We start from the raw sequence: 72,089 nt of genomic DNA on the forward strand, positions 1-72,089 counted from the left end.
ATTTTCACATCTCAATTTCCAATGTATATTGTTCTATGTGTGCAAGATTAGATCTCGGAGCAGCAAACTATTTAAATAAAGACTAATATTCCAGTTATACCCATTCTTCATTTAAAAACCACCAGCATCCTTTCCTATACCCCCCTTCAACTCCCTCCTCCTATCAAAGTCCCATCACGACCACTATTACTATTCTTATTACCAAGAAACTACTGTGCTGGGGCCGTACTTTTCCAGAGTTGCTTTTATCTTATTGCAGTTTCTTGAAATAAAAGAACACTGTCTAGAACAGCCTGCCTTTAAAGTCACACATACCTATTTAGTCATGTTAGATTGATGAAATTCAGGGCACCTGGGTGGCTCAGTCATTAAGAGTCTTCCTTTCGCTCAGGTCATGATCCCAGGGTTCTGGGTCCAAGACCCATATCAGGCTTCCTGCTCAGCGGGAAGCCTTCCTCTGCCTCTCTCAACCCTCTGCTTGGGTTGCCTCTCTCCCTATCTCGCTCTCTTTCTGTCAAATAAATAAAATCTTTAAGAAAACAAAAAATTCTTAAAAAAAAAGAAAAAAAGACTTCTGAGCCCTACACCCAAAGTATCTGATTCAGTAAGTCAGAGGCTAGAAAACTCACATTTCTAGCAAATTCCTATGTGAGGCAAATGAAGCTGGACCACACTTTGAGAATCAGTGCCTTAAGTAAACACATTCTCTTTGCACTCTCATATAAATATGCATTCTCAAATCCTGCAAAGTGGCTAGAACGGCCACTCCACTTCAGTCAATGCACAGTCTCAGACTTCTTGAATCAAACTCTCCCCTTCCCTGATGCTTATATCTTTAGTATCTGTGGCTATAGCACTGGTTTGTTTTATTGTATTTGGTTGGTTAGTTTGTTGTTGGGTTTTTTTAGGGGGTTGTTGTTTTTTGGGTTATTTTGAGAGAGGGATTTATTTTTTATTTTTTATTTTTTCAAAAAGACTTGATTCCTAATCTTGCCTCCTTGGATTCTAATCCTACCTCCAACTGTGTGATTTTAAGCAAGTTATTTAAACTCTTAAGCTCTTCTTCTCATTTGTAAAAGAGAGATAATAATATCAATTTTATTATGAGTGAGTGAAGATATCAACACTTAATTAGTTTTTACGCCTTTACTCACTACTTTCCTGTTCTGGCTATTACATTATGACCCCACCATTTAGAACCATTTTCCTGCCCTCCCAATTCTAGAAGCCAATGTGGCCACCAAACACTTGTTTTGTGGGATCTTAATAATTCTATTCATAAAATTTCCAAGGTGAAAAGATCCTTCTGGTCACTAAATGTAACCCCTTCATTTGAGCTCATTGTCAGAAATGACATATTCAGTAGATAGATTAAGCTTAATTCACTTTTCCTGATTCCACTTTCCTAGATACAAGTTTCTTCTGAAGTTAAAAGGTTTCTGACATGGTGTATGGTGGCATAGATAGTAGAGGAAGGAGGTAATTTGGCTAAGGGGGTCAAAGAAACAGAAAACGTATAGGCATTTTTATTCAAAAATATCAATTCCTTCGTATCATAGTTCATTATTATACCTTCATTTTTCTGAGTCTTAAAAGTCAGTGGGTTAGAATTACAGAGTGAAAAAAGCTCATCTCAAAAGGTTACATACTGTATGATTCCATCTATGTAATATCTTTGAAATAATAAAATGACAGAGATGAAGAGATTAGTGGTTGCCAAGAGTTAGGGATGGGTGGGGGGCAGGTTTCTATTAAAAGGAAGCACAAGGAATAATGCTTGTGGTGACATAACTCTTCTGCATCTTGACTGTAGTTCCACAAATCTATACATGTGGTAGTGTAGCATTGAACTAAATACACACACACACATACACACACACAAATGAGTTCATTTAAACTGATGAAATCTGGATAAGGTCAGTGGATCATATCAATGTCAATTTCCCAGGCATGATATTATACTATAGTTATGTAAGATGTTATCATTGGGGGAAATTGAGTGAAGGATACATGGGATATCTTGACACTAATTCACAGCTGCATGTAAATGTACAATTAAACACAAAATAAGCCTATATTTTTTTTTTAACTCAGTGTCATGGAAGGGTAGAGTTCTTTTGGCTTTAGGGTAATTTCCAAACACCTCGATGTCCGGTTTAGAGAGCAAAATCCTTTTGGGATAGTAGTAGGATATTCCTGGACTATGGCTAGAATTCCTGGATGAAGAGAAAAAAAACTTACGAAGATACAAAAAAAACATATCTGCTATATTAGTTTTGCCTAGTCCTAGCTTTAAATATAAGTGTTAAAGTGAGAAAATCTTAACATTCTTGAACAGTTTGAAGGTTTCACTGTCCTAGGCCCTACCAGGTAAATTCGATGCATGCTCATGTTAATCATTCAAAAAATATTTATTGAGCACCTATTACATGCCAGAATCACTGACTTTACCTTTGTCATTTAATATTTAAGGTCAAACATTTTAGAAATAGAGTGCATTTAAAGGCACTATAATCCACACTTTTAATTTATGTAACTCAAAACAGAACACCTCACTCAAAGCACAGCAAGTCTGAACAAACAATGTATGTTTTACCATTTGTTGTTGTATTAATTTAGGTATAAAATGCCTTTCTTTCCTCGATCCCTCTACTCTTCAAAACATATAGCAGCTGGGGCTGGTTTTATGACTCCTCATCTACCCTTAAAACATGAACCTTTCATCATAAGTTTTATTCAATTCACACGTTTTGTTCTTAATCCTGATATACTATGCCTACAACATAATTGTTCCTTTTCCTATTTTTCTTATGTTATCTCAGTCAGAGAGAGAGAAGACTAAAAACACCAAACTGGTGAAACCAGAAAGAGTACTAAACCAGAACTAGGCCAAGGGTATACATGAAAAAGTGTTTTCTATATCCCATTCTTATAGGGTCCTACTCAGTCTGAAGATACCAACAAGTGTTTGTTATTAAAGCTTAATTGACCATGAATGATTTACACTGTCAAAGGAAACTCGTAAAGACAAATTACAAACAAAAAAGAATTGTCTTCTTGACACAGCAAATTAGATTGTTCTAGCTTATGTGAAAGCTCATGCCCAACCCATGCTTTAAGCCTAATCCAACCCTTAGAAGGGAGCGATGTAAGAGTTTGTCCTGCCTATCTATTGCTCACACTACTTAACATTAGTAGTTACTTAACACTACTTAACACACTGCTTAATCATTTTATTATGCTTATGATACTGAGCATCAGGAAGGCTGAGCAAGGCACAGAAGTGATAGCTTGTCATTGCTCTACTATGTCTGGGACCTCAGCACAGGTTCTCAAGTAGCTGTAGATAGACAAACTCAATCGGGCCCATATGTCTAGGTCCTTAAATATTCATAACTTGGCATCTTCTGGAGTTGGAATGTATAAGATAGTCCTTTTATTCACATGTCTGGCGCCTGAACTGGGATCACTGAAACAACTGGAGGCTGGCCTAAATCCCTCTTTCTCCATACGTCCTTTGCGCATGGCTAGCTTGGGCTTCGCTGCAACTTGGCTATCCATGGTTGACTTCAAATATGTTTGAGTACCAATAACTGGTCCCTTTTCTACTTATGATGTTCCTATAAATACAAACCATTTTTTAGTCTGTGTTTTACATTATATTAAGCCTCTTCTTTTTTTTTTTTTTTAAGATTTTATTTATTTATTTATTTACTGGGGGGAGAGAGAGAGAGTGCAAACATGGTGAGGGGAGAAGCAGACTCCCCACTGAACAGGGCCTGACTCAGAGCTCAACCCCAGTGCTCCAGGATCGTAACCTGACCCAGAGGCAGATGCTGAACCGAGTGAACTACCCCCTAAGTCTATTACTTCTTACAAATATTGTATTAAGCCATAATTTGCACTGAATCCTAAGACCAGCTCTGATACAAAGAACTCTTAGAACTGAATAAGAAAGCAACCCAAATAAAAAATGAGACAAAGACCTGAACAGACACCTCACCAAAGAAGATATGCAGATTACAAATAAGTATATGAAAAAGATACTTTACATCATATGTCATTGGAGAAATGCAAATTAAAATAATAATGAATACTAGTACATACCTATTAGAGAGCCCAAAATCTAGAACACTAAGAACATCAAATGCTGGTAAGGATGTGAAAATAAGGACTCTCATTCATTACTAGTCAAAATACAAAATGATACAGCTCTCTGGAAGACAGTTTGCTAAATTCTCATGAAACTAAACATATTCTTACTATATGATACAGCAATAGGACACCTTGATATGTACCTCACAAAAATTAAAAGTATATGTCCACACACAAACCCGCGTATGGATAGCAGTTTTATTTATAACTCTTAAAACTTGTAAGCAATCAAGATGTCCTTCAGTAGGTGAATGGATTAATAAACTACGGTATATCCAGATAATAAAATATTATTCGATGCTAAAAAAATGCATTACCAAGCCTCGGAAAAACAAAAAGGAAGCTTAAATGCATATTACTAAGTAAAGAGGGCAATCTGAGAAAGCGACAGACTATATGATTCCAAATACATAACATTCTGGAAAAAGAAAAACTACAGTCAGTAAAAAGATTAGTGGCTGCCAAGGGTTGGGTGAAGAGAGAGGGATAAGCAGGCAAAAAAACAGGATTTTTAGGACAATGGAAATACTGTGTATGGTACCATAATGATAGATACATGATACTATATATTTGTCCAAACCCAAACTCCAAGAGTGGACCCTAATACAAACTATGGGTTTTAGGTGATGATGACATATCAATGTAGATTCTTCAATGATAACTCATGTACCCCTTTGACAGGTTATATGGGTAACGTGAGGATCTATGCAACTGTACGTGTAGGGAGATTCTGTGAAATTTGTGCACCTTCTCTCAATTTTGCTGTGAACTTAAAAAGGCTCTAAGAAAATAAAATCTTAAACACACAGAAACACACACAACACAGCTCTGACGAATAGGACTATAATTACTCTAATATTATAGGAGATATTTGATTAAAATTAGATAGCGCTCTTCTGGCAAGTTCTGGACACCCCCACTGAGAACTACCAGAATGGAGTTACTACATTTATATCAGTGACAGAAGGGTTTCAGTGGTTCTTCAAGTCCTTAAACATAATCCAAACGGGATGAGTAGGAGCAAAATTTATTTCATTTCCAAGATAAAATGCTGAGTTGAGTCAAGTCTATAAGTAAGAGTATAGGAAAAACTATCTTTTCCTGGAGTAGACTACGGCAAATTTCCCAGAGGGCTGAGGATGTCCGTGGTGCTAATCTCCCCCTCAAAGGACTCAGTCACTCTTATGCTGAGCCCTAACGGGCTGTACAGTGCGGTTCCGCACTGGCGTTATCCTCCATAGGAAGTACATAACTTTCCAAGTCTTTCATCCTTCTTTCAAAAATTTAAGGGGCTGTGCTATCCCCTTAGGTTCGCAAACTTGTTTAAGGTTCAAACTTGTTTAAGGCTAAGCTAGATTATTTAGCGATGTAGTCCATGCTAATGCAAGAATGCATTTCGCACGTTTACTGTTTCAAATAACTATATGCTTTAGAGGGACCCTCTAGAATATCCATCTCATATCAAAGGAGTAATTCTTCTGATAGAATTGTCAGCAGTCTACAGCAGGTCTGTTGAAGCAGTGGTGTATTTGTGACAGTCAGATTTTATCATGATCAATGACAATCTAATTTTATAATTTAGGAATGCAGCATTAAAATGCTTTTACATATATAAATGAATATTTATGTATTAATTCATTCTGAAGTCAGTATAATTTACTGATCAAGAACAATTGTTCTGAGCCTGGCTACTAGAGTTTAAAACCTGGCTCCATTCTGTTTTGGCTGTGTGATTTTGGACAAGTTACTTAACCTCTCAGTGCTTCAATGTCCTCATCTATAGAATATAGACCCTCTTCTAAGAGGTCTACATCTATAGAATAATAACACCCTCTTCTAAGGGTTGTCTTGATGATTAAGTGAGCTAATGTATGTAAAAAATACATAGTAAGCACTCCATCAATGACAGTTGTAAATATTCATTCATCTGTAACTGGTTTGTTCCCAAAAGGTTTAAACAAGCCAACTGAATAAATAAGACATTATATATGTAAACCAATTCCATTTTTATGATGCTATCTTTTTAGAAATAATAAACAAAGCAAGTCACTCCTGAACAAGAAATACAGTGTTACTCATCCATAACTACTAATTACTATCATCTCAAATTAGATTTTGAAATGACTCAATACTGAGAAGTGACAGCTACCAGTGAGGAAGAAGGAAAAAAATTCACCAACTAGAAAAAACACAACAAGGTGGAATTGCCTGTTTAGTTTTCTAAATTTCCCACTAGATTGTATTTTCTGTAGGAGCCAAGACTATGTCTTTCTTTTTCTTTTTAATTTCCAGCTCTAGCATATTGCTTGGCACATACTAATACATTATTAAATGAATTAACACTGAGAATCTTGAGTACCAAGAGTAGATTGTGCAAAACATTAAATTTTTATTTGTCTCAGTAATCTTCTAGAAGTAAATCTAAGTAATCTAGAAGTAAATCTTCTAGTGAAAGATTTGTCATATAATTATTCTATACATTAAATTATATTAAAATCTGAGATGTTTTAGGCCAACCCAGACCTTCCACCTGGGGAAATGCCAAACCCATGTCAAGCTTATGTGTGCAATATTATTTCCAAGTAAGAAAAGTCTTGTACACCTTTGCAGATTTCATACACACACAAACACTTGAAGTATTTTGAAATAACTTCCATAAACTTCACTTGTCTAGGAAAAAAAATGAACAAACAAACACTTGTATTTTTTTTTAATTTTCTAATATGGAATAAACATGCTTCTTCCTGTGTTCCTATAACACAATATGCATATTTTTAGCACAGCTCCTTATATAGTGTATCTGCTGATTTTTGGTGTGTTCCATTAGGCTCAGCATGTGTATTTCACTTTTATATCCCCCATTTTATATCCCCCATGTTATCTGGTCCATAATAGAAACCTAATAACTATTTGCTTAATTAATTAATCAATACCCTGTGGGGGGGGGGGTACCTGGGTGACTCAGGCAGTTAAGTGTCTGCCTTGGGCTCAGGTCATGATCTCGGGGTCCTGGGATCCTGGGATTCTGGGATCTAGCCCTGAGTCATGTTCCCTGCTCAGTGGGGAGTCTGCTTCTCATTCTCCCTCTGCTGCTCTCCCTGCTCATGGGCTCCTGTTCTTTTCCTCTCTCATTCAAACAATTAAATAAATAAATACCTTTTAAAAAATACCATATTTTCTCTGCGATTTTTTTCTTTAGGAATATTTGTCCCCAGAGAAGAGTCACCTTTATCTAAGCCATTATCTTCCACTAAGAATGATAGTATCTTTTTGTATTTTGTGTCAGTGGCTACCCATTGCCCTCAGCTAATGTCAGTAACAATGCCTATAAGGTCCTATAGATCTAGCTCCTGCTTCTGTCTCCAGACTCTTCTGTCATTCCCTACTTCACAACATCCTTTGAGCTGCACGTGCACGGCATTGTATGAATTGCCTAACCAGGAATTCTCCATGGGTATTAAAAAGAAAAACCTCAAGACTCTAGTTAACCTATTATTCAAAAAAAATAATAATTTTAGGGAGAAATTCTTTGTTTGAGATCAGTAAGAAAGAATACAGGTCACTCTGCAGGGCTTCAGTTGATGGCTCTTTTCTCTGATTTTTGATTGTTGAGCTCTAAACATGATATTTTCTTGTCCCTGAATTATAATTTACTTTGATTAGAGATTGATTCTTACTTTAGTAAATATTTATAACTTTGAAATAGATACATAGGCAGCTGCAAACACATGATTTTTTAACAATAGGTATTACATTTGGTTTCGCCATAAATTTTTAATAAGATATAAATAAAATACAAAAATATATGATTTCCATAGACATATTTGCGTCTTTCTAACCATATGTGGATACGTCATACACCGCCATGAAATGGTGATTTATGCCAGCCTATTGTTTTAAAGGATGACATCCTTATTTTTGCCTAATCCATTGTGTTGAATCTTTGAAAAACAACTGCTAATTTTTATATGAGCTTTATTTTCATATGTATCAACATTTACATACTCTTCCCCTTACATAAAAGATTATAATTTAGATATATGAATTTTTCTCTTGGAGTATGTATGTTTTTCTTTCCTTTCAAAGAAATTGAGCATTTACGTTACCCCACTTGTAAAAGAAAGTATAAAGTGGACATTTCTTGATAGATAAATTAAATAGCTTTGGAATAAAAAAGACTTCTCTCTCCCAATAGCCAACACCCCTGATATTTTGCTTACCTTGCTTAACTATAGAAACTTCAAAGGGACAATCACGACATGCAAAAATATAAAAAAAGAGGTCATATTCCACATACATCTGTCTATAGAAAAATTCATAGCCTTCAAGTGGACCATGCAATTTGATGCTTTGAAATGTGACCTGGACACCCAGAAGCTGCCTTTAAAAACAGAACACATCATCACTTTGTGTTTCTGGGGTTACCCTTTGCATAAGATTTGTCAGCAGCAAGATACGTGACAAACATGAATCTGAACTTTGAGTCTGAAGCTGGGAGGTAATACCAACACCCCCAAGAACGAGCATCTTCTTAAAGAAACCAGGCAACATTTTCAAAGAACCAACTGTTATCAGCAAGCAATTAGTGATAAGAGGAAAGAAAATTAATATGTATTCACTTTGCAATATATACATATATCAAATCGTTATGTTGCATACCTGAAATAAACATAATGTTTAGAAAAGCAACAAGAACAAAGATCCATTAAAATCCTTGTCTTCTGGATACATGTAAGTTACGACAAACAGGTACTATTTCCATGATCCACTATGCAATAAACGTGCCTTCAGTGCAACAGTTTTTATATTTTAGTTTAAATATGGCTCCTGTTTAAATGAGACAGTTTTCTCCTTTTTATAAAGTTTTCAGGGATGTTACAAATTTGAAGTATCCATATACTATTTATTTTTTTTACAGAAGCATAAAAATCAAAGAAAACTAAATCATGCATGTGGGAGAAAAAATGAAATTTTGATCCTAGGTAGACTCATATGTGTGGTAGCTGATTTATTCTTCTTTGCTTCTTTCTTCTCACTAATGAAAACTAATTATCACTCATTCCTTGAGACTCTCACAGCCAAAGGCTGTTGAACCAATCTTGATAGATGATTTTCTTTGTACATTGTACTCCATGCATCCTTCAAGAAAGGCAAAAAATGTTAGGAAATAGTGGGAAATATATTTTTAATAATAAAGTCTAAAAAAAATAGAAATAATGTATAGCTGTTGTTTTATTGTAAAACTGCTTCTCAAGCCAGGATATTCACAGCTTTCAAGGTATGGATTACAGTGGTAGAAAGTATTCTAAAGAAACAGAATTAAAATGAGGAGTGGATGACTTAGTTAACTTTACTTGATGGTGAGAAAAAAAGTCTTTTTTTTTAATTTACTAAATTTATACATAAGTACATGGTCCCTGGAAAAAATTACCAATGCAAAAGTCTAAATAATAAAATGGAAAAGATTTCCCCACCCTCTCCCATTCCGATATCCCTCTCCATAAGTAACCACTGTCAAATGAGTGAGGAGAATGACACCACCACCTTGACAACATAAGTCATTCCTTAGTTCATTTCCATTCTCCAGTCCCAGGGATAAATCCCAATTAAATCCCATGGTGAATGATTATTTTAAAATGCTGCTGAATGCATTTTGCTAATATTGTTTTGACATTTTTTGCATTCATGGGGCACCAGGTTGGCTCAGTTGGTTGAGCATGTGACTCTTAATCTTGGGGTTGTAAGTTCAAGGCCCACAGTAGGTGTAGAAATTACTTAAAAATAAAATCTTTAAAAAAAAAAAAAAAGAAAGGAAATTTTGCCTTTACATTCATCAGGGTTATTGACCCATTGCTTTGTTTTGTTTCTTAGTAGCTGCTTCTTCTGGGTTTGATATCAAGATAATACTGGTCTTATAAAATAAGTCTGGAAGTGTTTCCTCCTCTTTCATTCTCTGAAAAAGTTTGAAAAGGATTGGTGTTAATAAATAAATGTTTGTTTGATAAAATTTATCAGTAAAGACATCTAGTCATGAGCTTTACTTCATCGGGAAATTTTTGATTACTGATTTAATCCCTTACTAGTAGTTGGTCTACTCAGATTTCCTATTTCTTCGTAATTTAGTCTTGGTATATTTTATGTTTCTAAAAATTTTCATTTCTTCCAGGTTGCCCAGTTTTTTGGCATAGAGTTGTTCTTAGTGACCTCTTGGTATTTTGAATTTTTGAACTTTTGTGGTATCAGTTGTTGTGTCTCCTTTTTCCACACATACTTTTGTTAATTTGGGCTGATTCTTTTTTTTGCTTGGTTAGTCCAAGGGTTTGTCAGCTTTGTTCATCTTTTCAAAGAATCAAAGAACAAAACCAGTTTCATTCATCTTTCCTATTGTTTTCCTGTTGCTATGTCATTTAATTCTGCTCTTATCTTCATTATATCCTTTCCACTATTAACTTTGCACTCAAGGCTCAGTGTTAGGATGTTTATTTGGGATCTCTTTCACTTGTTAATGTAGGCATTTATTGTTATGAACTGCCTCTTAAAGCAGCTTTTGCTGCATCCCAAGAGTTCTGGTATATTGTGTTTACATTTTCATTTGTCTAAGGAAAATTTGCTATTTGCCATTTAAGATCTTCTTTGATCCATTGGTTTTTCAGGAGAGTTTTGTTAAATTTCCATGTGTTTGTGAATGTTCTAGTTTTCCTCTTGCTGGTTTCTAGTTTCATGCCATTGCAGTAAGGGAAGATTCTTGATATGATTTCAGTCTTCTTGAGTTTGCTGACTTTTTATGTGGTCCATCATATGACCTATTCTAGAAAATGTTCATGTGCCCTTGAGAAAAATGTATAGCCTGTTGTTGTTGGATAAAATGTTTGTATATGTCTGTTAGGTCTATTTGGTCTATAATATTGCTCAAATTCTCTATATCCTTATTGATTCTCTGTGAAGATGATCTCTCTATTGCTGAGAGTGGGATATTAAAGCCCCCCCCTATTTTTGTATTGCTGTTTATTTCTCCTTTTAGCTCTGGTAGTTTTTGCTCTATATACTTAGGTGTTCTGATGTTGGAGGCATAAATATTTATGATTGTTATATCTTCTTGATGTATTACTCCTTTGTTACTTTACAGTGACCCAGTATGTCTCTCTTTATTACTCTTGAAGTCTATTTTGTCTGATGTAGATATAAGTATATACCTCTGATGGTTTTTGATCATCATTTTTTGAAATGTCTTTTTCAATCCCTTCATTCTTGGTCTATGTGTGTCTTTAAAGTTAGAGTGAGTCTCCTGTAGGTAGCATATTGTTGGATCTGTTTTTCTAATCCATTCAGCCACTCTATATCTTTTGCTTGGAGTATTTTATCCATTCATGTTTAAAGTTATTGTTATTGTTGTTGTTGTTTGTTTTTTAAGTAGGCTCCACATTCACTTTGTGGAGCCCATGTGGGGCATGAACTCACTGAGATCAAGACCTGAGCTGAGATCAAGTGTCAGACACTCAACCAACTGAGCCATCCAGCTGCCCATATTTATGTTTAAAGTAATTATTGCTACCTAAGAATTTTTATCGCCATTTTATTAATTATTTCCTGATTGTTTTCTGAATCCATTATTTCTTGTTCCTTATTCTCCTGTCTTTTTTTCCTATGATTTCATGTGTCTTGATATCGAAGTATGCTTTAATTTTTTATTATTTTTTGTCTAATTATTACATTTTTCCATGTAGTTACCAAGAGTTACCAACATAAAATATCCTAAACTTATAAAACTCTATTTTAAACTGATAACTTCAATGGAATTCATGCTCTTTACCCATTTACTCTTCTCCCCCTCACATCTAGGTTATTGCTCTTACAATTTACATGATTTTTATGTAGTGTAACTAATAATGGATTTTTGTATTTATGGTTATTTTGGGTTTTGCTACCTTTTTAAAACTTTTAAGTTAGAGTTGTGAGTTATTTGCAAGTGTTGCCATATTGCAGAATCTAACTATGACAATATGTTTATCATTACCAGTGAGATTTATGGTACTTTTTTGTGCTTTTTTATTTTAATTAATTTTCTTTTACTTCCACTGAAAGAACTCCCTTTAGTATTTCTTATAAGGCAAGTCTGGTGGTAATGAACTCTCTCAAATTTTGTTTGTTCAGGAAAGTCTTTATCCTGTCTTTGTTTCTGAAAAACTGCTTCATTAGGTACAGAATTCTTAGTTGACACTTATTTTCTTTTAATATTTTGAATACGTTATCCCTTATCTCCTGGTCTGAAAATTTTCTGTTGTGAAATTCTTCAATAGTTTTATTCACATATTAAAGAATGAAACTGGGGCGCCTGGGTGGCTCAGTGGGTTAAAGCCGCTGCCTTAGGCTCAGGTCATGATCTCAGGGTCCTGGGATCGAGTCCCGCATCGGGCTCTCTGCTCAAGGGGAGCCTGCTTCCCTTCCTCTCTCTCTGCCTGCCTCTCTGCCTACTTGTGATCTCTCTCTCTCTCTCTCTGTCAAATAAATAAATAAATCTTTAAAAAAAAAAAAAAAGAATGAAACTGGAGCCCGTCTTATACTACTTGCAAAAATTAACTCAAAATGGATTAAAGACTTAAACATGAGACCTGAAACCATGAAACTCTTAGAAGAAAACATAGCAACAAAACTCCTTGATAGGGTGCCTAGGTGGCTCAGTCAGCTCTGCAGCCGAGTCTTGATTTCAGCTTCTGTCAGAATCTCAGGGTCATAGCATTGAGCCCCTCATTAGATTCTGCACTGAGCAGGGAGTCTGCTTCTCCCTCTCTCTTTCCTTATCCCTCTGCCCCTCCCTCTGCCTGCACTCTCTCTCAAAGAAAGAAAGAAATCTCTTTAAAAAAAGGAACCTCTTTGATATGGGTCTTGATAATGGTTCTTTGGACACGATATGTAAAGCACAAATAAACAAGTAGGTCTACATGAAACTGAAAAACTTCTACACAGCAAAAGAAATCATCAACAAAGTAAAAAAGACAATCTATGGAATGCGGAAAAAATTGCAAACCATATATCAGATAATGGGTTAATATCCAAAACATATAAAGAACCCATACAACTCAATACCAAAAAGGGTAAATAACCCAATTAAAAATGGGCAAAATAACTGAATAGACATTTCTCCAAAGAAGCTATGTAGATGGCCAGCTGGTACAGGAATAAAAGCCGATCATAACTTGTCATTAGGGAAATTCAAGTTAAAACCACAATGGAATGTGGTTTTATTTTTTTTTTAAGATTTTATTTATTGATTTGACAGAGTGAGAGAGAGAGATCGCAAGTAGGCAGAGAGACAGGCAGAGAGAGAGGGGAAGCAGGCTCCCTGCTGAGCAGAGAGCCCAATGCAGGACTCGATCCCAGAACTGTGAAATCATGACCTGAGCTGAAGACAGAGGCTTAACCCACTGAGCAACCCAGGTGCCCTGGAATGTGGTTTTAATGTCTTATGCCTATTAGATGGCTATCATCAAAAAGACAAGAGATAACAAATGTTGTTATGGACATGAAGAAAAGGGAAGCCTTGTGCACTGTTGGTGGGATTGTAAATTGGTATAACCACTATAGAAAATAGTGAAGGATTTTCACTATTTTGAAGGATCCTCAAAAAAATTAAAAATAGAACTATCATATGACCAAGCAACTCTACTTCTGGGACTATATTCAAAGGTAATGAACATACAAACTCTGTGCCCCCGTTTACATAACAGCATTATTTACAGTAAACAAGACATGGAGAAAACCTGTGTCCTTTGATGAATACATAGATAAAGAAATATGAATATTATTCAGCTATTAAAAAAAATAACAAGGAAATCCTACCATTTGTGACAACATGGGTGGATCTAAAAGGCATTACGCAAACTGAAATAAGTCAGACAGAAAAAGACAAATGCAGTATGATCTCCCATGTGGAATCTAAAAAGAAAAAGAAAAAAGTAACCCAAACTCATAGGAAAAGAGATCAGATTGGTGATTACCAAAAGCAGGGCATGGGGGAAGGTGATCAAAAGATATAAACTTCCAGTTATAAGATAAATAAGCACTAGGGATGTAATGCACAACCTGATGACTATGACTAACACTGATGTATGATACATAGGCAAGTTGTTACGAGAATAAGTCTCAAAAGTTCTCATTATAGGTGAAGCGGGTTTTTTCCTTTTATCTTTTCTTCTTTCTTTTATTTTTATTATATCTACATGAGAAGATGGTGTTAGCTGAACCTATAATGCTAATCATTTCACAATATATATAAAGCAAACCGTTATGCTGTATGCCTTAAATTTACACAGTGAGCATGTTAATTATTTCTCAGTTAAGCTGGGGGGAAAAAAACTAATAAAAGAATAAGTGATATGCAACATTCCAGAAGGTTGTCTGTGCATTTAGATTTTTTGTGTAAAGTATTACATGTATCTTCTATATAATGATCTTATTTATAAGTACATCTATTGTATTTACATATACATTGTATTATATATATATATGACATTGTAATTTATAGTAAGAAATATGTATTGGTCTTTGTCCCCATTTCTGGCCCAGAACTAAAACCCTTGGAATTTCTTAAGTGATGAGAGTGATTAAGGTCTTTTGTTATATGAGTGAGGTGACTTTTGGAGCACCTAGAGATCTTGCCTGGTTGTCAAGAGAACCAACCATGTAGTTAGAGGGTCGGAGTTTTCAGTCCTATCCTCCCCCACTTCTGCCAGAGGAAAAGGGCTGGAGACTGAGCAGAGAGCTTCCAAAGAAGCTATGTAGATGGCCAATGGCCAATACCAATGGCCAGTGATTAAATCAATCAGGCTTATATAATAGAACTTCAAGAAAAACACCAAAGGGCAGGGTTCAGAGAGTTTCCAGATTGGTGAACACATGGAGAATGATGCTCTTGAAGCAGGTATAGAAGCTCTGCACCCTTTCTTCATACCCTGCCCTATGCATCTCTTTCCTTTGGCTAGTCCTGAGTTATATCCTCTTATAATAAACTGGTGATATAGTAAGTAAAATGTTTCTGAGTTTTGTGAGGCCCTCTAGCAAATGAATAGAACCTGAGGAGGAGGTCGTGGGAACCTCTGATTTACAGCTAGTCAGGCAGAAGTATACATAACAACCCAGGCTTGCAATTGATTGGCATGTTCAGTTTGAGGGGGTTGTTGGAACCTCTATTCTGACCAGTTGGTCCGAAGCACAGATAATAACTTGGGCTTGTGGTTGGTGTCTCAAGGAAGCTGGAGGTGTAGTCTCATGCAGCTAATCCCTTACCTTATGGGATCCAATGCTATCTCCATGTAGATAATGTTAGAACTGAGTTGAATTATAAGACACCCAACTGGTGTACAAGAATTGGTTGTTGGTGTGGGGAACCTCCACACACACTGGAATTGGCACCAGACCATAAGAAAATACTATATAAGTATAAATATTATTCTTAACAATATTTCTTAGAGATTTACCATAGCCAAATTTATATACCTTGCCTATATATGTATTTTTTTTTACTAGTTATGGTATATTCTATAGTTTAAATAGATCAATATTTATTTAATAGTTCTAAAAAAAACTTTTCGGTTGTTTTCAAGCTTCACTCCTACAAGCAATGCTATACTAAGCATCTATAAGCCTATATCCTTTCCCTTATGGAGAATTTCTCTAGGAAGGATACTTAATTTTGGAACCTCTTTACATAGACATTGCCAATTGCCTTCCAAAAATACTATACCAATTTATAAACACATCAAAAATCTTAGGAAATGACTCACTTCCCCTCGTCTTCACCAACAAAAGATATTGTCTCTACACTTATTATTTTACTAGTTTACAGTTTTAAAAAATGGTCTCTGATTATTGCTTGTTAGAAATAACAGCAAAAAAGGGAAAAGGGAAACTGTCATATTAAAAGATTAATTCAGAAAGTTTAAAACCCTTAATTTTTCCTCAAGAATTCCCAAAAGAAATAAAGAAAATTACCTCCGCCCCCCCCAAAAAGGAAACATTTGAAAGAAGTAAATGAGGATATTTTCCCAAAACTGAATGGCGTTCTCAATTGAGATGGCCCACTGAACACACAACACAACATAATAAATTGAGAAAGACCTATAACATAGCCTAGGAAAATTTTATAATACTAAAGATAAAAAGAAGATCCTAAGATCCTAAAAAAAAGATACAAAACCAACCAACCAACCACAACCACCACCAACAACAAAACCAGTTAATCAGAATGACATAGCCAGAGTGATCTTTATAAAAATTTAATCAGATGGTTTTATTTCCCAGTTCAAGTTTTTATTAATTGCTCGCTACTGCTTATGGGTGAAAGATAAAATATAAATTCCTTTGTATGCCCTTGCAGAATCCAGATTCTGACTACCAATCTAACCCTTGTCAATGTCCCTTCTTTGGATTTTATATGCCATTATATCCCCCAAAACCCTAAGCCTTTTATATTTTTCTATATATACATTCCCTCTTTTTGTCTTAGAAATAAACTCATTTTTCTGCAAAAGAGAGGATGCTCCAGGCATTCTTGGGCACTCGATCCCAACAAATGGCTTACAGGTCCCTGTTTAGAGTTAGTTATATACTGTGCTAGAAGTGTTTGTTTTCACATATGTTTACCTTACTAGATCCTAAGAGACTTGAGAGCAATGACTATGGAGTTTCTTCTTTGTATGTCCTGTATTTCTACACCAGCACATAAAGAATTTGCAGTCACAATTGGTGAAATAAAAGAACCCAAACAAGGTCCTTCATAATGAAGAGCATTATAAACCACCTAATACAACTACAAAGTAATGGGTGGAAAATGAAATTGAAATAAAAGAACTTGTATTCTCAGAGCCTAATGTGATAGTGTTAAGAAAAATAATAAAAATAGCACTACCTTGCTTCACCTGAGTGGCTTAGTGGGTTAAGCCTCTGCCTTTGACTCAAGTCATGGTTTCAGGGTTCTGGGATCAAGCCCCACATCGGGGCAGCGGTGGGGGTAGGGGGGTGGTCTCTGCTCAGCAGGGAGCCCGCTTCCACCTCTCTTTGCTCTGCCTACTTGTGATCTCTCTCTCTCTCTCTCTCTCTCTCTCTCTCTCTCTGTGTCAAATAAACAAATAAAATCTTTAAAATAAAAAAGAGCACTACCTTACTGGGAATTAATCATGTCCTAGACTGTTTTTCTCTCATTGTCAGATGAGGAAACTGAGGCATAGATAGGATAGGTAAATTGCTCAAGGTAACACAGCTTGTAGTTAGGAGTGCTCAATAAATGTTTGATTGGTTACCAACAATTGCTAATTTTATTTCAATGCTCATAGGAGGTGCCAGGAATCTTGCTTGATCATGTACATGAAAAAATGCACTGGATTCTTGAACTATGGAAAAAGTATTATCTTGCATTTAGTCAACTTTTGCATTTATATCCAAATAATCAGAACCATTCCCCAGCACACTCCTGAAAGAGTTTAAAGTTACCATTCCACTGGAACCTGCTTCTTCCCTTTCTTTTTTGAAAACATACATCTTTAAACCAGGCAACTAATCTAATTCCTGAAGGGTTCCTAATACCAACACAAACTAGGTTAATTCTTCTCTAAAAACTCCAAATAAAAAAAGAACAGGGAGCAGGATATGTGCACAGAGTCTTACATACACCTACAGAAAATAAAAAGCTCTAAGTCAAGGGTTCATCCTATAGAGCATGTCAAAATTTCTACTCCACATGCCTACAGATCCTAAAAACTCATCGGAAATTCAAGGTTCTCAGGATGATGCAAAACTGGGCACTGCATATCTATCTATTTGCTTATTTTTTACTTATCTGACCTAGTCTATTTTGAACAAACTTTGAACCTGCAAATAAATAAGTTTCATTTTAATTACTAAACAAATATATTACTTGCCTTTAGTTAGACATGCCATTATTTATGCCCTAATTAGTTGTCAGAGCAATTTTATGTCTGTATATGTAATAATGTGTCTACTGCCTCAAATGTTTCCTCTACATTGTATATCTTAAGAACATAAGTCATTATTTATAAACCCACAAAGAAAGTGTTAAGCAACAAAGCTAACCATTGTCAAAAACTCTCATGTTCATACCAACTCAAAGACATCTTATTCCCTTGGAAAAAAATCAATGGAAGTTATTCACATATGTTAAAGAATCATCTCAAAAAAATACTTTTTCTATAAATAAATACATTTTGTATAAGTAAGCCAAATGTACATAATGTAATTTAGATACACTTGGCATCCTAAAAACACTTGGGAGAGTATTCACGAAATCACTCACTAAATGCTATAATATTCTGTCACTGTATCATAATATTTTATATGCAAAATATGCCCTTCCTAAAGTGGGCCTAAAAACACTCACTTCTGAGACGTTTATCTGGAATATAAATGTGTTAATGCACTATGGGGTAAAACACTTGACTGTCTAAGGATTTTTACTAGGTCCCAGAAATTTATCTAAAATAAATCTTTCATTCCTTTTAATGACATAGTCAAAGTAGTTAGCATCTAAATATTACGGTGCTCATAAATTTTTTTTCAAATCTATATTCCATGACATGTTACCCTTTGTGCAATTAGAAATAAACTATGATATTGTCTTTGACATGCAAGAGAGGCAAGACAAGACTGGCCAAGAGAAAGAAAGATGGCGTTAGTCAAGCTTGTGAGACCACTTTAAGCTTTGTCATTTTACAATTCTATAAACAGACAACAGTTTCTCTTCCTAAGAAGGTAACAAATGTTAACTCCCTCAAAAATCAATCTAATTCACAAAGTAGATATTATAAACACCACACAAGTTATGTCATGGCTAATAACAATGTTCTTGTACCCAAGAAAATTCACATGGTGTGCAATGATGTAGTGAAATTGAAAGCATCTAAACAACTCATTTACATGGTCTCATTGCATAATTCTGAGCTTCATTGACACAGCCCCTCCACCCTCACCGGATTTGTCCTATGCTCTCAAAAGATAGAGAGGAATCACAAACAGGACAGAAAGAAAAACAAAATTGCATAATCACTTCAGAAGTTTTGTGGTCAAAAACCAGAGCTCAAAATAAGGTAAGGATTAAAGTGAATAAAATTAAAAAAAAAAAAAAAACTAAACAAAATGTTTAACATACAAATTGAAGGGTTAGAACTAAGTTTCTACACTGAAGCCATGATAAGATTAAAACAAAAACCAAAAAGAAGCGATTAATTAAAAAAAAAAAGCCTAGTATCATAACAAATTTCTGGCTATTGAATAAAATGAAATCATAAAAATGCCTTGTCATTAAACAGTTTTAGAACCAAGGTATAAGCACTGTAAACAAAATAATCTAAAATTCAGCAGTTCTTTAAGTGGTCAGAATTAAAATGTTTAAAATAAGTTAATCATAAAACTGGAAACAAAAACCAACTCCTTTGTTTTATCTACATTGGTATTTTTAAATGCACAAATAGTCACATCAGAGATGCTCTTATTAGAAAAGTTTGTCATTAGGTTTAAAAGAAAAAGTCAATGATAGTAGCTTTGTTTACTCTAATTATTTCTTTTGTGCAAAAATAAGGTCATTTTCCCACTAAATCATTAACACAGTAGCAAAAATAAAGCAGTTTAGTGATTAGAAATGTTTGCTCACAGCATAGTCTGTCTACCTGTGTAATCACGTCTCCTTGTTTTATAACGTAAAATGATTTAATTAAATCTCTGGACTAAAGAATTTGTGAACATAAAAACAGAAATTATAATCATTTACAAAATGAAAAAAAATCAACTTAAATCTTAGGGCACCCTCTTCACTTAATAAAACTGCCTAGTAAATATAGCTCATTGACTTTTATTAGGACAATGCATTTTTTAAAACATTTTCTCCTTTTTTTTTTCACTGAAATAGAGTTGACATGCAATGTTATATTAGTTTCATTAAAATATTATTTACAACATTATTTTCAATAAATAATAATAATAAGGAAAAAACACTTGGAAGCTCTTGCAGCAAAGTAAGAAGTTACCATACAGATATTTTATATGTCCTCTTGAAACTAAAATTACATTGCAAGTTTGGGTCTAAGACACACCTATTACAAATTAAAGGATATTTCCAATAGAACGAATTGGCTATAACGGACACAAGCCATCATGTATTAGCTATAAACAACAGCATCCCCCCAAAAAGTAAAAAAAATGTTGGGTTTGTTTTTTGTTTTTGTGGGTTTTTTTTTTTTCTTTTCTGCCCCCCCCCCTCTTCCAATTAGCACAGCAAATCTTCTTGAGTTCAGGTATCAACTGACTACACGGCTTAAGGGAAAATACCTGTGTGCCCCCCCCCATATGAGACCTCACTGTTAGAAGCTTAAATTATACATATAGTAAATACCAGTTCAAATAAAGACAGCCTATAAGTCAGAGTTATCATGGAATCATGCATAGGATCTTATCCAGAAATAATTACACACAGCCTTCTGCAGCAGGAACGCCCTGGACGCCTGCATATGTTGGCTTCTCTGCAACCTGACAGCAGGCAGTTTCAGAGTGCATGGGGAGTGGAGAGCTCACGTTAATGAGATTCTCCTTCTGCATCTCTCCACCTCACAAGCTGCATCCTCTAGCACGGGAAAAGCACTCTCTCACTAAGACAGAGAAAGCAGGAGATTCTTAGGAGCCTTGAGTTCACTCACTTTTTTTTTTTCCTCTTTGCCATTAATGTTTTTAGATCCATTTGTATGTCTCATTGACACTGGAAGAAATCTTTTTTCCTTTGCTTGGCTTCTAGAGGAGCATGCTTTGTAAAATCCTTTCCCTCACTTCCATGCTTATTATAATTTCAAGTGGCCACTTCATTCCATTCATTCTCTTCCCTTCCGAGCTGAGCCAAATTTCAGAGGGGCATGCCAGAAAAACACTAATAAAATACAAATGAGAACACTTCTTAGTTCTTTTATCAGTTTCATACTGGGGTGAGTTCCATCAACATCACTTCCATTGTGAGAACAATTCCATGAGAGGAATGTTTTATTAAAAGAAAATAGTAAGATCCTCTCATTATACTGACCAAGGGAAGAGGACCCTACTAAAGCACATGCAGTCAAGGGTAGCTCTAATGTTAAGAAGGACCTATGAAAGTAGGAGTGGTCCTACTTTTAGGATAGCTTCATTTAAGGTTTGCCCTGACCTTTATTTGAAGTTGTCATATTTAATTGAACTTCCATATAAAGTTCTTCACGTTCTAAATTGAAGTAAACTAGTGATCTTTCTTCCTTTTCCTCCTCCTCTTCTAGAAGTCTTCCTGTAGTAAAAAAGCAACCTTTTTTTCTTTTGCATTAATAAGAGCAATATAGTTTGCTAATTCCTCAAAATTGTCTCCATTATTTTACTAATAACACCACTGCAAATTATTTTCCTGATAATCTACCAAATTCCTCTTTACTTTTTTTCCTCCCCTTACCTCAAAGTTATTGCCATCTTGGACCAGTCTAAACAATTCATCTTCTACCTTGGTATTTACACTCTTCAAATAATCATACATGTTTTCTTGTCTCTCCTCCCTCTACTGCTTGTCTTGTATGGGTAAGCAATATATAATTGGTTCTTTTAATCTTTTCTCATAAGTCAATTGCTCCAGCCCCTTAATCATTTTTGTTGTGGTTCTCTGAAATCTGTCCAATTTGTCAACATCCCTCTGGTGCTGAGAAGTTCAGGACTGCTTGCAGGATCCCGGCACTGCCTTGTCAATGCTTTCTGCAGAAAAGGATTAGCAGCATCTCTCTCGTTCTGATGGTGAGAAGTCCCTGGGCATGCAGCTTAAAAAGCATATCAGCTTTTCTGCTCTCATTTTACAGGGAATACTGCGACCTAATTTTTTATCTTGCTTTCACTCCAAACATTAGCATTTTACAAATATTTCTCTTGCATTCATATTCCGTATTCCAAATCTGCAATGCTGAGACATGTATTGGATATATCTGCTTTCATCTTTTTCAGCTTAGAAGTGCTTTATTTTCTCCGTGTGTGCCTGACCTCTCTTTGTGCCACTGCACGTCTCCGGTCTCACCAAGTTCTCCGTTCACTACACTCGGTGAGAGTGATTAATACAATGTTTGTCCATTATAAGGATTGTTAGTAACAAGGTTAAGTGAAAACCTTGTAACAGCACCCCCTTCGAATCATGCCGCACAAGTCAGCTTATTGTCAGATAAAAGTTCCTTGTATTTACAGTCTTTCCATTTTCAGCACATGTGACAGTGCTTGGGTTAATCTGAATAAGATTTCAAATAAGATTTTGTGAAACTGGATCACAGGTTTCATGTTCCTTTTAGTCACCAGTTTTGCGATTTGATCAAAGGGTTGTTAAGTTTGACTGCTGTGGTTCAGTCTTCAATTGGGGAAGTTACTGTTATTAGCTGGAGGAAAAAAAGAATGATTAGGCTATTCACAGTACTGGGAGATTGATTTCTCAAAGTGAAAGCCATAGGAACATAGACTTTTAAAAATAATAAGCGTTCATTGCAAAATCATATACATTTAATAATATGCCTAGTTTTCATATTTATGGTCCTGTTTCACTAAGTTATCATCAAAATTTATGAATATGTCTACATAATGCAAGTATTTGTATTCTAGTTACAGAAAGGAAAAATGTTTATTTACAGCTTCTTGTTTATAGTACCTTGCCTTTTCTCTATCATACACTGCTACTTGCAACCTAATGAATGATGCATTTCTCCCCCACACCAACTTTCCTACAATCATCAAATTCCATAACTATTTTATATTATTCTACATAGGAATGCTTATTTTGAATACATGTTAAGGGAAATTAACTCAAGAAAAGACAAGCACTTGATTTTCTTTTTCCTGCTTTTCAGTTAAGTACATACAAGAAATGTAATGAATGAATCAACAGTACATATTTTGATGAAAGCAATGTTCAGCATACAAAACACTGCACATTCAAGAAAAGCCTTGCATTTTTTCCTAACTCATAACCTAGGAAATGAGATTCACAATCTTGTTAGTGTCAGACTATCATCATTCACATTGCTCTACAAATTAAAATCATATATTTAAAAAAAAAATAACAGCACTGCACCTTTGATGTTAACTTTTCTGTTGTTTTGTGTTTTATGAATGAAATTTTCCTCTGGAAGATCCTCAAAGGGATATGGAAGTCCTCAGGCTTTGTTAATCGAGAAGAGAGACTGGGAAGCTACAAGTCAAGAGCGGGTGCAAGTTGGTCTTGTGACACCGTTTGAATTGCAAGATGCAATATTAAATACTTCTGCTAGCTGAAAGTCAACTTAGGCTATTCTTACAAACCTCAGGCCACAACTGCTGTGTGTGTCATGGAGGTGATGTGTCAGTCCCCAGGGAAAGGGTACAGAGGAAAGTGCACATAAAACTTCCACTCCAGAGGAAAAGCAGCTCTGACACCCCTGACAGAGGAAGTCACCCCTTTGTCCTTCCACCTGGAGGTACAGTGCTGTCCTGGCATGTGACAACAGGTGGAGATTAAAAACAGGAGAAATATCTGGGACAAAAAAATGTCAAAGCCTTGGAGTCGGTTGCAGTCTTAAAGAAAATAACATTTAAAGAGAAGCCACGTGATAAGCAACATCAGTTTCAAAGAGGGAAAAGGTAATGAGCAACGTATTCGTTTCGAATTACAAAACTTTCAGCCAAATCTATCCTTATAAATCTGAACAGACCTTGGGACGGGCTTTGTGTGGCACTCATGTTTATCACACGAAGGAAAAGGGCGGCGAAGGTGGTTGTCTTTTCTGATACTCAAACGACAGGCAGTAGCTCTTTTAGGAACATGGTACTTCACAAATTTGAAAATGTCTCACCAAGATTAGCTGAATCTTTTGAACTCACTTACTGAGCTCTACCTGGAGAACTGACATAGAGGAAGTACAGAGAAAAGATGACCACACTAGCAAATCTGTATTTCAGTCAGAGAAAGCTACTCAATCTCTGATTCTCTGTATATTTAAGAATGTGTTCTCTCAAGGCCACCTAGATTTCTCCGTTCTATTGGCAATTTCCTACTAGGGACCCTTCCAAAAATAAACGAATTAGAGGACAATTCCAAATACTACTCAGAAGGATTTCAAAACCTCTACTCATTACACCAGATTCTGGTACACAAATTCCTTGGCTTCTGTACGCATAATCATTCCACAGAATTGCTTTTCCTTATTTGTTAATCCAGGACTATAGTAAATGTAGGATGTCTCATGTGTACTGAGCAAATGTTTTCTCTAGAAAGTAAAAATCTAATTATTTCTTCTATACACAACCTTCTTTTTATGGTCGTAGCATGGAAAGCAGTAATAGCCTCATTTGTTAAAACATTATTTACATAAATAACAACAAATCATTTATCCAGTAAGCATATTTATGGACCCCAAATGGAAACACCAAAAGCTGCATTTTAGTAACAAAACATGCACTATTGGGGAAAAAATGCAAGACAGACAGAGCAGTACACCGTACATAAAATGTCAAACATGTCAAAACACTCATGAATACCAACATCTCCCACCACACCACGACCAATTTTAAAGGTTATTTAGGGCTAACACATCTGCAAGTGCAGATTTTACAATGGCAGACTTTTTTCTCAGATATATTAAAAATAAGTCACTAATGTGTCAAATGTTTTTGATGTTGTTTCCATCCATGTGGCCCGGGCACCTTCGGCCCAGCACAGCCGAGAGGAGGGTAATTATACACAACACAGATTCTCAGCATCAAATGGATTCATTATGGATTTCTGGAAGCTTGGTTTTAGCTGTATCAATTCAGTATGCAGGCAGGATAATTAAGCAAAAGATCAAGAAAACAAATGTAGCTATCTTTATTCCTCCAAAATAAAAACCCCTGTTAGGGTCTCCATAATTCAACTTTTCAGAACTTCATTTCAGAAAGGCGCTTTCAGAACATCTCACAAGGCCCCCTTGTCCCCAAGTCACTCATTGTGAATTATTTCCGGATAGCTGCAGACAAGTCAGTTTTATAAAACAAGAAGCATAACACATGCAGAACATACTTATCCTATCCCCGGCCCTCAGATAAGCGAGGCTAAAATTAAATGTCAAAGACTAACAAAATCTATCATATAAGCAAACAGCTGACCTAAATCCACCATATTTTGTTTGTCAACTGTGTATATTCCAATAAATTTTGTAATATAATAAGGCGATCTTTGCCACCCTTTGACCAAACCAAGCTAGATGCAGAGTCTTCTGAAAAAATATTACTCTCTGCTTGACACTCTAAGTAAAATCTACTTATATCATTTGGTAGACTATGAGAGTAGCTTTAAGAAAATGTTAATAACACTTAAACACCCTGTAGACCACAAATAGAGAAGGAGAAGAAGGAGTAAATGGCTTGTGCACAGCCAGTCTTCACAAAGTGGTCTGCTCAGAACTGTGACTAAGGTGAACTCACTGATGTGCAATTCGGTTTTCCTGTTAGGATATATGGAAGCTGGCTGAAGATCAAATGGTTAATGCAAGGAAATTCTAAGAGCTTGGGGAGGAAAAACTTTTTTTTTTTTTCTCTTTACTAACTTTAATATGAGTTCTAGGTGACAAACACATGCAGCAGTCATCTCAACCTTTTCTTTCCTTGGGTAGCAAAGCAAGCAACTCAGAACTCCTTCATGTACTAATGATGAAAAGCAATCAAAATAACTCCACTAAAAAGAAGGCGTTATGATTTCATGTCAGTGCTCCCTTCTGGAAGTCTGAACACACCTGAAATAATCTGTTCAACTCTCAGCAGAAACCCATAGTCCTCTTGAGTAGCCATTGTGGAGAAGGGTCCAGTCCTTCTGGGCCAGCTCTCACAAAACCAAGTCCCTTGGAATTGAGTGTCCTTGTCCTGAGTTTAAATTGCAGCTATGCCACGTACTAACAGGCCAGGATATTTAACAATATATTTGAACCTCATCTTCTCATTTGTAAAAATGGAAGGAATAATGGGAACATCACAGGTTAGAGCTAAGAGGATTACATGAGATGAGATCCAGCCTTGCCACATATGGTAAGTAGAAAATTTGTGATGGAGAACCTCGGAAACCAAGGAAGGTGGCCTCCTCTGACAGCTGGTTCTACCTTTCCTATTGGCCTGAATCTTGGAAGGTAGTCCATATCCCCCTGCTTAAAGATTGTAGCACTCCTTAAGAAACAAGCCAGCTTTCAAACCTTTCAGTGAGAATGGAATGACAGGAGAGGAACCTTTCCATGCCAATGGTTTTGCTCCTTTTAATTCCTTGATGACAAAACGTGAAACTTCTCTGTGGTCCTCAACAGGCCAAGGCTTCCCACACCTAAAGCCACCCTCTCTTTTCATAACCCTTGTGCTGTGCTCTTTACATCCAACTTTCATCTCAGACCTGCCCATCCCACCCCCACCCCACCCCCACATCCTTTATGCACCCTCTATAATTGCCCTCCTTTATCTCTTCAGTTTTCTTTAAGCTTATCACATTACTCTCCGTGCCCAGAATCCTAGATTTCTCTGGCACTTTGGTCCTCTCCTTCCCACCTCTGCTTGCCTTCAACCCTGGCACTCTGATTAAACACCTCCTCAAGTTTCTCCCTCCTCTTCCATCTCCTCAGTCCCCACTCAGACGAGCATTCACATGTTTCATTATCTTTATTCTCCCTTAACTCTCTCTCTCTCTCTCTCAAAAGCTTCTGCTCCTTTCCTTGTGTTGGGCAGTAGCATACAAATAGGACAGCCCAGCATGTAGTCAGTAGACAATGTGACTTGGACTCCCCTCCCTTCCATGGAGCTTCCCCAATAACTATTGACTCTCTTCCCAGGCACTAGGTTGCTGAGATAAAGGAAAAAGGGGTGGCTTTATGTGCTCCTTCCTTGGCCCTCACTCATGATCCCCAGCAGGGCTCCAAGCACATAACAGGCGAGGGAATAAAGATATGTGGAACCCCACTGGAGTAGGAGAGAGGCAGTGAGGAGATGGGAGACAAGAAAAAAAGAGAGAGAGAGAGAACTGATCACAAAACATCACTGCATTGCTGAAATTCCCTTCTCAGTATCTCTCAGTATAGACATCCCCTCCCCTTTGCTTCCAGCCCAGTCAGGTCCATCAACAGTGGGCTCTCAAAAAAAATTTTTTTGGGGGGGGGGGGGGTCTCAAATTTTTTGAGTCAGACTCAAACTCACAAATATATTTTATGTTATACCCAAGGAAAGTTCCAGCAAGAAATACTTAAACTTTTCATAGTTTGGCTACTCTGTGCAAAGCACTCATGATTTCTATGCTGTTATTCCTTTATTTCTTGGAAAGAAAATTCTGATCACAACTCACTATATTGACTTTACAAACCATGCGTGGGTGGGGACCCTCGGTTTGAAAAACACTGACCTACTTGCAGCCTACTGATCAATAGTCTCTTTCTACCTCCACACCCTTTGTAAAAGTCCAATTGTTTTGAGATAGCACAGTCCTTTCCTGCAAGCTTCCGGAGGCAGAAAATCTTAGCAAGTTCGGGTCCTCTGAAGTCCCTCCGGTACCCGACGGAGTCCTCACTCGTGCAGCAGTCCTTCCATCACCCTCTACTGCCCCGGAGAAGTCTCTGACATGTATTTGGGCACTGTATCTGTTAAGACAGGTGGCACGTGTCCTGGAAATCCTAGTTTCTCTACACACAAGTTTCTGTAGAAATACAAAGAAAAAGGAGTGAGAGAGATTAACTAGGGGAAGAAGAAACGCGGAGGAAAGCATAGAAGCCAATCTCTCCAAAGATCCCGGATCCTGTTCGGCGCTCTGTCCAGACCCGCTGAGCAAGCCAAACAGAACTCGGCTAAGCTAAGAAGAGGGCAGCCAGCCACCGGCAGTCGGTGTCTTCAAGGAAGCAAGGAGCGCTCCCCGCGGCAGGCGGAGAGGCGGAGTGGCTGCCCCACGGCCCCTCCGAGAGCGCAGTACTGATGTGGCCACCTGACGAGTCGCTTCCTGCGGCTCCCGGACCTTGGGCTCAGAACTCGGTCGCCAGGAGATCGGAAAGCGGGGCCAGGATGCGCACCATCTCTCCCCCGAGCGTGGGAGTTGAGAGCACACGTGGCACGCGTGTGGCACAGACGTGTGGGTCCCTCTCTTGGCTCTTCCCGCGGTGCGGATGCGCCCTCGCGCCTCTGCCCCACTCTTTTGTTCTCCCCCACAACTGGAAAAAATGGTTCCCCCCGCGTGAGGTGGATGGATGCCCCGTAGACCCAAGGTTGACCACTAACGGGTAGGCGCAGGAGAAGCCGGAGGCGCGCTGGGCCGCACGTGCTCGAGCCCCGACGCACCGAACCTGGCCCAGCAGCGTCGGAAACCTGTTGCCGCCCCCCGCGGTGGGGAACGGGGCAAGGAACAGCTGGGGGTGGGAGGGAAGCAAGGAGCGGCTGGGAAGGGCAGGGCAGGAAAAGGAGGAAAACAGAGAGTTAACCCTGGTGAATTTGTCCTAATGGTTCCGAGGCTCCCCTGGTAAAGTCTTAAGCGCAACGTGCGGAGTCAAACTCTCAGTCTCCAAAACACAATGGGCGGTGGGAGCGCTTGCATCTCCACATTCACCCTCGGCCGAACCACAAGAAGGCATGTTCTCTTCAGTAATCCTGGGGCCTCGAAATCAGACCACGCTACAAGAGGGCCAAGTGGGAAAGCGGGCGGGGGAGGGCGGGAAGGGGGGCGAGTTTCCTCGCTCTCCCGAGTCCTCCCGCCGCTGTCGGTTGGGCCGGGAGCGCACTTCTCGGCTGGGAACTAGGGGTGCGGCTCTCCTCCTTACGCCCCCGGAGTGGGGTGGGCCCTGCGCTCCCGCGCTGATGCTCACCCGCCGCTCAAGGAGGCGCCCTCCGACCCTGCCGAAGCTGTACTTTCCCTAAGGAAACGCCAAGATTAAAGTGGGAGAAGAGTCCTTACGGGACCCAGAGGTCGTTTCCAGTCGTGCTCAGGAGATACACTGAGGGAAAATGGCTTTAAATAACAGCCTTACTGTCCTAAATGGTTACGTGTGATGTCCAAGTAGGGATTTCTAGTAAAATTTAAAAGTAAAAATGAAAAATTGGATTTCTGCGTTTATTTGATTATTAAAATCGAATTGTTAGAAAATGATGACCTTGTTTGGAATCCATATCTTTCTTTCTCAGTAAAGTCAGCCAATACCGACTGAATGCCCCCCACCCCAATTTGGCTATACGAATCGTGATCGCTCTGGTTCCAGTGCTGTCACATGCACGGATCTAAGCAGAACCTCTGCCAAAGATTATTGCACCAGCCGCGCCCTTTTTAGGAGTTGCTGAGATCTCTGGGAAGGAATGATTGGTTGGAGTTGGCTGGGACCCCCCTCAACCCCACCTCTCCTCTGTGGGACTCTAAAATTGAGTCAGGTCCTGGCTCACCGGGTGCACAGGAATTGGATTGTGAGAAACTCCCGGGCGCGCCCACAGAGCGACAGTTCCTGTTCCCGAATAGCGGTGACAGGTGGAAGGTGGTGGGGGGAGCCTTAGGAAGATGTCTTAGAGATACATACTCCGTCCCAGACTTCTATTCAAACAGCAAAATAATACTGAAGAAAGTTGTTGAATCCGCGGTACCAAACAGCCTCTTTCCCCCCTCGCGCGTTAATAAACCTTTCTCCATTTTTAAGGTGGTTGTAGGCACACACGGCCTCCAGACCCGCGCCTGTCTCACCAACAGAGGCGAGGCCGGCCGGGAAGACCCTCAGGCCTCACTCTCCGAGGCCACCTCCGCGCTGCCGCGCCGCGGATAAAAAGGGAAACGGACGTGTGTGCGGAGTTGGCGCCGGGCTTGCGGCGCGAAGATGCGCAACCCGCGACGTGCCTGGAAGTGCTCTGGTGTTGGTACCCTGTGTGGGGCCTGTCGAGATAGAAATGTGTCCTGTCCTGGAAAGGTCTGTGATCAAAATATTACCATAAAATACAACTTCTCCATCACAGACCTGTTCATATCTTGAAGTGTTCACTGCCGACGCCTAGGTTTAAAATATAATTAGATAATTGGATATTCGTGTAGACGCACGGACACCAACAAAGCCAAGAGAGTCTCAAGGCAAAGTGAAATTGACCCTTCAAGTGACATTCTTAAGTTGGCAAGAATATGTGTTTCTCCCCGTCGGGTCCCTTGCACGCTGAGAAATAGTGTCCCGTAAGACTCGTGATTGATATTTTTAGTGGAAGGGGCACCCAAACTCTCTAGAAACGGAGTCGTGCACCAAAAAGAAACACACATGGTAAGGTCATGGGGTGCTGCTGTCACTGCAGGTGCTATCACCTTCCTGGGTCAGGCACATCTCTTGTTAGAACCAGAAATGCAAACTTCCCTCTCCTCTCACTATTCTGTCTCTGTCTAACTCCGTCTTTCTGTCTCCCATCCCCACCCCACCCCCCAGCGAAAGATCCGAGCAAGGGTCGCCTGAGCGCCTAGAGAGACTGCGGAGGTCGCCTGGACGGGCGGAGAAGCATAACCCAAGTAGCAGGCAGTAGCTCTGCTCACCCGTGCTTTGAATTAAAGGCATCTCTCCATAAAGCCAGAGCGTTCTAAGCAACCACTCGAAGTGAGTCTAGACACCGTGAAGACATAAAATGAGACCTTTCAGCGCAGAGAAGTGTATGGTTATATCCTCAGAACAATGATTATGCATTTTCCATAGCTGAAACGATACATAACTTAAGAGGATGTGGGAAGAGGAGAGTGAGATGAAGCCTTCATTATAAAGTTTTGATCTCTTTCTAAAGAAGTCCCATGCAACGTCTGGATTTTGCAATGCAGCGTGTCTGTTGCTTTTCCTGGGCTTTACTCATAGAAAGACTAGGGCAGTGTAAGTCCTCAACTGCGCGGATCTCGGAAGATGCAGGAAAGATGCTTGCGAGGTTCTTTCCTCCTACAACCCCGTGTGCAGCCGGTGGTTGGAAATTGACTCGATAACTGTGAAGCAGAAAAAGCACTGGCCACTTGGCAATTTAGAAATTACCTCTGAATGTACGAGCTGCCAGTTCAATCTGCACGCGGGCTTGGGAGAGTTCTTCCTCCCTCCTTTCACCCCAAATTCTCCGGAGGCGCCCTACCTAACACCTCATTGGCCTCGGGTGATGCGCAGCCACTTCCTTCAGGGAGAACCTTCGAAAGAGTTCGTTTCTGGGTTCAACTCTCGGGGATTCTGACTCGGAATGTAATTGTCTCGGGGCTAGAGGCACCTGAGAGACCAGCCCTGACGGCTCTGCAGACTCCCAGCATTTCTAAAGAGCTTTCTTTTTCTCTGCTTATTAGTGTGATGCTTTGGTTGGACAGAAGTTGTGAAAATAAAAGGAAATGGCAAGCTCCATCTTTTCAAAAAAGCCAGGAAATTGGATATTTCGCTTATTATTTAATCCCTTTTGTGACCACTACTTTTGTCGCCACAGAGTTACCTGCAGAGAAACATATCTGGTTAAAATAACCTTAAATTATAACTAACATGCCTTCTTTTTCTCCCAAGCACAAAGCCTGTCTTTAAAAAAATTTAAAAAAGGAGGGGGAAGGGAAGCAAAGTAAAAACTACCACCTAAGAACTCTCTCGTGGCAATTTACTGGCAATTTCTAACTTTGCGTTTTATAAACAATTGTACTCTCTAAATTTCAGTGCCCCCAGAAACCATCTGTAATTCACTGGGGTCAGCGAAGAAGATGGTCTCCATCTTCTACTAGGAATTTGCCGCAGACCTGAAGCCAGTTAGGCAGGACCTTGACTGCCCAAAGACCAGCACCTTGAGTAGAAGGAAGCTCAGACCTTCAGCCGCTGTCTATAGCGTTATTGCTTTCTTTGTTAAAAGTTGGTGATGGGTGGATTCGTGGAAGCTGTGGTATGACTTACTTGTACCAGACCCAGGAGCTGACAAAGAGCTATTTTATAATTTATCTGAAAAACTTTAAAGAAGGAGGTATTATGCTAAAAGTTCAAAGTGTACCTCATCACCATCTACTGAAGGATGACAACAAAAAGTTGTAAGAAACAGCTCTACTGAGTTGTGCTGTATGCCAAGACCACTGACCCAAGGTCCAAAGGGCCAAAATGCTTGGCCCCTCGTCCTTATTACAACAGTAATAACCAGAGGAATTGGAAAAACCAGAGATAATGTACAACACACTTCAAATCCATGTTAATTTCCTGAATCTTAGAAAGATACTCCCTAAACATTCTGCAAGACAAAAACCTGACAGGACTTCAGACCTTGCAAAAGTTCAAGTTATCTGGTTTCCTAAACTTCTCTTCTGAAAGCTGCATTTCCTAGCAAAATTTTAAAAAGTGTTAAGATATTCTCAATTGATTCTGATAAATGCAGGTTGCCACACTCAACAACTCTGGCTGAGGAAAAATACTGTACTGAATTTTTTGGACAATTAGTTCAATTTCCCAGTTTCTTTTGCTAGAATAGATGTAGGCTGTTCATTTGAAACTCAAATGTTGAATAAGTGACCTACCCTAAATCCATCTCCAATTCTATTTCATATTGCTGTTTTGTCACCATTTTTTCCTGACCCAGAAAGAAGACAAAATTCTGTTCATTTACATAGTTTATTGTTGTAAACATTAAAATTGTCTTTCTCAAAGAAAGAATTTATCAGAAAAAAAAAAATCAGCGTTTCTAACTGTCATACACCATAGAAAAAAAGGCAGTGACTCATATCATGTGCCATACTGGAAATATACAAAGAAAAATACTACAGAATATGGCAATATTAAAATTCTTACTCAAACATAAAATAATATATTAACTGACAATTTTAGACATTTAAAAAAAAAACAAAAAAAAATTCAAAGTGCTCAGTAATTTCCAGGGAGTTATGTATATTATAAGCACTCTGGAAACAGTCAAAAGCTGCTGCATGCAAGTTTTGTTTAGCTTTAGACAACAAAATAATCAAGATATAAACTTTCTTTTATCAACATCAACGGTACATACAACACTTACAAACAAGGAATGTTGGACTGTGTTACAAACACTATGTGTCCCTTTTGTCAGGATTTTCTGATGTGTAATACTTGTGCCCACCTATTTTACAATTGAGAAAATGTTTAAGCTCAGATAACTACCAATCTTTATAAAATCTAACAGACTACATAGTGTCTGAAATACTATTTATATAATATAGACATTACTGAAATAGCAAGTGCCTATAACATTTTCAACCTAGACTCAACATGCTTGTCCCTTTTTTGTGTAGTTCTTTTTTTCTTTTTTCTTTTTTTTTTTTTTTGCAAACACACTTATCTTTTAGAATTTGTAATATGTATTCATAAATAGGCACAAAATAATTTAAAAAGCCAAACTGCATTGGATAAATTTACAAGCCTTTCCCTTCTTCAACTCATGCCACCCACGCAACATTTAGTTTTACTATATATTACAGCTTTCTTTACAGCAGAAAACTTTGAAGTCTTTTAAAGGGCAATACTTGTGGGTCCCCTTACAATGTGTGAGTGAATGTGTGTGTGTGTGTGTGTGTGTGTGTGTGTGTGTGTATGTATTACATTTGTCTTAACTGCAACAACCAAACATGGCCAAACATTTCCCCTATCATACATTAGGAATCTTTCTTCTGAACAATAAACTGATTTTTAAACTGATAATAAAAAGTTTATACCACTGTATTGTGTGCAGTCCATGTTCTAAATCCAGGATGCCCCGGAGCCAAAATGCCCTTTTAGGTTCTGCCTGCAGGTTAGGAAATAGCAACAGTTTTTGTTGTTTTGTTTTGTTTTGTTTTGTTTCTTTAGGGATTAAGGGTCTGGGATTTTTTGGAGGGAGTGGGGGCCGGCTAGAGCTGAGGCAGCTCATGGGGATATCTCTGCCTTGTGACTTCCCCCCTCTGGGTAGTTTTAGGTTTCTTTCCAGTTCCTTTGAAGTGCATGGGAGAAGGTCTTAGAAAGGTAAAGTGTCCAGGAAAAGTTTGTCAATTATTGCTGGCGGTGGTACCAAGTCTTCTAGTTTCAGGTAGAAAATGCGCTGTAGCCCCTGTGTGCAAAGAGTACGGAGTTCTGGGAGCTTCCCCAATAGTTTGGACAAATAGTTGGGGCGGTTCAACCCCCCATTATTGAAAGTCACATGGTCTTTGAGACAATTTACAATCTTGTTTTGCAGTTCTTCCACTCTCTTGGGTTCCTTGAGCCCGTGTCTCTCTGCAGAAAACACAATCAGAAACAAAAGAGGAACACACAAAGCAGTTAGCTAGCTGGCAGGAGCAGGGAGGATCAGTGGCAAGGGAAAACCGGGACAAATCCTGCTGGGCAGTTTTGGAGACCTGCCCTGCAAGTGAGGTACTGACCTGTGACCATAGCCAGGGCAGCAATGCAGGAGAAGGCAGAAATGTCGATGTTCATATTCTGCAAGTTGGAGGAGAATTCAACAATGGAATCAATCCATTCCCCAAAGCCACGAACGCATTGCAACCTGTGCAAGACCACCCCATTGCAAAAGATGAGTTTACCCTCCACTGGGTTGGACCTGCAATTAATACCAAAGAGAGAGAGGGGAGAAAAAGAGAGAGAGAAAAGCTAAACAACTAATTACTTGAAGAGCAATAAATGAGGGATTTAAGAGGTAACTAATTACGGAAGAGTTAATAAAATGTAGACCAGTAGACCTTGAACGGGTTTAATTTCATAACCATCAAGAACGCCCCCTATCCCACTTCCATTCCATTCATCCAAGGTTTCTGGGCTCACTCCTTCCCTTCCCTTCCTTTTGTCTACTCTCTTTTCCTTCTTCTTTCCCTCTTTCATTTTCCTCTTCTGCCCTCTCTCTTCTCCCCTTTTATTTCTCTTTTCCTCTTTCTTTCCCTTCTTGATTCCTCTCTTTCTCCTTTCCCAGCCTCCCTGGATTGCCTCCTCCATTACCTGTACGCTAATCGAAGCACAAACAGTTCTAAGAAAGCGGATTCAAAAAGCAGGTCTTGGTCGGCTTTGGGCAGGTCAGCGAAGCCTGGGATCTTCTCAGCCCAGCCCCTGATGATCTCCATGGAGCCAGTCAGGAGATCATAGAACTGCTGGATATGCTGGGTGTCATCTCCACTCATCTGATAGTCAGGGTTCGCCTGGAACTGGAATTTCATTTTAAAAAGCACTTAATGAGGTTCTCTAAAATATATAACCCGTGAAATTGCTAACCCCGCTTCTAGTAGGGGAGCCGGGTTTTTATAACAATTAAACCTCTCTCTGACCAGTAAGGAAATTAGATGTTCCGGGGCAATTAATTCAATTAGGGATGGTGCTATGAGGTCGCTGCTTTAAATATGTAAATTACCATTTCCATACAGACTAAATACAGTGCCATCCAGCCCTGGGAAACGTTCACTCTTATCTCCACAAAACAATTGACACGTTAGTATTCATGCCAGTCCCAGAGTGGGTCTCGAGCAGAGACGCCCTTTGCAAATCTTAATAAAATGGCAGTGGCTTCTAGGTTTGCCCGACATACTTCTTCCAATTAAAGCCCACACATTTCTCACAGCTGGGATAAAAAGGGAATCTGACCACCTGATTCCCAACACCATTGCCATTCCTTATACTTTTCTCTTTCCTTTCCCGACCCCCAAGCAGGCATTCCCCACCCCGACAGTGCCACAGAGGATGAGGATTAAAGCATCTCTATGGAAGATTGGGGATAAAATCCAAGTGGGGGGCATTTTTGCACAGCCTCTGCTTTAGGCATTAGAGGCATTAGTGTGTGCACCATGGCAGTGAGAGAGAGGTCTCCCGGAGATGGGACCGCTGCGGCCTGTCTTCTCTTCTTTTCTCTGTCTGTCCTCATGTCTACACTCCCAGTAATGTGGAATATTTGTCGCCCTGTCTGTGTCCTGTGGCTCTGCTCAGAGCTGTAAAGCCACAGCCTTGCTTGAGTCCGGGGCTTAGTGATGGGTGTGGGAAGGGGTCCTGCCCATCTGTTGGTTTGTCCACATGCTACCCACCAGCTTCTTACCCTGGAATAGTCCAGGCTGGTCATAGCCGGGTTGGAGTCGACATGGGCCCTGACGAGGGCACTGATCAGACTCACCGGGGGCGAGGGGGGAGAGGGCTCCTGTGGGCTCTTCGGTTTCGAGGGCAAACGACCTCTCCGGCCTTTTAAACTGTCCGTGCGAACCACTGCGAAGGAATAAATGGGTTAGCGTCGCTCCCCCTAGCGGGACCCAGCTGTCGCCTGGGCCCCTCCCGGGGAAGGCCACAGCCACCAGGCGCCAGGGCAGGCTGCACAGGGTCCCATTGCTTGTAAAGCCTTCACTGACAAGAAGCATTTAAAAAAAAAAAAAAAAAAGTGGGGTTGTTTTATGTCGTCTTCCAAATGGGTCGTAGAGTTGAAGGCAAGAAGGGCCCCGCTGTTTTCTCCAGGGCAGGATGGGCAAGCAGGCAGCCGCGCGGTCAGCAAGGCAGGAGGCAGATGAGGGGGAACCGGGAGACAGCCCCCCCCACACACACACACACATCTTCCCGACGCTGGGAAGTGGAAAATGCGACTGGAATAGAAGCCGCAGTTTCCCGCGGGCGCAGACGAGGGAATGGGCTGCTTGTTCCGACCTACCTTCTTTGACCATCCCAACAGCCAGGCACTTCTGAAATCGGCAATACTGACAGCGATTCCGGCGCCGCTTGTCCACTGGGCAGTTTTTATTTGCTAAACACACGTATTTTGCGTTTTTTTGTACCGTGCGCTGCAAAAGGAGACAATATAGACCGATTTTTTTTTTTCTTTTGAAAATCCAGCAACCCAGGGCATCCAGGAACAATTTCTGAACAGCTGGGATCTACACTCCTCCCCATAAACAAACACATACACACAACTCCTCTTTTATTTTTTTCCTTTTCCTTTTCTTTCTCTTTCTTTTCGTTTTCCTCCCCCAGGGCATTTAACAGGAGAAAATTGATAGCGTTAACATTTGAGCTAACCTTGCCGCTCCTTGCTGTGTTTTATATGCCAAGAGAAGGAGAAGGAGACGCTCAGTAAATACAAATCCGTGGGCATTCATATTATTTACATTCCTTGGAGACCTTCTCTATTTAAAATGATAAGATTATTCAATCAGGATGGCGAAATAAAGAGATCACTTAATTTGACCATAGGGAATTCTGTTCCACTTGGTTAGCTCAGACACGGTTCTCTGTCCTAACCAATTTCAATCTGAACAGAGAAGACAGCTCCTAGCACATGCAAATGACCCTCTTCCAACTCAGGCTCCTGCAACTTCGGGCTAGGGCCTGCCGGGGTGTCGGCTGCGTGCGAGGGGGATGTGACCCCTGCTCTCCGGGTCCAGCTAGTTCCCTTTCTCAAGCACCTAGAGGCCTCCGCCACAGGCCATGAACGGCTGCAGGAAAGCCTCCGCAGACCTCGGGAGTTGGACGACCTAGGACTGGGCTGCCTGCATCCAGGAGGAGCGCGCACTCCGAGGCTCCCGGCACTAGGGGGCCCCTACCTGCCTCCTCCGGCCCCGTCCTCGCTCACCTTAAAGAAACCTTTGCAGCCCTCACAGGTGCGCACGCCATAGTGTTGGCAGGCCGCGTTGTCGCCACACACGGCGCACAATCCCTCGTTGGAGGGCGAGCCCCGCGACGGCGGCGAGGGCACCTGCGTGTCCAGCAGCTGCGATGCGTGGCCGATCTGCAGGCCTGGGAAGCCCATGGACGCAGGCTTTCGGATGGGGTTGGGCACAGCGAAGGTCTGCCCGTCCACCACGTGGTGGCTGCCTGCCTGCTCCGGGTTCATGGGGACGTGCAGGGGCCCGTCGAAGCGCATCTGGCAGCTAGACACGGGGGTGCCGGGAGGCGATTGCTTAAATGAGAAGAGGGAGAGGCGGGAGACGGGCGTTTTCCTCTGCTCGATCATGTGCGTGGTGGCCACGTAGTTCTGATGGAAGTTGTGGAGAGAGCCTGGGTCGTCCCACATGGGGCTGTGCTGCACTTGGAAGCCCGGGGTGGTGGGCGTCGGGGGCGAGGAGGGCTTGTAGTAAACCGACCCGGAATGCGGCATCATCTCCTCGGACTGGGGGGGCAGGTGGCTGTGCTGCTGGTAGTTGTGCATCTGAATGTCTTCTACCTTAATGGAGGACTGCTGTCCGGACAGGGGCATTTGGTACAAGCAAGGTGGCTTGACGTCGTAGCCTGTGCTGTAGTTGTCCATAAAGGTACTGAAGCTGGGGAGAGAAGTGGTGGCAGTGATTTCAGTGTTGGTGAGGTCCATGCTAAACTTGACAAACTCTGGAGTTAAGAAATCGGAGCTGTATTCTCCCGAAGAGTGGTAACTGTAGCTCTGAGAAGCGGGGCTGGCTCCTTGAGGCGAGGACCCATACTGCGCCTGAACACAAGGCATGGCTGGAAATGAAACAGGGTAATATACACTCAGCCTGGTCAACTGAACACTTTCTCCCGGGCTCGGGTACACCTGGAGCTACACCGGCAGCCCGCATCGGTCAGAGAGCATGTAGGGACGCGAGAGGAAGAGCGGAGAGCCAATGCTGCGGGGCAAAACCGTGCAGGGCATGGAAAGACTGGTCCAAGGAAGACCCAGAGCTGGAAAGCTTTTGAGGGTCTTTATTCCCGGATATTTCAAATGCCTCCCCCTTCACCCCATCACACCGACGGTTCTGCTTATATGAGCCGTTCCTCTGAAGCTCGGGTTCAGCAAGCTCATTCTAGAAATACGGTTGAATTGCACATTGTGGATGTTGTTCCCGAAGATAATGGGCCAGGAAAACCTTAACTTAAAGAGTTTGCTGAGGAATATGGGATTGCCCTGTTTCTCGACGTTTGGGGAACTCAGAGGAGGGAAAAAAAGAAATGAAGTTGCACTAACCTTCAGCCGAATTACAGGCGTTTTCGAGGAAATTAAAGGTGGACAGTGTCGTAATTCAACGAAGGACAAAGTTCCAAGATTTTTAGAAAAGCAATGGGGAGTCCAGCCTGTCGGATCTCCTCCCTGAAATACAGACACAGGAAGCTTCAGGGTGACTTTCCCGACAGATTCAGCTGGGCATCTGTAGGGTCACCAGGCAAGCCCTTCTGCGCCCTCCTTGATTGTTTCATTGGCAATTCTTGTGTAGCCCTTACCAAACTCAGCAGTTAAAATGAATGAGTAAAAGAGATGACTGTAAACAACACAAAATGCCACCCGTTGCACTGTGTAAATCTTTGCAGACAGAGAGTTCTGAAGGAGAGAAGGTACTTACTTAATACTTATGATGTAATAAATTGGACCCTAAGATGTAGGGGTGGGGGTGGGGATGGAAGTAGAGGTGGGGGTGTGAATGTAGTGTCATTTCCATTTTAGTTTCATTCAGACCCAAATAAGAAGAAACTAGAGTTTAATAAAATACAGCACTGGAAACTTCGCCTGAATTTTTCTGTGGCGGAAGTAGTTTTTCTTCCAGGAGTGGGTAAAGAAAGTAGAAGTCAAAAATATAATATGAGAAAAATAATCTCTCCCTCCACCCCTACGTGTTACAGAATGCTAGCAAGGCCTGGGCAGACCTGAAGACAATCTGAATGGAAGCATCTGGATTTCCTAAGTGTCACAAGACAGAACACTGGGATTGAAGATACAGGTGAATTGCCATTCATTTCTCCAGGAAACTTGTCTTTCAACATCTTTAACGGTCAAGGGGTGGGAAAAGAAGACCCTACTTTTCCAGGACCATCTTAGGTCAGTTGCAGAGGGAGGGAAACAGCTTATCTGGTACTGGCACCAAGGTTAGAAGCACTTCCCAACACTGGAAGCAGAACACCTCGCCTATACAGCCATCCACAATCTGCCTATTTGCCAGGGAAACGAGTAATTTTCAGATGTTGCCACTTGGAAGGCATTCTAGAGCATCGAGAATCCTATTACTAATGAAAAAGAAAGCCAAACATCCACTCCTTCTGTTCTCCTCCCCACTCCCCCATTATCTTGCTTCCTGGGGAGGAAGGTTAATCAGAAAAAGTAGAAAGAAAGGAGACCCACGACACCCACAGCCTTTGAGAGCTATATGCCTGTGCTGGATATTAACCTCCTGGTAACTTAACAGCTTCATAACTGTACTCTTTACTCCCTTCTCTGTTTCTCTCTCTCTCTCTCTGACGTATTCCCATACACAAGCACGGCATGTGTCAAAACCAGAAATTTCAGGCAACTTAGTAATAGGACACTCTACCAACACCAACACCAACACCACCCCTTATTCAATAATACCCAGGAAACACTGGCACACCGGCCAGCCGCGGTGACACAGTTACCAAGCAACACATAAACTGAAGAACTTTCTCCCTGTCAGTTTGTGGGTAGCGTCCAGGCCTCTCGTATATACAGGACTTTGGAGTCTCCTTGTCCAATGGTCACAATCAGTTCCACTCTAAGAACAAACTTTGGCCACATATCCCCCGGGCAAGTCCGCAGCTCCCCAGACTATGCAAGTCTCCCATCCACGTCCACCAATGAGGAGCCTGGACGCCTTCTGGGAGCCAACTCCCCCCTAGTGCCAAAGCTGGAGTTCGGACAAATGACCGCCGAAGCCGCGCGCACCTATTCCCGGTCCTCCAGCCCCATCACGCTCCGACCCTCTGGCGCCCACTTCGAGAAAACCTGTACTAACACATGTGGAAGGAAGAGACGTGCAAAAGACGAAAGAAGGATAAAGGAACTCGAGCTGCACGGGCTCTACCTACTCACTTAGGAGTTCTCTGCGTCTCTCTTCATTCATTCAACTCAGCCGAAGTGTAGTTTCCTCTGGGAGTCCTGGTAGCAGGGTCTGACAGGGGTGGGCGAGAGGGGCGAAGGTAACCAAGTCGCCAGGAGCGGCGAGGGAGCAGGAGAAGGCGGCCGGCTGGGCAGGGGAGCAGGACCGCGGAGCCGAGCGCGAGCCGCCGGGCGGACTGGCCCTGGCCGCCAATGTGCCTTTGTTTATGTGGCTCGCGCTGCCGCTGCCAACATGCACCTAAAGTCTCCGCGCGTCAGCGCGCGTCAGCGGCCCGCCGCCCAATCGCCGCGCCGCCGCGCTCCCCGGACTCCTGGCCGGCTCTCGCTTTGGTATATTTCCGACCTGACGTCACGAGCAGGGCCGATTTTAAGGTGGGAACCGTTCTGGGTTCACCTTGGTCGCCAGCTTGGGTTTTTTTTTTTTCTTTTTTTCTTTTTTTCTTTCTTTCTTTCTTTCTTTCTTTCTTTCTTTCTTTCTTTCTTTCTTTCTTCTCTCTCTCCCTCTCTCTCTCTCTCTCTCTCTTTTTTTTTTTTTCCGAAAGAGGTGTGACCTCTCCACACAGGTCCGCGCAGCCCGCAGCACCGCGACGTCTCACCTCGCCTTCCCCTAAACCAAGGGCCACCGCTGCCGCCCCGGCTGCTCACATGTGGGGGAGGGTGCAACAAAAGCTCCGGCGGAAGGGAACGCTGGTATGGGCCAGGTAGCCGGCACCTAGACTAGTGAGGGATGGGGTGTGCCTAGCAGTGTTCTAACCTCAGCCACTCACAATTGTCTCCCCCATTAGCGGAAGCGCGGACAGATGTCCCAAGACTCGAGAAGCTCAAAGGCCTCAGGCAGTTAGGGTGGGATTTCCCTAGCCCGATGCATACCCCTTTCTCCCTTTTCCTGTCCAGGGCCGCCTCCTTTGGCGTTAGCATTCTCTCTCTCTGTCTCCCCTTCCCCCTTCACACACACACGCGCGCGCGCGCGCGCGCATAAACACACACACAGTCCAAGGTGGAAGGGACTGGGAAGGGCCTATTCTCCATGTTCCCTTCTTCCCTTGCAGTGCCCACGTGCAAGGGAATACGTGGTGCGTGGAAAGGGGAAGAGAGGGGGGGACAGGTAGACAGTGACCCAACCCTTTAGGGATCCCGAAAGTCAGAGTGAGGCATCGCCCACTTTCCTATCGCAGGCAATACAGCCAAGCAATGGGCAACAGGTGCGCCTTCAACAGAAAGGTGCTCTAACCTCACCTTTGGCCAACTCTTATACTTTCGACACTCCTCAGTGCCCACCAACTCATACCCTAACACGAGTTGTCGAGAAATAACTCAACCTTCCTCTGAAGCACAAGGGCTCTCAAACCTCAGTCTCAGAGCCAAGAGGGAAAGACAAAACAAGGGGAGAGGGCGGGGTGGGGTATCTCCGCAGGCGTAAGTTGTGTGCCCAGCCCTTCCAGGAGAGGGACCCGGAGCACTGTGGTAGCTCGCCGCACCCCCCGCGGCCGCCACAGTCGCCGCTGACTCCACTTTGCACGCCTGTCCACCCGCCCGGCTGAGGGCGTGAGGAGCTTTCTAGCAAAGGAGACGCCACTTCTACAGAAAGCGGGCTCCCTTCGCTTTCCTCCGGCCCGAACAGGGCGGGCCTCTCAGGGCTTCTCCCAGGGGGCTAGAAGAGCCTGGGACGAGGGGAGGGAGGGCTCCGAGGCGTCCCCCCTCTCTGGCCGCGGAGAGTTCCAACCGCCCCACCTCCCTCGGCGTGGCTCGCTTCCAGACTGCAGGAGCCCCTTGGCGACTCCCCACTCCCCGCCCCCAATCCTGGTGTTCTCTGGATGGGCCAAAAGCGCCGCGGAACTATCCGCGTTCTGAAGCCGCTCAGCTCAATCTGCACCCCCAGCCTTTGCTCGCTCCCCAGCGGCTGGAGAGGCGTAGCCATCAGGTGCCCTACGGCTGCCCCGGGAAGTCTCGGGCTCCTCTGCGCCGCAGCCTCTGGAAAAACCTGCGTGACCACCTTAAGTTTCCCCCAGATGTTGCGGCTGCGGCTGCCGCTGCCGCCGCCGCCGCCTCTGCGGCTCAGCGGTGCCCCAGCGGGCCGGAGTACAAATAAAACCAGGAAGTGTGCGTGCGTGTGTGTGTGTGTGTGTGTGTGTGTGTGTGTTGTGTGTTGTGTGTAGGGGGGTTGTTGTGGCGAGTGAGGGTGTGTGAGTAGGGGAAGAGGGGAGGAGGGCGAAGAGTAGCCTATTAGCATGAGCTCAGTAGCGTCAGCGCCCCGTGGGCAGGAACGATTCCACGCGAACGAAAGGGAAAAAGTGAGAGTTTGGAGAGCAGGGGAGAAGGAAAGGGGTGGGGGTGGCGGTGACGCAGGGGCGCAGGCATTGACGCACCCGCGGGGCTGGGCCCAAAAATAGCAGCGGCTCTAGCTCGGTGGCGCCCTCCCGGGTTCCCTTCCCCTTCCGCGAGGGAGCAGGGCGCTGCCAGGAGGAGCTTTCCTTGATCCCAGCGGTGGGCCAGGCTCCCGGCAGCTATTTTCAGGCAGTCGGAAACTCAGGCGCAGCCACGCTGGGGTGGCGGTTATTATTTTTTAATATACTCCTAGGGAAGCGGGGGCCAGGAGAACTTTAAGGTTGTAACTATCACCCTCCCTACACAAATACGCACAAGTGAGTGGATACATTCCCTGCACAAGTTCCTCCTCCCGTAGGGCCCTTAAAAACTCTTGGCTTTAGCCTGGGTTGAGTCTGCGGACAACTGGAGAATTCTCTCTTAGAGAGTGGAGAGTGTTCTGGAGTTCTTAAAGTGAGCTCTGAAGGAGACAAACACTGTAGTGCGGTGCGTTATTCTACAACAGCAACCTGTGGAGTCGGGCTTAACAGAGCCCTTACCCGAGTCTTACTGCACCCAAGACTGAGAGGCAGTTTTCACAGCAGCTATTATAATTATTAGTAAGTGGAAATGGAGGCATTAGGTATAACATTAACAACAGAGAAAAGGTGAACTTTTCCCCCCTTGCATCCTATAACCTGTATGAGTTCCCTCTTTTCTTCAAACTCCTATTCTAGTTCCTGGGGAGTGTTACTTCTTAAGAAGACACACTGGATGAAAGACTGATAAACTCATTTAAATCGATTACTGGATAAGCTGCTTCTTGTGTTCGCATTTTTGGTAGGGCTCAGATGTGCTCGGGGTGGAAAGGACGCAACATAGGCACCAGAAAGTGGAAGAAAGGACCCTGCTCAGAACTCCAGACTCCTGTGTCCCCATCAGATTGTGATAGAACGAATCTCAGTGGAACCGCCAATGTCTGTAATTGACTGATGCTGTCAGTAGGGGGCCTGACTCCACAACGTTCAGGAAGATCAATCACACACACACACACACACACACACACACACACACACACACGTACCAGCTAGCTATTTACTACTTAGGCCAAACCCTAGGAGAGCAAGCTGGAGGCCCAAATATTCATACTGTGCTGGAATTCATAAATAACTACAAGTCTTCTATACTTTTTCTATTTTTCTTTAAAGGGGAAACAGTTTAACACATGGAATTAGGTTCACAACAGATTTTTTTTCCTCCTTCCCATGATTAACTCACTGTTAGGTCACAGGGGGGAAAAACCAAAATAGTAATGAAATCTCTCATTTTATCACCAAGTAGCTCAAATTGGCATATAGTTTGGAAAAATGAAAGCATGTTTGAAAATCCTATGATTACATGTTTAAATAAATTATAGTTTAGAAGAGGATTCCTGTGGGTGTATTTGCTAGTACATAAGAGAATGCTTTTGTGCACAGAGGTTTAATTACACATATAATGGAATCAAAATGTAGAACTGAACAACCTTTTAGAAAATGTTAAAATGATGCTATAGGCTACAAGAAACTGAAATTTTGCATTTATATGACTAGAACCTTTCAAGATTTTTTGAGAAACATAGATTCCTAAATATAAACTACTTTATAACTCAATTAAAATGACAATTCTAGTTTTTTTCAAGGCCCATATCCAGATACAACTTTAATTACTGCCATGTATTAATGTGTAAAGTTATCCCCAATGAAGTTCTATTTTCTTAAGAAGTTAAAATAAATAGGAGTAAAAATTGGTCTTATACATAAAGAGCTCCTTCTTTTGAAAACTAAATTAAGTGACAAAAAATTAATTCTTTCAATATATACCATTAGATGACCTCATAAAAGCATTTAGAAAAGTCATGTTACTACATTATCTTTTATGATATTAACCAATATTAAGCAGAATGTGATACATATGTAAAAAATATTTTTATAAAAAATCAATATAAATAATACACTCACATCTAAACCAGAGTATTTTATTTTATGCATGGCTAGACAGATTATACTTAATAAAATTGAGCTTTTGGTATAATTTAGAAAGCAAACATGGATGTAATCCCATAGGATTTTCTATCTTAATGCATGGGAAAGGGGTCTTTGGGGATTTCTTTCAGGATTCTCCCAAAATCAACTCAGAGTAGCCCTTCCAGTTCAGATATAGTGAACAGACATAACTGTTTTATTGCAAGAGCTGAAGTAACTTTAAGATATTTCATAATGGAAACTGTCTTAAACATTAAAATGAGATATATATTTTAAGTTATATTTGGACAAATTTACATTCATGGCATTTGTTGCTATTCAGCAGGAAATTTTACATTAGTGATAGAAGAGAGAAATTTTCACTTTGAAATAAAAACTCAGTTATGGAACTACAAAATCAGCTTTTAATACTGAAGGGGTTTTTTTTTTTCCTTTCTGCGATTTCATTTGCATTAATAGGATATTAATTGATGAATCATTTGTTCCTTTCCTATAGGATGTTTACAAAACAAGTCAATTGCTTACCTGATATTCACATTTTGGGTAGTTGTGATTTTTTCCTCAGTTTTATTCAGCCCATTATTTTTTTTTTAACCAAAAAACACTAAACGCAAAATTATTTCTGACTTCAATTCAGAACTCAGTTCTAGAAATGTGTAAAGATGTGCAGAAGAAAACAGCACTCTTTTTTTCTAGAAGCATCTACTTGCAAAGTAAAATTATAAAATTGAACATATGGTAAAGCCTCATGCCACTCAAAAAGTATTTTGCATAATAAAAATCCTTCATCTTTTAAGCTCTAATGCTTGACTCTCAGTAACCATCTCCTAAACATTCGCTTTTAAAGTAACCTACTATTTTCTTCCTGTGTGTGTGGTAAAATACACATAACATAAAATTCATCATCTTAACCATTTTTAAGTGTACTGTTCAGTGATGGTAGATACATTCACATTGTTGTGTACCTATCACCACTATCCATCTCCATCTCTTTATCTTCTAAAATTAAAACCCTATACCCATTAAACAATAACTGTCCATTCTCCCTTTCTCCCAGTCTCTAGCAACTACTAATATCTTCTATGTAAGAATTCTTTGTGATCAAGCAAGTAAGGGTAACTTTGCTTTTCGATTTCATTGCTAATTTCAGTAAACGTGTGGGTGATTAAATTGTACGAAGTCCTAGAAGACTTTTTAAAGATTCTGAAAATAAGTTGCTATACGTGAAGGACAAGGACACTTGAAATTCTAAAAGTAGCTAATAACATTAGTAACTAATACAGTATTACATAGCATTTTAAGTAGATAAAATACATACACTTGGCAATAGTTCTTGTATTCATATCATAGCTGTGAGTTTTTGTTCTACCTTTAATGATAAAATAACCACTTCTGATTTTTTCCTCAGCCTAACTGGGGGATAGGAACCTCTCGATTTAATAAAAAATGAAGATCCTGTACGGATATATTACGACAAAGATATATATGCCCTTTTCCTCATCATAATTCTGCAATTATCAAGCCTACAATTTTAACACTACAAAAGTAACTTATAGCAAGGACCCTTATAGTGATAAGTAATAAATCTAATTACCATATCCTTTGAATAGATGTAATATAAATTTCATTGCTCACTTAAAAGTTCTAAAGTTAACAGCATAAACTTGAAGTTGAGTAATTAAGTAATCCTTATATAGACACTTATTAAAGTATTTATACATATTATCTTAAATCTACATCTATCATTTTGCCAATTAAAATTAGGACTTTAATTGCAATTAAGTAATTTAATTGCCAATTGAACAGCAAAATTGCTAAGTGACTAATTTTAATGCCTATTTTAATTACCAATCATGACTGGGGAGGGAGCTAATCAAGTTACATCAAGCAGTACCAGAGTAATGATGTGAAGAAAAAAAAAAATAGTAGAACAAACATTCAAGGCTACATGCTTTAAAAAAAGAAACATAAATTAAATAAATGCAAACACAATCTTATAAATGTATAAAAATACTGTATTTCAATATCTGAATACAGAACATGAAAGAGAACAAGATTAATTAAAGAAGCCCCTGTCAATCTTCAGTCAAAGTAAGGAAAACCAAGTCAAATTTTTATGTGGTATTTACATGGCACTCACACTAACCCAGATAAAAACAAAGCTGCATATAGCCGAGAATAAAAGACTGTTTCTTGCTTGGCTGGTTAAATATTTACAGATTGACAGTTTTTAAAGAATTCTTTAAAAATGAACCACGATAAAAGAGAGAAACAAGTTTCCAATGCAGCGATGTAGATTTTAAATTTGAAAAGCAAACAGGGCCAGTGCACTGGGCCCATATACTCTTTCTGGATGGCTCTCCTCCCCACCCCCACTCACTTGAATGCAGAGTTCTATTAGAGGCCTAATGTCTATCCATAACTTGTCCCATGTTACCATGAGAAACACACAAATCCTCCCTATCCTACATATTCTAAAATATGTTCATGAGTAAAAAAAATAAGAAAGCAGCTAGGATTATATCAAATTAAAATTACATAGAGCATGGAGAATATACCCTGTCCTAAGAGTATTTCTTCATTTTCAGTTAAAATAAACGTGCCAGCCCAAGATAAAGGCTGTAAACCAGCAGGCAACCAGAAACAGTGGTGAAGATCTCGGCAATACAAACACATTTTCAAAAGTTTTCATTTCCAAACTAATTCTCAGATTAGCAATACGGAAGGGCACTATTTAAAGAGGGAGGTGAAGTTGAGAGTTCAAAAAATAGAAAGTGATTCCCTGGTACACATTAACAATGCTAGTACTTTCCAGCTATAGGGATCCCCCTGGCAGCCAGCCACCTCGTTTAGAGTAACAATGGACATCCATCAAATCTTCGTTTAAAATAAAAGTCATGATGCAAGATACACATCTTGTTTTTATTACTGTGTATGCATACCCAAAATATACATCGTTCATGTCTACAAAAGGGCCTAAAATCATTCGTGAACTCCATGTAATGTTGTAACTTGAGAAAAAGCAAATAGTGCTGCTTAGGGTTTTATTTACTAATGGACTTGAATTCTGAAATGAAGCACAGCAGGACTTTCAGCCTGGCTTTTGAAGGTGGAACACGTTAATAATCATGGGGCCTAACAAAAGGCCGCAATAGCTGCTCACGACAAGAACAGCTTTATAAGGCGAGTTCTGTGTAGCTGATTAAAGGACACACTCACTGCCTATTCAGAAGTCATGGAGATGGAATCATTATTGACAAGCTTACTTCTGATCAGGGTTAAAACACACTGAGTACTGGTGAGAGAAAACCTTAGCCATTAAAAGATTACCAAAAACAGCCCCCAGCAACCGTTGCCCTAAGTCAGATATATATCTTATTGTGTTCTGTATAAGATTTTCTGCTATAAAAATACACAGACGTCTTATATTGTTTGATAATAATTACCAACATACTGCACTAACTCAAATACTAGGTAACACATCATCATCCATTTCAAAAAGTAAGAAGAAAAGGAGAAATATTATCTTATCATTTCAAAAGGATTCAGAAAGGACATGAGGTACAGATAAACTTCCAGAATGTTAACTTTCTGAAACGTGACGTGACTGAAAATATGTACTTGTTTAGATCGCTTAGGTCTATTTTGTGTTTTGTTAGTCTATCAATTCACATGAATTAATGTGGTTTACACACTGTCAGAAGCAAAATCTTTTAAAAGATAGTACATTTGTTGCTTTCAGATATCACTTAATAAATAGGTAAAAGTTAAAAAAAATGTTTCACAAGTTATTTACTTTCTTTGTACCCTTATTTCTTGTTTTCTAGTATTGCCTCTCTGCTTTAGTGGAAGAAAATGGAGGGTTACACTAAGACAACCATGTTTATAACCTGAAATTAGAGACAATCAACCATTTTATTAGTCACTGGAATATTTAAAATAAGACCTGTGAAATATTACAGAAACATTCCACTAGGATCTAAACAGCGACTTCAGTATGCTGTCACTGGCATGTTGGTGGGAGAAAAACGACCAGTACTACCCATGGATGATTCAAGTACACACAGAGTATATGTGTATGGGGAGGGGGTTTGTGTATAGAATTGTTCGGCTTCTTAAATTTCTTATATTTCATGTTTCTGAGGACTGTTTACTGTAAGATATTTTCTTATGTTTAAGAATAAAGATTATTTTCTTAAAAAAAGAACTTTAAATAGTTAATTAATAGGTTGAGGAGTTACACAGAAACAACTCACAGAACACACATTTCTTGTAGTTCTTTAATTTTCTGGATTCCAAAAGTATGGTGTTCCTAAACATTGCTAATTAAGTAACTAGCATTGGAAATCCTCTTTTCCATTTCTCCATATTCTCATCAATTAGTATTCGGTTGGCTGACTGGCAATTTCTAAGACAACAGTTTTACCAAACTTTATAAACTTTGTATCCTTCAGAAGAGGGAGGGGGGAGGAGGAAGACAATACAGAAACCCTCTTTTACAGCCAGAATGATTTGACAGGGCCCCTCAAACCACAGATAGAGGTTATAGAATTTGAACTGTAGCTCTGCAGCTCAGTTTATACCACAGGAACTGTGAGATGCTATCTCCCTGTTGTTATAACGTATCAGGTCAAGGGATATAAATTGTACCAGGTAATTCATTTTGCCGTTCGGAGAGTCATTAAGTTCCTCCCAGAATATATGTGATTGATATCCCTGGAGGTGAAAGGCTAAAGGAACCATATGGCAACATGTTGCATTCCGTATGCTATCTGCCCATCCGTGCTTAAGCTGCCATTAGCAACATCTGTACCTTACGGAAATCCAGCTGCGCCGACGACGGCTGACGGAATTGTACTTGGGGGGGAAATCTAGCTTAGCGCCATTAACTTGAGACTTAGAGTCTATCTACCAGGACGGATGGAAGCTTTCACAATTACACGAGACAACACAAATGCTTTATTAAAGTTTAATTTTGAACTCCCAATTAGCGAAACTGCATTACAAATCGATTGCAATTTCCTAGAAGGCACAGCAAGTTCTCTGCCTGCCTGCCACGTGCGAGAGGCTCCAGAGCAAGCTTTCCAGCTCCCGGCAGCTGAGAGGGGCTGGTTCAGAGCCGGTCTCCGCAGCCCAGGAAGTCCCTAAAATCCCCACCAGCCCCTCCTTCCGCAGGGTGGGGGCGTACCGGGCTAGAACCCGCAGGGAGGGGCGGGGGGGGGGAGTCCTCTATTATCTTGGTCTCTCGGGAGGAGCCTCATCTAGTCAGTCACGCAGAAGTTTCTCTTTCGCTCTTGGCGTTACACCCCAGATCGGCTTCGTGCGCGCGGGCCAGCGGGGCGGAGAAGCCGGGAGACCCGAACCCCGGCAGGGCTACCCGGCGCTCGCACCCACCCCTGCTCCCCCCCCCCCCACCCAAACAAAGCCCCGCTCCAGGTCCAGGATACGTTACCTGCCCGGCGCTCCCGGCCCCTCGGTCACCGCATCCCCTGCTGGCGCGCCTTGTGCGGGTCCCGCTCCCCGGGACGCACAAAGTGGCCGCCCCCGGCCGGCTAAATCCCCCTCTCCCGTCATGTTGGGGGGAGAGGGGGAGACGGGGGAAGTGGAAGCGGGGAGGCTGGGCCCAGGGAAACTTACTGGTAAAATTAAAAAAAAAAAAAAAAAGGGTAGAAGCCCGCGGGTGCGGGGGGGGGGGGGGGTCCCGGCCAGGGGCAAGAAGAGGCCGGTTACCTTTCGGAGGGTCGAGGGCGGGAGGGAGGGGGTCAGGGAGCGGCCGCCCGCCCCCCTCCCCCGACCCCCAGCGGCGGCGGCAGCTGCACACACAGAAGCCCATTGTCACCGGCGCCCGGCGCGCAGCCCCGCGGACTCGGCCCCGCGGCCAAGCGCGTCAGCGGCCCCGTCAGCCGGGCCGGGCTCCGTGACGCGCGCGCAGCCAGCTCTATAAATAACCCGCCGCCGGGCGGCTCGGGCGGCTTTCCAGTGACGCCGGGGCAAGGCGCGGGAGGAGGAGGGCGAGAGGAAACAATAAAGCCGCCCGCCCGCCTCCCTGGCCTCCCTCCGCCCTCCCCCCGCCGCCCCGGGCCCTTCCCGCCGCGCTCGGCTTTCCCCGCCCCGGCCCGCCCTGTTCTGAGCGCGGCTCGCGGGTGGGAAGGGCCGAGGCGAGCCCAGCCCACGAGTGTAGTAAAGGGCTCGCTGTGTTACTTACTCCCGGCTCGAGTTCGGCCTCTGGAGGCTTTCTCGGCTCTCCCACCCCCGCTCTAGGACAGGTAGGGTGTGTTTGTGGTGGCAGATCCTCAGTTCAAAACCAGACAAAACCCTTCCATCTTAAGTGTTCGGATGTAGCATATTTTAAAGTATATGCGCGTGTTCCCATCTCCTGGAGTTCCGCCTACATCCCTCTCTCTATATCGATCATATCCTTCCTTTCTTCAGACTCCACCACGATTATTTATTTAGGTTTTTGTGGAGCCAGGGCCATATTACTGTTGGAATTTGGGAAGTTGTATATAGGGTGCCCGGTAAGAAACAGCGTGCGCCTGGCTTTCCAGACCCCTGTTCTCAGTCTCAGAACACTTTGCTTATCTTTTTGGCCTTTGGCCTTGAACGTAGCACCAGGCCTTGCACAGAGCACATTTGAATTTTCCAAAACTCTGCCATCGTTCAACGTTTTGGAGTTTCATCAGGGCTTACACTTAAAAGAGGGCTTTCTCCATAGGTAACTTTTTTGTGGGGACATCCTGTTCACGCTTTCCTACTTAGGCCGGTTTTCCTATACCCCAACACTCCTCCTACCCACTAAGATGTTCATATATAACTGGAGGTAGTCTGTTTTCTTGTAACCATCGATTAATGGACCAGTGAGACAATTTCTCCTCCTGAGCAAAATGTCTCAGATATATGAACTCCCAAATTTCCTGGGATGCCGATATATAATTTACAGATGGAAACGGTTTTTAAGGGATCCAGGCCTAGAGAGAGCGTTAAAAGGGTGAGGAGATGTTTGTTGATTCACAATCAAGACAAAATGTGGTAGTGCAGGGTGCACTCTGCGAGAATTTGGAAGACTAGGAAATACGGGTTTTAATTAAGTCCTGTTTGTGCCACCTTGCAGAAATTACAGCCTCGCACTCTGCCTCAGTTTCCTTGTCTTCAAATGGATAAAGCATGGCTTCTAAGCTTCTTTCAACACTAAATTCTGGGATAATAAAGGACAAAATTGTTTTCAGATACCTAAAGTTATGAATATGAATACCTGTGTCTCATGGGAAAAGTATAACCAAATATATAATAATTTGGTCTGACAATTTTTTACTTTGTACATTTCAAAAAGAAAATATGTTAGGGCCCCTTCAGAAAAAAAAATGAATTTAACTATATCATTAAAACTATATCAGGAAAAATAATAGTTGTCACTCTGTCCTTCACTTACATGATAACAGACATAATTTCAGTCTGATGTCTTAGGATTTTTCCAACACCATGTTCTCTCACACAAGTGAATGAATTATGAGTAGCAAAATGTACTAGGATCACTTTCCTCCAATTTTGCCTCCAAATCTAGCTTATATAGTTTTTAGGAAGAGGTTTCCAGTTGAAAGACAGGGAATTGTTTATCAGTGGGTGGTGTCTATGAGATAGGCAAAGTCTTCTTCTGATTGACCCTCATCATTGTCAGAATCGGCTTTAATCTTCTGTCTCCAGGTTGGTGAAGGCAGGAAACATAAAAAAGGCAGAAACAAGTTTAGAGCCAAAACATTTGCTTCACGTAGATACCACCGAAGTGTGATCACAACTAAAAGTTAACCAGTATTTTCCCGGTTCCAAAAGCACATCTGTCTCTCTTTCCCATAAAATGTTTCAAATCTCTACTTTAATTTCATTTTAAAGTTCTTTCTTCTGCAGCTTACAAAAAGATATTTTTCTTTCACTACTACTTTCCCGAAACTTCCAGCTTCTCACATAGTTTTAAATTAAAACTCTTTTGCTTCCTTCTTATCCTTTTTTAATGTGATAAATTCCATCCTCCATTATCCTTATCCTTAAAAATTTAACAGGATGAGAATTAGGTTACAACTGAAACATGTCCAAATTTTATGAGGTGGAGAGGTATGGGAGCTTAGCCCTGGAACCCAGGAGAAATACAGTGAAACAACCAGTTTCCTTAAAACAAAAGGAAAAACAAATGAAAAAACTCAAAACAACCACGTTGAAATTTGTGAAATAGGAGGCTGAAAATGTGAAAAATCTTTCATTGGATCTCCTTGATAGCATAAAGCTTGTTACAATTTTTTAAACATAGCAGATGTCTTAGAATATGGACATTTCTCAATATTTCTGACGTTTCTGTCTACCTGAGGTTAAATCCTTTTAAAAGACTCCTCACAGTAACAGTATTGAAGAACTTATTAAAGAAACTACTGTGCACTCTTGCCTTATTACTCAGTTAATCCTGCTCTCTATTTAGAGAGCAGTGCCAGCCAGGTTGAGGCTTCAAAGGAATGAGCACAAATATTTGCCATATCCTATGCAGTATAGTTTTGGTGATAGAATTCATTTCAGAAAATATCATTGAAGTTATAGTATAAGCAAATCTCAGCAACTTTCAAATGGATAAATAGAAGGTTGGCAAGAAAAGTGATGAGGGATTCTCAGTATCAGGAAAGAAACAACCAAGGTTATAGACCTGGGAGTTTTCTGCATTTAAAAGACCAAGAAATAATGGCAGGCAGTGTTCTTATAAAATTTAAAAACAAAAACAAAAACAAAACAAAAGCCACCCAAAACTTGAGCAAAATTAACAGGAATCCCAACATAGCTCAATATACGCACATACAGACATAACCAGCCCTTCCGATAAGGTTGTTCTGATTTTATTTTTCATTTTCCTACACAGAGGAAGGGGGAAGGGGCAGAGAGAGAGGGAGAGAGAGAATCTTAAGCAGGCTCCACACTGAGCATGGAGCAGGGCTGTCGCACAACCCTGAGATAATGACCTAAGGTGAAATCGAGAGTCAAATGCTTAACCAACTGAGCCACCTAAGTGCTCAGGTTGTCCTGATTTTAATGGTTCTGCCCAGAGTGCACAGACTTTGGTAACTCATTGATGGGGATCCCTTGCAAACAACATTTTTTCTGCCAGTATAAATTACAACAACAAACCAGGATTTGTGGACAGTGAATTTTAACCAATTCCTTGTGAGGGGTCAGGGTCCTTGGCCTTATTGCCCTTTGATTCCTTCCTGGTTTTTTCCCCCTTTCTCTGGACTGTCACACAGGGAGGCTGATATAACCAGCTGTGGTTTCCCTTCCTTTTTTAGGAGCTGCCTGCCAGCTGGGTGTAACCAATGGAAAGCAAGAGCAGGAGAATGTCCTACCCCGCTCCCCAAGCTCTAATTCCTGCCAAATGCCTCAGGACCTCTAACTCTGGACTGCAGTAACATTGCCTTTTCCTTTTATTCCCCCAACATTGGGATTGGAGTCACTTCATCCTGTCTTCTTTTTTTGTTTCTCAGCCCTTCTGTCACCTGTTTTACTAATTCCTTGAATTAAATTTTCCCTGTGTTGAATACTTAAAGCAGTTCCCATTTTCCAGGTTGGAGCCTGACTCCATACATTCTACTGAAGGGCACTATTAGCTGATACACATGGAAAATCAATTGCTCCTTGATTTTTTTTTTTTTTTTTTGCTAAAAATGTTTTTATTTGTTTGTTGATTTATTTTTATTATTATTTTTTTTAATTGAGAAGAGAGAACAGGAGTGGGGATGGGGAGAGGCAGAGGGAGAGGGAGAAGCAGACTCCCCACTGAGCAGGGGGTCTGATGTGGGGCTGGGTTCCAGGAGGCTGGATCATGAGCTAAGCTGAAAGCAGACACTTAACCGACTGAGCCACGCAGGCGCCCCTAGGAATTATTTTTTTATTGTGCCATATAGAAGGACTCATAAAGCGTTCAGTCCTCAGGAAAAAATCTTAAAAATTTCTTATAATTTTGTTTTTAAAATTTTTTACTGTTCATTACCCAGAACTTCTTCATTAGCTGAGCCTGATACATAAATTCCATGCTAAAAAGAAGAGTAGCATTTAATATCTGTCAAGGTTTAATTTACATCACACAACGTCTATAAAACCCACTAATTCACCAGCTTATTTGTTAGGGGTTTCTCTGTCCCCTTGTATCTTAGAGAGAGAGAGAGAGAGAGAAAAGAAAAAGAGAAAGAAAAAAACTTTCTGTATTATTGATTTGAAATATCATGCATGTGGATCCTTGGGATATTTCAAGATCTAAATTACCTCTATATTTTTTTCCTCCCTCTATTATCTGCTACTGCTTCTCCCCTCCCTCACCACCCCTGTAAGTAGATCTCCTTCTGGGTGTTCATTGTTCATAGCCAGGATGAGGCAAAATGAAGGGCAAACAAAAATGATCTGTAAGTATTTTTGGCTTTCTTTTATAAAATCTGAAATTTCAAGGGGGGAAAAAAATCCAGGACACTGCCTAAGTATCTTGAAAAAGCTTCAAAAAGAAAAGGATTTCCTTGAAACTGGAAGAAGGATTTTCCTGGGCACATACAAGAGGAGAGAGAAACAGAGAGTGATCAGCATTTCCTGAGAAGAAACACGGAGCTGGGAGCCGATACTGCAGGATTTGCCCAAAAAGAGAGCCAGGAGTTGGCAGAGGAGTCTATGAGGTCATGCCTCTAGCATTCAGGTGTATCATGGGAGATGAATCATTGCACAAATGCCCCCTGGACCTCACTCATCTGTCCCAGGAATTATACTGGTTCTTCTTTCCATTGATCATTAACACCTAGGTGGCCACAGTGAGTATAGGAGCCACCAGGAAACATCTCTCTCTTTTTCTGTTCTCTGCACTTCAACATGGAGAGATGTAAACTGCCACCACACATCAAGATTCTGCTGGAAGATAGAGCCAACATAGACAAAGTGGATCCAAAAGATGGAGAAGGAGAAATTGGGTGCTGAAGACATTTGAGCCTGGATCAAGCTATTCTTGGAGCTAAACCTATCATCAGATTCTCAAGTTATGTGAGTAAATCAGTTCTCATTTAGCCAAAGTCAGTTAGGATTGAATTTTCTGTATTGCATTGGAAAGAGTTGTAACTGATACACTTGTCCCTAATATCCTTGCAAGGCCTTAGTGCTGGGACATAGTACAGAACTTACCCGATGACTAATAGTGGCTCCATGCCATATGATACCAATTTATTCTACTACTTCTATTGGGCAGGGCAAGGGGGGACTTATCATTATCAATAGGAAGTGGCATGTCAGAATCAAGTGGGAGTGCCCATTGTTGGCTGAATTTCCAGGAAGAATGAAACTCTTCTTGCCCCAGATAGAGTAAACCTTTTGATCAGCACAACATAGAATTCAATGGTCAAAGCAGAAGACATGAAACATAGCAGCCTTTGGTCCCTGTATATCTCCCATCTCTTTATTGCTACATGCTACCTCTAGCATCTAGTCCTAGCCAACTAAAATAGTTTCCCAAATTGTCCACGCTACTTCATTTCTTAGTAACTTTGTACAAGTTCTTTTCCCAGGCTGAAAGGGACCTCACATACCACCTACCCTTCAAGACTTAGCTTGTATGCCCTAGCCTCTGTGAAATTTCACCTGATACCCACATGCCCTACTCCTCACACTTTCCACCCCCACACTCTAAAATTGATCACTTACTGTGTCACCCTCTGTACCTTCTATTGTGACTATATGCAGTTGCTTATTTCTCTCCCTCCCCTACTGGACTGAGCTCCGTGAAGGCAGGCATTCTCTCCAATTCTTGGAATTTTAGGGACCTGAGCATTAGCTATCGACAATTCTTTGTGATTAGTGGAAATAATTGAATAAAGGAATGTAGAAATAAAAAGAGGTATACATTTTTATAGCTGGGACCTTAAAGTTTACTTAATCTTTTAGTTTTTAAAAACATTTTATTTATTTATTTGAGAGACTGAGATCACAAGTAGGCAGATAAGCAGGCAGAGAGAGAGGAGGAAGCAGGTTCCTCGCTGCGGGGCTCGATCCCAGGACCCTGGGATCACAACCTGAGCCGAAGGGAGAGGCTTTAACCTACTGAGCCACCCAGGCACCCAAAGTTTACTTAATCTTTGTGATCAAAATATTTGTCACAGTAATAGGAATTGCAAAGTTATAAATTCTAAGAGAGTGGAATGTTAAATTTCATTAGAACTCATTGTATGATAGCACTCTTTATTTTATTTTTGCATGAATATAGCAGTATTTTTGCAAAGCTTAAGAATTCTTGTTCTTTGAATTTAGCTACCTTTCTTTTCTCTTTTAAGAGTTTTCTATTCTCTTCAAGTATTTTACTTCTTATGCATTGTCTGTATGCTCCTCAGGCTTACATAATATTTGTGATTAGAGAATATTTTATTATAGCCAAGAATGAAAACATCAGTTCAAATAGCACATGAAATCAGATACCTAACAGAACCAAGTGAACTATCGTTGGAAAAAGACCCTCTACCCACTTTATACAAACACACACACACACACACACACACATCATTTCCATACTCTTTAATAATTCCATGATTTCAACATCTTTGTGTAGGAAGGGAGTTGCTGTCACTTGAAAAGGTTACAGTAATGCATCCTGTTTCTTATAGACCTATAGAAATCTGGGCATGGTTAGAAGCAGGAGGATGAACAAAGTAGGAATCGACATAACTCTGCATAAAAATGTAGCCAGTTATCTCCATTTAGGGTACACTCAGTATAGATTATATTTGGAGAAATGTTTCTTTTTTTAAAATGTGAATTGTCGTTGATAATTATTACTCACCCTTGGTGGATATATTTGTGTTGAATCCAACAGATGATCTAGAAGAATGAGGTGGTGAGCAAATCTTCACCGCTACCAACAGGTGAAAACTGAAATGCAAATGCTCCAGAAACCGTGCTGTTAGAGACCTGTGTTGCTTGACTTGGCCTTTGGGAAAAGTATTGCTGCAAATAATATCCTGTGGGTTGCCCTGGTTGGGAAAGAGGGATGAACCATCCATGAGATTTAATTACCGTGAGTGGTATATAAGGCAGTGAAGATATATAACTGTAGAGCAATGAAGGAAGGTGCTGTTCAAGATGAAAGTAAACAATGGTGGACCTTGAGACAAGGAGCCAGGCTAGGAATGAGGTTATGCTCTTAAGGATCTCTATGTAAATATTCTACCTTAAGGTTGTTGTTGCTCTTATCTTTTAGACTATTGGGAAGTTTTATTTTGTGAACAGTTTTTAATCTTTATGTTGTAATTCTCTTCATTTGCTTCTAACTTTTAGCTGTTATTAACACCTGCACAGACTAGGGTGGTGGGGTGTGGATCAATCAAGGTGAAGACCAACATCAGCAAGTAATAACCTATTGTACATTGCACTTCCCAAAGGCCATTGTGTTGTGGTCCCAACTTTTGGCAGTAGCAGGGGAAATGAGTAATGGTCTGAAAAAGAGCATGGAGAACAAGGCTTCTGAAAGGGCTATGGAAGAGCAAATGACTCAGGAGCAGACATGGGGGTGGAAAAAGGGGGGCAGGGTATTGAAGGCTGGGGTCGAAAACTTCTTTGTCAAAAGAATCAGAACTTCCTGTCCATTTGAATTTCAAATACTGCATTGCCAAGGCCTCCTGTGCTCCCCTCAGATCTTGCTCTTTCTTCCCTCTTGCTTTAGCTTTCATCATTTTTAACTTGGATTTTGGCGACAGCCACCTGCATTGGCTCCTGTTACCAGTTGCTTCCTAGCTCTGGTTCTCATCCCTAGTGCCACCATGGCCATCTTTCTAAAGGGTGCTGGCCCATGACCAGCTCTGCCAGGATCTCCTTAAAAAATCCTTCTTTCCTTCTTTCCACCTGCTTCTTGTCCTCAGGATTTTTTTTGAAAAGTTGCACCTTTCCTTTGGCAACCTAGGTATTCAAAGTTAATAGATCCTTGTTTGGTTAAGAGGTGCCATTAGAGTCATATTAATGGAATCATGCTAAACGGATTCCATTTAAAGATTTTACCCATTTAAAGATTACGCAAATTTTCAGTATTGAGACAGATGGCACCACAGTAGGAGCAGTGATGTCCTTGAAAGTCTATTTTGTTGAGGAAAGTAAATGTTCACATCATGATCAAAAGGCTTGTGAGATACACTTCTTTAACAATTCTGTAATTCCATCATCAAAATTTTTGGTCATAGAGGTATCTGGGTGGAGAGAGATGGTAGTAAGATGGAGACAGTGGTGGGGTCAGTAAACAGATTTTGTGTACAAATGGATTGATTTGGGGGCACGGCTCTTCAACTTTCCCCTCCATCTTTACCATGTTACATCAGGGGCTTAATAGCACACACGGCCCATTTAATTTCCTGAAAATTAGTTATTTATAGCAGTTTTAAAAGTCTTCTGTGAAGTTAATTCCATGCCTGAATTTTTTAATGTGCATAATGATTTTGTAAACACATGGAAGAGAGAGGAAGAGCCAGAAAATATGCCCCTTTATGCATCCCAGTAAGTCATGCCATTGAAAAGGGGCCCAGACTCAGCTTTGAAATCCAGTCTGGAGTTCCAATTATCCCTCTCTTTTCATATGCCTTGTCTGTCGTGATTGACTGGATAGCATAAAGCTGATATATAGTCTTGTCTTCATCGGTATTGCAGAAAAGTACACCGCTGACGTCTTTATACGTGTCATTAATATAAAATTTCTCCTATATCAACAATGATGTTATAATACATTCAACTTTGGTATTTAGTTTATATGCCTTAAATTCAAAAGCTCTTCACCCACTGCTGCCCACATACGCTGACAACTGTTCTGATCCCAGCAGGAGTAACAGATTTTATTTCTTAAGCATTGCAGAACTACAACCAGAGTGTTATTATTAGATGAAAGATCTCATACTGGCTTTGCGATAGAGAAAAAAGGAAGAACTGAGGTGAAAATAATCTAGACTATTTAAAAATGCCCCACATTTTCAAAATTATAATTCAATTTGGTTTTCAAAGGTAGCATATTCACATGGATCAAAATCCAAAAGGTACAAAATTGTATACAGACAATAATTTCTGTCGTGTCCCTGTTCTGCCATCTAGTTCCTCCAGGCTAAACTGATATTATAACATGTTTGTATTTTCTTCCAGAGATAGTCTACGTATATACAAACAAGTGTGAACACACATATCTGTTTAAGTATATATATTGTTTATTTTCCCTTAACAGCTTACTTTGGAGATGTATTTAAATAAGGTATTTAAATATTTTTTTCTGGTTGCATACTATTCCATTGTAGGAATATATATATATTATTTTACCAGTGCCACATGAATGGATATTTAATTGGTTTCCAATCTTTTGCTAGATATTCCATAAGATATCCCTATAGTTACATCATTTTGCCTATGGACAGGTACTACTTTAGCATAAACTCCTAGAAGTTGAATTTCTTTGTTAAAAGTATATGTGATAATAGTTTAAGGAATGTAATTTATTCCTATTTCTATTGTGATAAAAAAAAAAAGTCAAAAGGAACAAATGAGTGCATTTTGAAAAATAAGTCTTCCTCATACTCCTTTGCCTAACCACACATTTCCTTTCCCCAGAAGCAGGTGTGTCTCTAGTGTCCTGTATAAAAACCTTTCCTTGATTTTATACACACAAGCACAGGCACATACGTATCTCTATGGGCAAGAATGTATCTATAGGAGAATTTAATTTGTTGAGTTAGATTTGTATTTTATTATGTACTGTAGTCTACAAGGAACAGAAGGCTCTTACAAAAATGGCTGAAAGGATTCAGTGTAACCATTTAAGTTAGGAACATACTCTTATTGCCTCCTATACCATCATCATTTAAAGTGATAATTCCACTGATTTTCTCTATGCACATCTGTTCTGTGTAAAGGGAAAGGACGCTAAAAAGAACCCTGCACTGTCCTCAGCCAAAAATTGTCTGATGAGATCCATTCTTGAGTTTGCTCTGTATGCCTGGTAAAGAGCAGCACTCTGTAATCCTACCCTCCTTGTCAAGGGCTTCTCTTCCTCTTTCTCTTAGGCTGGATCCCCTGTTTCCTGTAGCCCAGGTAATCCTCTTTCTCTTAGTGTTCTCCCTCTCTTTCTTCTCCCTCTCTGACACACACACACACAGACACACACACACAGAACCACACATTCTCTCTCCCTCAAAATATATCTTCCAATAGCCAGAGAGCATGAGTGTGTAGGAGGTAAATTTTTTGAGATCTTGCATTTAAAAAAAAAATTTCTTTATTCTTCCCTCTCATTGGTTGACAATGGAGTTTTAGATGGGAAATACTCGACCCCTCCCCCAGAAATTTGTAGGCATTCCTCCAGTCTTACTGCTAAGAAATATAATGCCAGGGGCTTGGATGGCTCATTCCGTTAACTGCCTTCTGCTCAGGTCATAATTCCAGGGTCCTGGGACTGAGTCCCACATCAGGCTCTTTGCTCAGTAGGGAGCCTGCTTCTCCCTCTGCCTGCTGCTCTCCCTGATTATGCTCTTTCTGACAAATAAAAAATAAAACCTTAAAAAAAATACAATGCCATTGTGATTTCTAACACAATTTTTTCCTCTTTGGAAACTGTGGTGATCTCTTTATCTCCAGTATTTAAAAATTTTCTAATGATATGCCTTGATGTGATTTTATTTTCATCTATTATATTGAGCAATGGCTAGGTAGGCCTTTCAGTCTGGAAATTAAGGTCTTATTGTTGTGGAGAATTTTCCTGAATTATTTCACTAATTATTATTATTTCACCAATGATTGCCTCTTGAATGTTCTTTTTTCTCCTTTGTTCCTTTTCGAGTCATTGTATGTGTGTGTGTGTGTGTGTGTGTGTGTGTGTGTGTATACAAGTATATACATATTTGAATTTGCTATATTTTTTGAGAAAATTTCTCAACTTTATTTCACAACTGAAGTTCTTTTCTTTCTTTCTTTCTTTCTTTTTTTTTAATTAATCTCTGCATCCAAGGTGGGGTGTCAATTCATGATACCAAGATCAAGAGTCGAATGCTCCAGTAAGCAAGCTAGGCACTCCCTAACTGACATTCTTATGTACTATAAATTTTTTGTTTATTTTTATGTTGTCAGTACTTTTATAACATAAACTTTACCATTTTAACCAATTTTTAGTGTTATTTACATTCACATTGTTGTACAATCATTAGTATCATCCATCTCCACAACTTTTTCATCTTCCAAAGCTGTAATTCTATACCCATTAAATAATCCCCCATTCCTCCTTTCCCCAAGCCTCCTGGTAACCACAGTTCTATTTTCTGTCTTTATGACTTTGATAACTATAAGTACCTCACTTAAGTAGAATCATACAATATTTGTCCATTTGTGTCTGGCTTATTTCACTTAATATAATGTCTTCAGTTTTCATCCTTGTTATAATGTATATCAGAATTTTGTTGCTTTTTAAGGCTGAATCATTTTCCATTGTATGCATATATCACATTGTTTATCCATTCATCTGTCAGTGAATACTTAAGGTGTTTCCATATTGCTATTGTAAATAATTCTTCTATAAACATTGATGTATCATATTTTTTATTTATACAATTATGTATTTTTCAGGAGTTTTCTGAATGTTCAACTTGTATTATATTTTTTAAGGCTGTGAAATCTTAATTCTCTGAAGACATGAATGTTAGTGTGTGTGTGTTTGTATGTGTATATAGATAGATATAGATATAGGTATAGATATATTGTGTATATATAAATTTTTATCTCCCTGCATGGTATTCAAGTTGAATTTGTCTGCTTGTTTATTTTAGTATGTTTTCCATGTTAGAGTCTTTTTTTCCCCCAGATTTCTTATAATCTTTGATTTTCAACTCTTGATTAAGAATGAAAGTCTAAAAGCCAATAGGGAGCTCTGAATGCATATATGTATACGGGGCTTACTGACCTTGAACTTTACAGCAAGGTGGTCTGGGAAGGCTGTGTATTGGACATCCTTGTTAGCCATAATTTTAGGTCTTTCCAGTTGGGATAGACAGGTTTCCAGAGAAAAGTCCATCTATCTCTTTCCTGGAGTGTTGATATCTGGTTGCCAGTGCCTGGGGAAAAAACTGTGGAAAGGGTTTGAGGGGATATTTTCGATAGACTATTCAAGTATTCAACAGCACTTGGTCTCTCTCCGTCCAGAATAGAACCATGGACTTATCCAAGGTTGAGAGAGTCAGTCCCCCACTGGTGTGGAGTTGGGAATCTAAAGAGGAGTTGCTTCTCCATCAGCTTTTATCCAGTCCTTCAGCACTGACCTTGCCTCTTTCATTTTCAGTTCCACAATTACCTAGTGCTTCCATTTCTTGAACCTTCTGAGGATTCTGCAGTGTTAATGGGAATTCTCAGCTTTCCCTTTTACAGCTTAGTTTCCACTCTATGAGGTCGGCTAAATCAGTCAAACTTCATCCACCTATTTTCTAATTTTCAAAAGTATGTCGCTGTTACCTCATCTCTTCCTCCCCATCTTTTTTGTGTCTTCAAAAAAATGCCTCAGATTGCTTTCACAGGATTTCCTGAAGTGGTAACTGTTAATATGTGTGTGTTCAGTTCTTAATTTAACCATGAACTTGCCCCCCATATTTGATGCTTGCCTGGAAAAGATAGTAAGGATCTCCTTGATTCACCAAACTTCCAAATGATTTAGGGTTTTAAAATTTAATTTTACACCAGGGGTGCCTGGCTGGTTCAGTTGGTTAAGCATATGACTCTTCGTTTAGGCGCAGGTCATGAACTCAGGGTCCCGTGATCGAGCCTACCTGGGGCTACGTGCTGGGTATGGAGCCTGCTTGGGATTCTCCCTCTGCCCCTATAGGTCCCCTCTAAAAAAATTTAACTTTATGCCATTAACTTAATGCTACCTTATTGAAAATTCTCACATTTCCTTATTTCAAGATAATAGAAATTGGTTTATTTTTCCACAGCTAAGACATTAAAGTTTGGGTCTAAGTCACATGACGTTTCCATTCTGAAAAAGCATCAGCAAATAACTCTATTTATTTTAAGGTGCAACTTGCCTTCATTAAGAAAATTGTAATTAACTTACAGTGGATTTAAAATTATAAATGAGTTGTGTTATTTGGTCCTCATTTATCAAGAAAATGGGCTCCTCTTGATGGTCTTTTAGAAGAAGTTTAATAATATTTTCTTTGAGGTCATGGCAATTGGTCAAATTAAAGTAGTATTGCAATAGTTCAAATGAATCTGCAAGAAAAAAAAAAAAAAACCTTAAAAATAAAAATGGCACCTGTTTATTACCCAGATATATCTGTTCCCTCTGCTTCATTTTAGTCATAGCTATTTAATTTCCTGAAGCAAAAAACAAACAGATTTTTCACTAATGTCAGTACTGCAGAGCTAGCATAGGACAGAAGAGCCAGCTGTACTCGATTTCGTCTTATGCATCATCAACAAAATTGGCAGCTAAGTTCTGATTTCAGAGCCTTTATGGTTAATGATGATGTACAAGCTGTGCTTGATTTTCAGATACAGGACTGATCTTTGCTGACAGAAAAATCTATTTTTGATTTGTAAATTGAGCAAATTTGATGCAAAATTATTGATGTAGGATAAACGCAGATCATGAAGATATCATTTTTAGACTCACATTTCTCCCCCTAAAACCACTTCAGTTTATTATTATTATAATCATCATCATCCTTATAATTATTAGCATTATGATGATGGTAACTAAGTATTTAACTAAAATTGCAGTGAAGTTTTGTGAATGAGTCATATATCGACAAGTCTTATACTAACTTAAGGATGTGACTGCAATGAAAGGAGCAACAGAACTAATTAGCAATCAATTCTATTAGCATCTTTAGCATCCTTAGCATCCCTGTTTGGGGATAAGGCTATTTCACAACCATATGTTGCAACTGATCATGAGTAAAAGCTTCCAACATTATGTAAAGAATGCTGGAGCAAACAGGTGCAAAAGAGGGGGGATAAATGCTTCCTTGATTATAAGCACTTTGACAACAGAATTGTATTTCCGTCCTTGCTTAAAGAAGCTACTATATTTTTTTGAGTTCATACAAATCATTTTATCATACTTGCCAGTGGTGTACCACTGAAATTTTTTTTGAAGAGGCAGCAGTTATGGCTCTGTGTAAAGTCATGCAGATGTAACATCTCATCTTGGATGTTCTTTTGTCTTGGCCCCATTTAGGAGCCCTGACCACACATATCTGATTCTTTCATGCTACCTGTTTCCTGGAGATGGTGCTTCCTACCCCTTACTCTGTTTTGCCCCTTTCTTATTCCATACCTATCACTCCTTAACCTTATCATAACTTACCTGTCTTTTGTCCCAACGACTTAAGATTTTGCAAGGATACATGTGTTAAGAGCTTGAAAAATGTTTATTTTTTTAGATGTGTTATCCTTCTAGGAGTACAGATTTGCATTTTAAGAAGAACTCTTGAAGACCTATTGCCAGAAGTTGAAATGTCACATTTTTCTGTCTGTCAAGTGTGGCAAAAATCCATATTCTATAATAACTGGCTTTTACTTATTGATTTTACCCAGCTTAAAATGTGTGTTTCCGAAGCATAATGAGATCGAGATTAAGATCAAAGGAGTCAAATGGATCTAGTTCTGAAACTCAACTCTGCACTAACTAGCTGTTAGTCCCATTTTACTTATCTTTAAGATGTGATACCAGTACCTACCTTCTAGTGCTATTGTGAGAAGAAAATGAATTAATGCATGAAAACATTACTATAACGTTGAGTAATAGTAAGGGTTCAATAATCATGCACTGCTATTATTTTTTATGTAATTGATGTTGTAAAATTCAAATAGTCCAATTACTGGCTTTTCTTACTCTCAAATATAGGATATGTATCTATATGTAAATATCTCTACATATAATCCTATACAAAGGATATGTATATGTCAAATATATAAAGCATCAGGCCTTGTTCAGCTTTATTTCCCCAGGACTCTGCATATAATAAATAATTGGCACATAAATACTAAATTTTATTCAATCCACCATCAGATGTCTTTGATTACAATATAAATATACTATCAAGCAGAAATGGCTTACTTAAAGAAGACTGTTTTTCACACTTATGTATTTTAATTGAATCAAATGGTTTTTTTGTGTTTGTCTTCAGTAGGATCAAATGAAGCATTCTCTTAAAAGACAGGCCCATCCCTTCTGTCATCAGCATAACGGAAACCTCACAACTATAAGCAATAAACCAGTATCCTAGGGCCGCATTTATGATCAAGAGGCACATTAGATACTTCCAGATTACTAGCAAAATACACCAAATTAGACTCCAGAGGTCTTAAAGAGTTATTCTCTCCCTGTAAAGTGCCCTAGTTTGTTATCAAGGAATAATTTAAACATTTGGGGAATCTGTTTAAATAGTATCAACAAGACAACAGCAGCATCAATGATGTTTTGTTCAGTTCTGTAGGGTCTAATAAGGGCTGGGAGTTAAAAAAAAAAACAAAAAACTTTCAGAAATGGGGATGAACACCTGTTGTTCAAGAATCATTAAAATGAGCATCCAAGAGGCCATCTCCAGGTATAGAGTTTACTTAGTATCTGCAGAACTCAACCCAGGGGTCTTTTTTTAATTGTTTCTATAGACTGAGTTCAAAATCCTGTCAAAATGAGTGACAGATGAGTGACTCTAAATGAGTCTAATGCAAAATACCAAGTCCTCAACTAGATAATTTGAAGTTTAACAAAATCTAGAGACTGATTGTTTAGAAGCTATTGGATCATTTTTAGATATTAAAGTAACTAAACCCATGCAGGGACTGAGTTCTGGGATACAGATGTGAGTGGAGTAATTGAACTTTGCCCCTCCCCATATTTGGCCACACTTGCATCTTCATTCTTTAGAAACACAGTCAATGTGTTTCCACCTCTGTGAAGCCTTATCTTGCTTTTTCCCCTTGAATCAGAGTGAAGTCACTCGAGGGAACAACACGGAGCTTCCTGGTGAAGTGGCCCTCCGAGGCCTCCCACTCCAGGCGAGAGCCATTTACCATCCAAAAGCAGATGCACTCATCAAAACGAATGCTCCTTGCCCCATCACAGCAGTTCCATGTCAGGGTCTTCCCACGTTCCTCACTGCCACATCCGGGAGCTAAGGAGCAAGCAGATACCTGATTGCCTCACGTCTTTCATCTTAAACTGGCTGTCCTTCTCTTCTTTAAAGAGATCAAACATCCATTTTGGCCTACATTTCTGTTTCCTACCTAGCTCACAATCAGAAGCTCAGGCTCACTTTGTTACCTGCTCTTTTTATTACCCATGGGCCAATTCCAGCCCACGGTCTGTTTTTGTAAATACAGTCTTATAGGAACAAAACCACGCCCATTTCCTTACACATTCTCTATGGCTACTCTCACATTAAGAAGGCCAAGTCGACTAGTTATGGTAAAGGCCATCTGGCCTGCAAAGCTTAAAATGTTTGCTATATGGTCTTTTTTGTTGTCATTTTCTTTTTGTTATTTATTTATTTATTTATTTATTTATTGTTCTTACATAGTTGTTTTCTTTTTTAAAATTATTTTATTTTATCATGGTGAGTGTACTCTTTAAATCTTATCCGTCCCTCACGGATTCCTCTTGGCCTCCAACACAGCTCTCCTCTGGTAACCATCAGTTTGTTCTCTGTAATAGAGTCTGTTTCTTGGTTTGACTCTCTCCTTTTCTTTTCCTTTGCTCCTTTGTTTTGTTTCCTAAATTCCACATATGAGTGAAATCACATGGTATTTGTCTTTCTCTGAAGGACCTACTTCACTTAGCATTATACCTCTAGCTTCATCCATGTTGTTGCAAATGACAACATTTCATTGTTTTCTTATGGATGAATAATAGCGCATTGTGTATATCTATACCACATCTTCTTTATCCATTCATTTATCGATGGACACTTGGGCTGTTCTCATAGTTTGGCTATTATAAACAATGCTACAATAAACATAGAGGTGCATTGCATGTATCCCTTTGAATTAGTTTTTTTTTTTTTTTTTTTTTGTAAACACCCAGTATTGCAATTACTGGATCATGGGTAGTTCTATTTTTAACTTTTTGTGGGACTCCATATTGTCTTCCACAGTGGCTGTACCAGTTTGCATTCCCACCAACAGTGCATGAGGGTTCTTCTTCTTCTACATCCTTACCACCATCTGTTGTTTGCTGTGTTGTTGATTTTAGCCATTCTGACAGGTGTGAGGTGATATCTCATTATAGGTTAGATTTGTATTTTCCCTGATGATGAGGGATGATGAGCATCTTTTCATGTGTCTGTTGGCCATCTGTATGTCTTCTTTGGAGAAATATCTGTTCATTTTTAATTGGATTATTTGTTTTTTGGGTGTTGAGTTGTATCAGTTCTTTATGTATTTTGGATACTAACCCTTTATCAGATAGGTCATTTGCAATTATTTTCTTCCACTCAGTAGTTTGCCTTTCAGTTTTGTCGATTATTTCCTTTGCTGTGCAGAAACCTCTTGTTTGGGGGCCTTTTGTAGAAAAAGGTTGCTAATCTCTAACCTATACATTTGTATGTCCACTTATCTATTACTTCTACTGTCACCTCAAACTCTTCCACTCTGACACCTGGAGCTAACAGTGCATCACCAGTGAACTTGTCTGCATCTTCAATTTCATTTCTGAGTGTTGCCTTTGCTATCACACCGTAGGTAAAACCCGGATGTGCCTTGTAAAAATCATTCCAAACACCTAGCTCTTTGAAGTTTGTATCATCAGATTTTGTTACCTACTACCTCTCCTTGTTGTTGTCATCTAGAGAATTTCGTTGTCTTCTTATATGATAACTTTAGCATATGGCATATTGTCTTTTTATTATTCTCACAGACTTCCCTCTTACTAACTTCAAAACCACATGGATGATACATCTAATACCTTCAACTCTCAGTTTCTGGATCTCCTGACCCTTCATTATCATCCCCTTATCTCTGCTGCCCTCTCTCACCGGGCTGAGCTTCAATCGTGGTCACACCTGATAGACCCTGTGCACCAAAACAACTGAATTGTGATGGAGACACAGTAACTATGCTGGCCAGGATCACTTTAAATTCTGGCTGTATATCTCAAATGGGTAGTTGTATTTAGTCACGATTTTCCAGAGAAACAGACGAACAGAACATAATCAATTGATCTATAGAGTTATTATAAGGAGTTGGCTTATGTAACTGTAGGAGTCTGAACTCTGATCAGCAGGTGGGAGACCCAGAAAGTGAATGATAAGTTCCAGCCCATGCTTGGAGGCCTGAGAACCATAAAAGCCAATGATATAAGTTCCAGTCTAAGTTTGAAGGAAGAAGACTGATGTCTCAACTCCAAAATAGGCAGATTGAGCAAATTCTCCCTGCCTTATCTTTTTTGTTCTATTCAGGCCCTTGGTGGATTGGATGAGGCCCACCCAGATTCTCAAGGGCAAGGGCTTTGTCTTTGTATCTTACATGTCTTTGTAGTTGGTTTCATAAACACTTGTTGAACGGATGAATGAATCAGTGATATAAATGAGCAATAGCCTAAAGATAAAAGTTATTAATATGATGTTCTACTTTTGAGATTTGCATTGGCATTTTTACTTTAACAAAATCAGAATGATTTCTTTTAGGGTTATACTAATTCCTTTTAAACTACTGCTAATTTGTGTGACTTATCCATATGCATCTAAATTAATTTTTCTAACTTTAAGTAAGGCTTATAAATAAATAAGTATACATATATGTATGTAGATGGATGGCTATATATACACCTACCCACACATATATAAAACATATGTTAGTCCTGTTCTAAGAATCTGCCAAACTTTCTTGGTAAGACTTGCCAATTGCAATCATGTGACAGGATGACAGTTCTCTTCTCTGGGAGAAGTCCAGAATTCCAGTGTCTGGGACAGAAATAATATAGACCAAGAAACATATATAGCTGATGATGGATGATTTTGGCTCCCATAATGTGAGGTTTGGTCTTATTGGGAGACTTTGAAAATCATTAGACCAGAAATCATTTTTCATTTCTACACAGCTAAAATTTTTCTTTTTTGTATTTCTGTATGCAGGCATACTGCAAAGACAATTTCTGGTCAATATGGGTTTATACTAAACTCTACCACTGAATGATCACACGAGATCTTTTTGCCAGCGTAGCTGCCTTATTTTTATCAGCATAGTAAATATGTATCCAAATACACCCAATTACGGGTTCTTTCCTGTTGTCAATAACATAGGACAGCTTAAGAGTAAAGATGTTTTCACTCTTAGGCAGAATTGATTCAGAAGAGATGATTGGGACACTCCAGTGATTGCATTTATGCATACAGAGGAGGTAACAGTAAGGGATGCTTTCAGTGGCAGGCAACAAAAGAATCAACTAGCTGTGGTTTCAACAAATTTGAGCTCAGTGTCTTAATGACATTAAGGCTGCCAGCTCCACAATTCTACTGGCATTGTCTTCAAAGTCACATGATGGCTATAATACAAGTGTGTCTGGCACACTTGTCCCCGCTAAAAAGTGTTTAAATGCAGGAAGCAGGATGTGAAGTGTCTCCTTTTATACCAGTCAAGGAGAGAAAACCATTCAATACACTTCTCTTTACATTTTATTGGTTATAAACTGGTCCCCTGACAGCACTTAGACCAACTGCTAGAGCCACCTTTCCCAAGAACTAGGGATTGTTGCCTGATTTCTGAACAAATTTGGGGTTTGATTTGAAAGAATAAAAACGGGAATGGCTTTTGTCTGGGTAAGGAATAGTGTCTCCCATAGAGGGCCACCAAGACCATTTATGCTTAGGAAAGAAATCATGCTTAGGTTGAATCTTGAATTCAGGTAGAATTTGGCCAAGTAAATAAAGTTTGAAAGGGTTGAAAAGAATGAGAAAGCAGGTTCTGCAAATGTATGGAAAAAGAATTGAAAATAATTAGATATAGCTGAACATTCTATGCATGTAGAATCAGAGAGGAGAGACTATAGAGCTTGGCAGGACTCATGTCATGAAGGCAGTGTGGAAGCAAGGAGGCAAGTTCTCACACCTTCAGGCATTCGTTCTGAAGTTGCTAAAGTAGCAAATAAATCTGTCTGGGCTTTCCCTCCATCCGTGGGTAAGGAAATCCAAACTTCATGGACAACACTGTTATCTCTCTATTTTGAAGAAGAAAAGTGAGAGCAGTCATTACTTAGGGGATCATGTTTCTCTCTCTCTCTCTCTCTCTCTCTCTCTCTCTTTCTCTGCCTAGCTAAATCTTGCTTGGAGATATTTTAAATATTTGTCAAACCAAATTGTATTCAATGGTTATGGAGCCTCAGGGGCTTTTCCAGCTGTATTACCCTTACTAAAATCTTTGGGGAAAAAATAGTTGAATGCTTAGCATGAAACCCATCCCATTACTTTGATCACTATGAATTAGACCAAGGGATCAGAAGCTGGTGGGTGATTATAAACCAATATAATCAGATCTTATCACAGTGGGAAGGTTAACGGAGTGAGGGATGGATGCCAGAAATGTCAATAGCAGAGACAAAGTGCAGAGCGGGGAGGAGTGGTAAGAAAGAGCTGGAGAGAGAATAAGAGAAAGGGAAAGTGAGCAATAGCTGAGTTCTACCAAGTAACATAGTAAGTCTTTGGGGTTTTTTGGTTGTGTTTTTTTTTTTTTAATTTCTTTTTTTTAAGTTTTAATTTTAATTCCAGGATAGTTAATATAGAGTATTATATTCGTTTCAGGTGTACAATAGAGTGATTCAACAGTTTTATACATTGCTGGGTGCTTCACACAACATGTGTACTTTTTAAT

The 72,089-nt window shown here is 40.1% G+C and overlaps 1 protein-coding gene across 4 annotated transcripts; it reads right to left on the reverse strand.

Moving 5' to 3' along the window:
* Positions 1–32,746: 32,746 nt before the first annotated feature.
* Positions 32,747–51,032, reverse strand: NR4A2 (nuclear receptor subfamily 4 group A member 2). Of its 4 annotated transcripts, XM_059393991.1 has the most exons (9): positions 50,961–51,032; positions 50,683–50,866; positions 39,025–39,147; positions 37,678–38,543; positions 36,760–36,889; positions 36,163–36,326; positions 35,082–35,284; positions 34,511–34,689; positions 32,747–34,364 (listed from the first exon to the last, which is right to left on the reverse strand). In XM_059393991.1, the coding sequence occupies exons 4-9, from the start codon at positions 38,539–38,541 to the stop codon at positions 34,108–34,110; spliced, it is 1,797 nt and encodes a 598-aa protein (XP_059249974.1). In that variant the 5' UTR covers positions 38,542–38,543; positions 39,025–39,147; positions 50,683–50,866; positions 50,961–51,032; the 3' UTR covers positions 32,747–34,107. The 4 variants fall into 4 exon arrangements, 3 of the variants coding, with proteins under 3 accessions (XP_059249974.1, XP_059249975.1, XP_059249973.1); XM_059393992.1 differs by lacking the exons at positions 50,683–50,866; positions 50,961–51,032 and adding an exon at positions 40,876–42,197 and having other exon boundaries at positions 37,678–38,365; XM_059393990.1 differs by lacking the exons at positions 50,683–50,866; positions 50,961–51,032 and adding an exon at positions 40,876–42,197.
* Positions 51,033–72,089: the final 21,057 nt, after the last annotated feature.

The sequence above is a fragment of the Mustela nigripes genome, chromosome 3, assembly GCF_022355385.1.
Source record: "Mustela nigripes isolate SB6536 chromosome 3, MUSNIG.SB6536, whole genome shotgun sequence".
Taxonomy (NCBI): domain Eukaryota; kingdom Metazoa; phylum Chordata; class Mammalia; order Carnivora; family Mustelidae; genus Mustela; species Mustela nigripes.

Bases quoted from the DNA above. Each gene is read 5' to 3' on its own strand.
- NR4A2 (XM_059393991.1), bottom strand. From the start codon at position 38,541: ATGCCTTGTGTTCAGGCGCAGTATGGGTCCTCGCCTCAAGGAGCCAGC. The intron at 36,327-36,759 runs GTAGGTCGGAAC...ATTCCTTCGCAG, and splicing joins TGTTGGGATGGTCAAAGAAG to TGGTTCGCACGGACAGTTTA. The intron at 34,365-34,510 runs GTCAGTACCTCA...TGTTTTCTGCAG, and splicing joins TGCCCTGGCTATGGTCACAG to AGAGACACGGGCTCAAGGAA.